The sequence below is a fragment of the Bipolaris maydis genome (assembly GCF_028858645.1).
Source record: "Bipolaris maydis strain C4 unplaced genomic scaffold PSV08scaffold_1, whole genome shotgun sequence".
NCBI classification, from domain to species: Eukaryota; Fungi; Ascomycota; class Dothideomycetes; order Pleosporales; family Pleosporaceae; genus Bipolaris; species Bipolaris maydis.
The window spans coordinates 739,823-803,977 of record NW_027093857.1 but is presented as its reverse complement, the minus strand read 5'-3'; the positions used below and the strand labels follow the sequence as shown (position 1 = coordinate 803,977).

The window sequence follows — 64,155 nt, the reverse complement described above, 5'->3', positions numbered from 1 at the left end:
CACTAGCTTTAAAACTATTATCTACTAGATTATTTAAGCGCTAAGACGATGTCTCTAATCCTTAATAATATTCTTTATAATATTAAAAACTCGCTCTATACTAACCTAAGTAATAGATATAGTAAGAAAATTATAAGTAACCTTAGTAAGGTTAGAATAGATTAATAAGTTTACCCTCTACTAGTCTAAAAGATTAAAACCTTTATCTTCTCTAATATATAGAGCACTAAGGTATAGTTTACTCTCTTAGTAGGTTAGACTTTTCTCTTTATTTATTTCTTAAGTAATAGAGTTTTAGCTAGAGCTAAATAAGCTACTAGATTATAGTTAAAGTATAAAGAGTTTATAAAACTACTTAGAGCCTTATAACCTCTAGATATAGAAGCTTATACTTAACTATTAGCACTCTTAGGTATTATAGTAGCTAATATAGTTAAGAAACTATTTCTAGTAAATATACTTATTATTTTAATCTTATATATTATTCTAGTTATATAGTTAGTATCTTACTATAATAAATAACTATAATAAAAGTACTTTATAGACTATAAGTTTTATATAGAATTAAGTATACTTATATAGTTAAAAATATACCCTCTTTTATAATTAGTCTTAGAGTAGTATTTACTTAACTTTACTTAATCTTTCTCTACTATATCTTTTATAATTACTAGCTAGTTAATATCTTCTTAATTCTCTATATTCTTACTAAGGTTATTAGTTATTTAATCTAGAAATTTAAAAAGTCTATTATATATTAACTAGATATATTAGATCTATAGCTTTTTTTTACTTAGATAGTTTATAGTAGTTTTAAAATAACGTAATATCTATATAAGTATCTTAAGATAATACTATTTAGCTAAACTAAGTTAGAGTTATTCAAAATTCTAAAATAATACGTCTATCTTATTTAAGATACTTTCTTAGTTAACTAGTACTTAAAGCGTAATCTCTTATTTTAGCTAATTATTAATATATAATTAAAGCTTAATTACACGCTTATATATATTAAAGATAAAGTTCTATTAAGTTTTAACGTCCTAGATTATAGATAGACGTTCCTTTAATAAAAGATATTATTAAGTAGTAAGAAATCGCTTAAAATACTATAGTAATATATTAATAGTAATATAAATAGCTTATAACTAGTATAAAGTAAGTATATAATAAATATCTATAATAATTAATAATAACTTTTATAGTAAATTTAGTATAAAGGTCTACTAAGTAATATCTTAAATATAGTTTTATTATAATACTTTCTTATTACTATTATTATCTAGACTTAATAGTTTAAGGTATTAGATAATATCCTAAATAATAAGGTTAATAATATAAGCTAAATAAAAGATTAAGTTCTTATTTTAGCTCTACTTAGTCTACCTCTAGCGTAGCTCTATTTTAATTAACTAAGTAAGAGTACTATTATTACTTATATTATTATAAGTAATATATAATAATCTTTATATAGTATAAGTTATAGAAAGAACTCTAAGTACTTCTTTTACTATAGATTTTCTAGTATAGCTACTATAAATAGAGATAAAATTTAGAAGTTTCTCTTAGAGCTTCTATTAAGTATTAATATAGTATCTCTTAATTACTAAAAAGAAAAAGTAGTTAGTTACTAACTATATATTAAGAGTAATAGATAGCTTAGTGTTCTTACCTAAATCTAATAATAAATTCTCTATAGCTTTAGAGTATTACTCTTAAAATAATTTCCTAAATTTATAATAGCTAGTTATTTTAGTATTAGGCTAAAGAAAGTAGATAAAATGCTAAAATAATAGCTACTTAATTACTTAAAATAACTAGTTATTATTAATTACTATATATATAAGTTCCTCTTTAAAGGCTTAGATAGAGTACTACTAAACTAAGCTATTTAAAGCTTAAAGTTAACACTAAAGTAGTATAATTATTATAGAAGAGTCTTATTTATATAATAGAGATATTATAGATTAATAAGTCTAGATTTAGAGATAGTTATAGAGATAGGTAGTACTAATATTACCTTACGTTAGATACTAGAGAACTAGACTATAGTTAAAGTAGAAAATAACTAGGTCTTTACTAAGTATAACTACCGCCTTACTAAAACTATTCTAAATTTAGCTAGTATAATAAGTAGACCTCTACTATAGCTATTTACTTAGTAAAGACTTAGCCTAGACTATTCCTCTCTACTAGTCTTTCTATACTAAGATAATCTCTTTCTCTTAGTTACTTAGTTTTTTAATAAAGACTAGATACTTTAGAAGCGTTATTATTATATAGCTACTACTTTTAACTATCTAAAGAGTAGTTATCTAAAATAGCTAAATAATCTCTAAAATACTAAGTTATTATTTAGCTATTATAATATATGTAAAATTTATAAAATATAATAAAGATTTATAATAAGTCTAAAATATAAAAAAAATATAGAATTTATTAAGAATAAAGTATTTTTCTTTTATTTATATTTAGTAACTTAAAATATTTATAATTAATAGAAAGAGTAGTAAAGAACAAGATACTTTAAAGAATAAAGTTAATATTATTAGATAGAGTAGTTTAAAGTTTTATTATAATAAGATTAAATTAGTATACTAAGTAGATTATAAAATAGACTAGATAGACCTTCTATATAATAATTAGTTATAATAAGAACTTAATAAACTACTAATCTCTTATTAGCTAGTTACGCTATAGCTTATACTTTATTATTATTAGTAAATCTCTTAAACTTAGACTTAAGGTCGTCCTAATCCTAAAACCTATTATTATTATCCTTACTACCCTCTCTATTAAGTTCTTAAGCTTTAGTAGCCTTCTACTACTTATTAGTAATATAATTACTAGTATTATTAATATTCTTATTAACTTTATTATCTACTTTCTTCTTATACTTATTACTATTATAACTCTTAATATAGAGCTTATTATTATTTAGTATTATATTTAGGTTAAACTAGTTATAGATTAGTATAGGCTTATATTTCTTAGCGCTATTAGTAATAAAGTATAATAATTATCTATTATAACTTACTCCTATTTAGTATTAGTAATAAAAGCTAGCTTATTTAGAGATAGACCTTTAATAAACTTATACTACTTATTTTTCTCTTATTTATTTTTAAATAAGTTATTTTTAAGCTTTTCTAACCTACTTTAGTATTTATTATAAAAAAGCTTCTTTTAAATACTATCTAATAAGAATAGATAAATAGAAGAATAAAACTAAGATAGTTTAGCTAAAGAGCTCTAACTAGCCTCTTAAGCGTAGCTAAGAATATCTTTATACTATCTTTTATTAATCTTATTTTTAATCTTAGACTACTTTTTATAAGCTACTTAAAGAGCTTACTTAAGCTACTTAGCTAAGTATTATTAGTATAAGCTTATAATAAATTCTTATAATAACTAACTACTACGCTTATTACTAAAGCGATATTAAAAAAGAAACTCTTTCTTATTAACTAGATACTAAGCTTTAGCTATCTCTAAGAGCTTATTATAGTCTTTAAATATCTTAACCTTCTTATATAAATAGTATTTTATACTATAATCTAAATTCTTAGCTTTTTTAAAAGCTACCTTCTCTAAAACTCTTATAGTAGTATAATCTCTTTATATAGTAGCGTGTAAACTACTACTTAGCTAGCTCTTATATAGAGCGCTAAAACTAGTAGAGCGTTCTTTTTATAAGCTACTAGAGCCGCGTTCTATAATAATATTATTAATCTTATCTTACTTATAGTTAAAACCTTATACTAGTTAGTAGCTACTATAATAATAAAATATAGTAAATACCTTAGTAAGGACCTCCTACTCTTCTTATATAAAGCTATTAAGTAGTTTAATAAAGTAGAGCGTAACTAACCCTTCTAGTATTTTATTATTATTAGGCTTTAGCTTAATCTACTCTATAGCTTACTATAATAATAGTCTATAAGAAGTATTTAAAACTAGTACTATAGTTAAGTAAAGTAGGTTATAGTTAGATACTTTATAATATTTTCTTATACTTAGTATATACTAGTATAGTAGCTAGCGTCTAGCTAGTGTATTAGCTTATACTTTTATTTTTAGTCTTAAAAAAAGTCTAAAATTTATAATTTTAGTATTAGCTAATAGCGCTTATTAAAGGCTATCTTAGAGTAGATTATTATAGCTTTTTGTTATAGCTTTATTATAGTAGACTAGAAGTATAATTATAAAAATCTCTATAGTGCGCTCTAAACTCTAGACTCTACTAAGCTACTAGCGCTAGGGCTAGCGTAGAAACTTAAAGTTAAGTTTAATTATTATTCTATTAAGAGAGTATAGAAGTAACTAGTACTATTTAAATTAGTAATTTAAGTAGTACCTAACTATAGAGTATTATAGTTTTTTATTATAGATTAGGCTAGCTATTAAGGTATTTATTAGTAGAGTTTTACTAGACCTTAATTTTTACTATACTATAGCCTAGAGCTTTAACCTTTTTAAAATATATAAAAAATCTAACTAACTATCTATTTATCTAACTAATAACTTAACTAACTACTACTACTCTACTTTATTATATTCTATTATAGCGCGTACTAAAAAATAAGCTAAATATTAACTTATAAAAGGTACTATAAGGAAGATAGTACTAAGTAATAAAAAAGCTAGTAAAGATTTAGTAGAACTTATACGTAAGAAGTAACGCTAGAAACTTAATAGTAAGTTATTATAATATCTTATTATAGTACTTAATTAATAAATAGTAGCTATTATACTACGTAAAATTAAAAGGTAGTAGATAGAGAGTAATCTATTACTACTAAAGCTACTATTTTTACGCCTTATATAAGAGATTACTAAAAACCTTAGACTAAGACTATATTTTTAATAGTAGGCTCTTAATACACTTTAAGAAATAGGTAAGAGATTTCTTATTAGATACTTTAAAGGTATTTATTATAAATATTTATTATATTATTATAGAATCTAACCTTAATAAACTATAACTTAAATACTATTTATACTAAAAAGGTTACTATTTAAGTAAAAAACTCTATTCTTACTAAGCACTATCTAAAGAAGTTTACTAGTAATAGAGTTTAATAGTAATATATTAGCTATAGAGTAGTTAGTAACTTAAATAGTAATATACTAGCTATAGAGTAGTTAGTAACTTAAATAGCTCTAATAATAATATACAGAGGGGTGACATAGAAAAAATATGTTACTAAAAGTTGCTATTTTTAAACTAGTATAACTTAGCGAATATAGGGACTATTCCTAATCGGGTTAGTGATTTGAAAAGCCAAGAAGCTCTACTTTTACCTAGACAGGACTAGTGCTTGCTTAGTCAGCATAAGGAAGGAGATAAACTGCCTTAAACTTAGGAGTTAAAAAAACACAAAGTTAAAGTTATTATAACTTTTAAGTAGACGTATTAAATTTCTTAAAAAAAATATATATTATAGTACTATATATAGAGATCACGTGACTAAAAATTTAGGTAATATTTCTTACTTAAGTATTTAAATAAAAAATAAAGAAAAAAGTAGCTATTGCTTATATAAGCTATATTACTAATCTAGCTTAGTAATCCTTTAGTATATATTCTTATCTTTTAGAAAAAAAATTTTGAATCTGTAATCTCTCAAAATGGACCTAAAATTATCAAATTTCGAAGCTGAAATCCAACGACTTTTAAACGCTAATATTTCAACTAAAGATATTATAAATATATTAAATAAGCCTTCTACTTCTATTTATTCAGCTATATCTCGAATTAGAAAGAAAAAAAAAGAAAAAAATCAAGCTATAACAACGAAAAAAAGCAAAGCTTTAAAGGTAACTTCTAGAGTTAAAAGAGCTATTAATAGAGACTTAACTAGAAGCCCTAAGAAGCAAAATAAAAGATTATTAGAAGAAAATAATCTAGATATATCAACTAGAAGCTTACAAAGGATTTTAAAAGAAGAAGGTTATCGTTGTAACGTTGTAACTAAAAAGCAAATTTTAAACGAATTTAAAGCTAAAAATCGACTTAAATTTACTAAAGAAAGAGTAAAAGAGCTAGGAAATATTAATTTTAGTAAAATTATATTTTCTAATAAGTTAGCAATACAAAGAGGGCACAGTTCTAGAAATAAATTTATAAGAACAAGGCAAAATTTTAATATTAGAAAGAAATTCGTTTCTAAAGGCAATAAAAGTACGTTTAAAAAAAATTCTAATAAGCTATTTTATTCTATTTGATATGTAGTTTTTTTCTATAATTTTAGCTTTTTAATAGCGCGCTTACTAATCAAGTAATAGGCCGCGATATTACTATTCAAGTTTGGGGAGCTATTTGGGTAGGCGGTAGATCTAATTTAATAGTTATTAAAACGCTAGAAATATCTATTAATTGGAATAATCGCCGTTATATTTGTAGAGCTCTAATACCTTAAGTAAAACTAAATATAAAACGCGGTTAGTTTATTTAATATATTTTTACTCTTTATTAATTTTTTATTAAATAACTTTTATATTTATTAAGATTCTAATTAATAGATATTAATAAATATACTAATAGCTATCTAGGTTAGCAGTTTTAGTAAGATAACTCGAAAATTTATAAAACTACGAACGTTTTAAGCTAGTTTTTAAGAAATAAAATTAAGCTTTATCTACACTCTTCTTACAGCCTAGATGTAAATCTAATTAAAAACGTTTAGAGTATACTTAAAGACTAGTTAAATAATAGAAAAATAAGTTCTTTAGGTATTAGAAATAATAGCGAAAGTATTAAAACGTCTAAAAGGGTAATTTTTGAAGAGTAGCAAGCTATTCCACGACAGGCAATAGATAACTGTATTTTATCTTTACCTAACCGTTATAGGAAGGTAGAAGAAGCTAGGGGCTGGTATACTAAGTATTAAATATAATAATAACTTAGTTATAAAAAAAAACTCTTTTTTTTAATTTTAGTTTTTAACTTTTGAAATTATGATTAAAAACTTTTAAAAATAAAATATATTACTCCTTATATATAGTAATATTAGATATAACTTTTTAAGAAAATTTTATACTCTTATTAAAAAGATATTTAATCTTTAAATACGTATATTTTAAACTCCTAAGTTAAAGGCAATTTATGTCCTTCCTTATGCTGACTAAGCAGGCGCTAGTCCTATCTAGGTAAAAGTAGAGCTTTTCGGCTTTTTAAATCACTAACCCGATTAGGAATAGTCCCTATATTCGCTAAGTTATACTAGTTTTAAAACAGCAACTTTTAGTAAAATATTTTTTCCATGTCACCTCTCTGTATCTAAAAGTACTATTCTAATATCTAGTTTATTCTTTTTATTTAGCTATTTATTTTTAGGTAAAAGCTTTTTAAAAGCTTCTTCTTAATACCTAACTTTACTAAGAATATCTTCTAGTATTTAGATGTAAATAGTTTATTATAATTAATAATAAACTCTTTAGGTATCCTATACTCTAATACTAATACTTTAGTAACTTTATACGCGTACTTCTCTACTATAATAGTCTCTTCTATAAGTATAAACTTTACTACTTTAGTTAATTAGTCTATAATTACTAATATTATATTATAAAATTAAGCTAATCTTAGTTTTAATAATCTTAGAAGCTTTACTATAAAGTCTATTATTATACTTATTTATAGTTTAGATAGTAGCTATAAGAGTTATAATAGACTATAGAGCTTATATCTCTTAGGCTTATTCTAGTAATATACTTAATAGTTACTTAGTATTTCTTATATCTTTATATATATATATAGTATTATAAATACCTTAGATAGTTATCTAACTATTTCTTTAATTTCTATATATATATCTATATTCTTTAGACTTATATAGTTCTTATATAAGATTTAATCTTATATATAGAGGTATATATATTTAATTCTTTAAAACTATATCTTAGTACATTTATTTATTATTTAATAGTTTACTAAAGCCTGCTTTATTAAGCTTAAACTACTAGCTAGCTACTTACTACTACTACTCTTACTATAATATTTCTACCTACTTAACTATCTTAGCTACCTTAGCTAGTTCTAGCTAGTTATACTTTAGACTACTATTAGGTATTATCTTAAGTAAGGCGTTATATAGTTTCTTATAACTCTTTTTACGTAAATTATATCTTTTACTTAAAGCGTCTACTACTCTATTAAGCGTTCCTATATAGTGCGTTATCTTAAAGTTAAACTAAGTAAGTATCTTAGCCTATTAAACTTATTATTAATTAAGTTTCTTTATTATTATAAAACTTTATTAGATTTTAATAATTAGTAAAAACTTTAATTGTATTAGAGAGTTCTAATAAATATATCTTCTACTATTTAAAGGTATTAACTACTCTAAGTAGTTTCTTATTATAAATATTATAGTTAAGTTCTACTCTTAAGAACTTCTATAAATAGTAGAATACTAGTCTCTATTTCTTATCTATATACTACTATAATAATATAGCTCTAAGTCTATAGTTAGATATATTAGTGTTAACTTTAATAGATTACTAAGGGCTATATATCTCTAGTACTAGCGCCTTTTAGAATATCTACTTAATTTATTTAAAAGTCTTCTAATATTTCTATTTTTATTTAAAACTTATTTTCTTCTTTATTATCTTTATAAGAGGTGCTATAATATTTAATTAATTTTTAATAAACTTTAAATAATAGTTTATAAATTCTAGAAAAGATTAAATATTCTTAACTATATTAGGTTTTAGCTATTCCTATATAGTCTATATCTTCTTAGAGTTTATTTTTACTTCTTTAGTTAAGATGATAAATCTAAGAAACTCTGTTTCTTATATATAAAACTTATACTTTTCTAGTTAAAAGTATAGCTTATATTCTTTAAGCTTCTATAAAACCTTCTTAATATACTTAATATATTTTTTACGTATACTATTAAAGTATACTAGTATATTATTTAGATATATATGTTACACGGGGTTGGGATCTATACTTCTCTTGCCGGGTCCCACACTAAGGCCGGTGAGCTTTACGCTAGTGTTCCGTGAAAGTTGTCTGGCGATGCAGTGGAGTGGAGTGCTTGATAAGAAGGTAACAATAGGTTTGACAACTATTAATCTATATCGCTATAGACCAACAGGTAACAATCTTGTTAAGTAAAGTAACTAGTAAGAAAGTACAATTTGAGTTGACCACAACGAGAGTAATAATGAAATCCATCCATCCTTATATCCTCATTGCTTCCAGTCCTGGCATCTGGCCAAGCCCTCGACATCTCTGATGTCGCTGGCATCTCCAGATGTCATGGCATCTCCTGAGGGTCTGGCATCTCCAGATGTCCTGTCTTGGCGAGATGCCAAGTCACGTGATCAGCGCCCCGCGTTGATCATTACCTTCTGACGTGGACGTCCATAGGCTCTCAGCCATCTCGTCATTTGTCAAGGAGAGAATCCTTCTTGTTACTTGTAACATTACCTCCCCTCTTAGGGCTATCGTCTCGATACCCTGGGATATTGTTTTCCCGTGCCGCGTGTTGAGACGCTGGCTGCATATAAGGTCGGTAGGCCCCGGGCCATTGTAACCGTCCCTTCCTGACTCTAGCCTTCCTAACCATGCCCAAGGTCCAAAAGCCCCGCGCCCCACGTCCTCAAACTTCGACTGAGCAGAAGCGTTCCCGGGCCACTCGCGTGGAGCAAGAAGGCCTTGAAATGGATTTTCGCTGTAAGCGTTGTGAAGAGAAGAAGTTGCGCTGCTTTGTTGAAACGACGTCCGGTCGTTGCGCTGGTTGCATTTCCGTCGGTGCTGAGTGCAGTCTTTTTGTTTCTGAGGAAGAGTGGGAGAAAGTTCGGGAGGAGCGTGAAGAGCGAGAGCTGGCTGTGGCTCGCCTTGAGGCACAGCTTTCTCAGCAAAAGCTCGAACTTCTGGAGGTAAAGAAGCGTGAACGGTCTTTCGCACGTCGCGATCTTGCGATAATCGCTGTTCAAGACCTGGCGAAAGAGCAGGCCGAGGGGAGCTCAGCCCCTGGGGGTACGGGCCTTCCTGTTGTCGAACCATCGCTATCCGGACCGTCGGCTGATCTGGGCGGGTTACAGGCTGATTACTACGATCCTTCTTTTGACTATTCCTTCCTCTTCGAGGGGCTTCCCCTTGCTTCTCCGGGTGCTTCCGATGGTATTTATATACCAGTGACTTGCAGTTCGTCAGGTTTCCTTCAGGTTCCCAAGTGTTATGGCTTTCGGGCCATCCTTGCCACTTAACCAAGTACTTCCACTGACTACCGATTTTCCGCAGGTCCTTAATTTCCTCGACCTCGTACTCGTCGTCTTCGAGCTCTATTTCCGTTGCTAGCTCGGCATCTGGAGGTGCTGGTTCCAGGAGTTTCTTGTGAAAGACAGGGTGGATTCGCATGCCTTGTGGGAGTTTCAACTTGTAGTTTACTTTTCCTATTTCCTCTAGGATTTCGAATGGTCCTATTCGGAGGTTGTCCAATTTTCTGCATGGTCGTTTAGTTTTCAGGTTTTGTCGTGACAAGAAAACTTTGTCCCCCTTCTTAAAGGTTGGTCCCTCAATCCTTAGTTTATTCGCTGCTTTGGATGTCGTGAGGTTTCGTTGAGCTATGTTTTTGCTCAATTCTTCGTGTAAATCTCGCATAAGCTTCGCTTTGTCGTCTGCTCCTACTGCGATACTTTCAATATCCTTTGGATCTCGGTGAGCTGTCGGCTCATATCCATAGTTCGCGTAGTGCGGCGAATGCTTCGTCGTTGCGGATTTCGTACTATTGTAGGCCAATTGTGCTGTTGGTAGCAACTCTACCCAGTTGTCTTGCAATTTGTTGGCGTACATTCGTAAGTACTGTTCTAATGTCTGGTTCGTGCGTTCCGTCTGGCCGTCTGTTTCCGGGTGAAAGCTTGTCGAAAGCTTCTTCTTAACACCTAACTTCGCCAGGAACGTGTTCCAGTATTTAGACGTAAACAGTTTATCACGATCGGTGATGAACTCTTCAGGTATCCCATGCTCTGACACTAGTGCTTTGGTGACTTCGTACGCGCATTCTTCTGCCGTAATGGTCTCTTCTGTAGGCACAAACTTTGCTGCCTTAGTTAATCGGTCCACGATTACTAGGATTGTGTCGCAAAATCGAGCTGATCCTGGTTCTAACGATCTCGGGAGCTTTACTATAAAGTCCATCGTTACGCTTGTCCATGGTCTAGATGGTGGCTGTAAGGGTTGTAACAGGCCGTAGGGCTTATGTCTCTTGGGCTTGTTCTGGTGACATGCCAAACAGTTGCCTAGTATTTCCTGCACCTTCGCTCGCAAGCGTGGTATCGCAAACACCTTAGCTAGTCGTCTAACCATTTCTTCGATTCCTGCATGTCCGTATTCTGGGGACTCGTGCAGTTCCTTTATGAGACTCGATCTCATGTGTGGAGGTACATATGTTCGATTCGTTGAAACCATATCTCGGTACTCTCGCTCGTTGTTCAACAGCTCGTCGGAGCCTGTTTCGTCGGGCTCGAACTGCCAGCTGGCTGCTCGTTGCTGCCATTCCTGCTGTAACGTTTCTACCTGCTCGGCCACCTTAGCTACCTTGGCTAGTTCCGGCTGGTTGTACTTCAGACTGCCGTCGGGCATCTGCCTCAGCATTGCTTCGTGGGGTTCCTTATGACCTTCTTCTCGTAAGTCGCTTCGTCGACTAAGGGCATCCGCTGCTCCGTTGAGCGTTCCGGCCCTGTGGGTGATTTTGAAGTCGAACTGGGCCAGCGTCTCTGCCCATCGTACTTGTCGTCGGTTGAGTTTCTTCGTTGTCATGAAACTTGTCAAGTTCTGGTGATCGGTAAAAACCTCGATCGTGTCGGGGAGTCCTAATAGGTACACCTCCCATTGTTCAAAGGCATCGACTACTCCAAGTAGTTCCTTATCGTGAACGTCGTAGTTGAGTTCTGCTCCTGAGAACTTCCGTGAATGGTAGAACACCGGTCTCCATTTCTTATCCGTGCACTGCTGTGACAATACAGCTCCGAGTGCGTAGTCAGACGCGTCGGTCTCGACTCTGGTGGGTCGTTGAGGGTTATACATCTCGAGTACTGGCGCCTCTAGGAATATCTGCTTGATTCGTTCAAAAGCCTCCTGATGTTCCTGTTCCCATTTGAAACCTATTTCCTTCTTCGTTATCTCCGTAAGGGGTGTCGTGATCTTCGAGTAATCTTTGATGAACTTTCGATAATAGTTCGCAAATCCTAAGAAGGATTGAACATCCTTGACTGTTTTGGGTTTTGGCCATTCCTGTACAGTCTGTATCTTCTTTGGGTTCATTTTCACTCCTTCGGTTGAGATGATAAATCCGAGGAACTCCGTTTCCTGCGTGTGAAACTCACACTTTCCTGGTTGAAGGTATAGCTTGTATTCCTTAAGCTTCCGTAAAACCTTCTTAACATGCTCGACATGTTCTTCGCGTGTGCCGCTGGAGTACACTAGTACATCGTCCAGATACGCGGTAACAAAGATTCCGAGGTATTCGTGGAGCGCGTTGTTGATGACTGATTGAAAGGTTGCCGGCGCATTCGTCAACCCGAATGGCATAACCGTATACTCGAACAGTCCATACTTCGTCTTAAACGCCGTCATCCACTCGTGACCTTCTTTGATCCTGATTCGGTAAAATCCTTCCCGAACGTCGAACTTCGTGAACCACTTAGCTCCTTGGAGTCGATCCATGAGCTCTGTAATCAGTGGTAAGGGATATCGATTCTTCCGAGTAACGCTGTTCAACCTTCTGAAGTCGACACACAGTCGCCACTTCCCGTTAGGCTTCTTTACGAACAATATAGGCGAGGCCATCGGGCCTGATCCTGGTCGGATAAATCCCTTCTTCAAGTTCTTCTGGAGGTAATCCCGCAGCTCAGCATCGTGCTCGGGCGCTATAGGGTACATTCCTCCTGGGCTCAACTTTGCTCCTTCCTCCAGGATGATCTCGTGATCCCAATCCTGGTGTTCTGCTAAGTCTGTTGCTTCGTTTTCCTCGAACAGTTCCTTGAACTCTGATGTTCGGTATTCTGCTGGAACCGCCAGCAGTGGTTCGTCATGAACGGACGCAACCTGTGGTACCGGTCCTTCCTTCGTGGTCGCGACCTGCCGTATCCAGATGACTCCTACTCTCTGAGGGTCCTTCGCATAGATTCTCGCGATCTTATGCGGCGAAATCACACCGAATCTCCCATCTGGGTTTGCGCGTTGATCCGTCGGGCGTGTTTCTCGTCGTACACCAGCAACCTTGTGCACAGGTTCTCGGCTGTGTATCGATTTCTTTTGCCAGTCGATGGCAGGGTTGTGTTCTAACAACCAGTCGTAGCCAATTATCATCTCGGTCTCACCAAGATCCATAATACTAATCTTCGTTCGGCTTTCTTGACCAGCCAGGCGTAACGATACGGCCTCGGTCTCAAGTCGAATCCAGCCGTTCCCGTATGTCGTGGGACTATCGTCGGCTAATACCACTCGCATCGGCACCTTCTTGGTCCGATAGGGTATGTTGTTCTTCTCCACCACTCGGGGTGAGATAACGGTTCGTGCGGCCCCACTGTCTATGAGCGCCGTCACCTCGTGTCCATCTATAAGTACCGTAGCCTGCAGCCGCAAATCCTGCGCTCCCAGTTCGCGTACCTCCTTGAGGGTCGTTTTAGGACTGCCTTCACCAGCGTGACCCTGTCCCTGGCGGCATCCTAGTTTTTTGTCTGCTTACCTTTCCTCTGTTTAGGAAAGTAGCCTTCGCCTTCCTTGGCGGCATAGTGTACTGTACACTGATCGTCGTAACAGAAGCTCCAATGGGTATTCTGGTGCGGTATATTATCCTTCGCAACCTTCCTCGTTGGTCCCGGCTTCTGCATTCTGTGAATCGGGCATCCGTCTGCCTCACAGATGTTTGCTGACAGGGTGCTATGGAGATAATCGTTTACTCCTCGAGCATCCTCAAACTGTTGTCGGTGGAAGGCGCATCCCTTCCTGCAATGCGTCCATAAGAGTCGTTCGTGGCTCTTTTCTTTGTTGGACCTTTCCTGACCCTGCCTAGGTACCCTAGTCGTCGTGACTCTTGGTCTTGCAGCTCTGTGCATCCTGCAGTTCTTCGCATTGCATTCCTCGGCGGATATCGTGCTATGGTAGTAGTCGTCTACCTTTCGAGCATTCCGTCGTTGTTCCCTGTGGAACTGGCAATTGGTCGTACAATTGGTCCAGCATAGCTCTTCGTGAGCTTCCTTTTCTCCTGGCTGGTGCATCTGACAATGTTGTACTCGACACTCGTTATGCCATAAGTTGATGTGGCAGCAATCGTCCTCGTTGTTCCTGGTTTCCTCTCGCTTCCTCAAGTGGTAATCGCACTGTCTTGGGCAGTCAACCCAACGTAGGCGCTCGTGTTGCTCCATTCGTTCCTTGAACGTCCGAGGCGTCTCCTCGTCATCAGATTCCTTGAATCTGGGTTGTTCCTGGGCAGCCCTGCAGGCGATCTCCTCTGCTCGGGGTCCCGTGATTGTGATTCGTCCTTCGATATCGCAATCGTTGGCTTGGTGCCTGGTATTTCCACAAATCCAGCACTGTTGGTCTCTTAGGCGGCGTAATACTTCTGCCCCTTCAACCTGCCAATCCGTTGGTAGTGGTTCGTCCCACTTGAAGTCTTTGAGTCCGAGTGCCTCTTTCACCATTTCGAATTCCTCCTCCATGACTTCTTCGTATGTCTTGCTGAGGAAGGCCTCATAATCGGCCTGTCTTGCCTCGTCGTATAAGTCTAAATCGCTGAGGGTTTCGTCTGGCTCCTCGGTCGGGTAGGGTGTTGCTATCCGTAGCATCCCGATCTTGACCGCTCCTTGCTTGACTTCGTTCTTCGGGCAGTCCCTGCGGAAGTGTCCTACTTCGCCGCAGCGGAGGCATGCCTTACTGTCGTAACGCTTCTGGCGTTCTTCCTTGGAAAGACCGTCGTTAAACTTTCCTCGGGTCTTGTTCTTATCCTTAGACTTGTCTTGTACTTTGCCGGTCATGTACGTGTCTCCGTCGTGATCCTTGTTGCTCCGATACCTTCGGGTGTTGGCAAAGGGTGGCCCTGGTCGATATCCTCTCTGGGCTTCCTTCCGTTCCCATAATCGCGTGTCGATTCTTGTTGCCAACTCGATCAACGAGTACAAATCCTTTGGCTTGTCGTAGTGTACAAGTTCGTCCTTGATGTTTTCCTTCAGACCTGCTTCGTATACCGTCCGGAGTGCCGAATCGTCCCAATTAATTCGCGCTTGTAGTTGCTTGAACTCCGCCGTATAGGCCGAAACTGCTTTGGTCTGCCTCAGGCGAGATATCGCTTTCTCCGCCTGGCTTTCCGCGTCTACCTCCCCAAAGATGCGTCCCATTTCCTCCTTGAAGTTGGCCCAACTGCTGAATAAGGTACGCGTCTCGTCCTTAGTTCCCTTGTTGTTGATGTCCAATAGAAAATCCTCCACGTAGGGTTGCATCCAACTGGCTGCTTTTCCTTTTAGGTGAGAGTTGGCCATGAGTATCTTTTCTGCATCGTTAGGTACCTCGTGGTATCCGCAGTATAACTCAATGTTGGTGAGGAACGTTCGTAACCCTTCGCGGTTACCATCGTATTTGTCTGGGGTTGCCATCTTGGGTTTCTGGATAGGCTTTTCGTTTGGTGTGGCCATCAGCTGGCTCGTGAGCTGATTGATCATCGCTTGCATCTCGGCCATCTGCCGTGCATGGATCTCGGCCTGTCGCCTAAGACTATGAACCATTTGCCTAGGGTTATCCATTGTCTCCTCCTCATCGTCGCTGGGAGTCAACATCTCGTCGTCGATTGCTGGGTTAGGCATCGGTCCGGGACCTTGAACTGGTCCACCGGCACTAGCCTGTGACTGAGAGTGGTTGTGAGACATCGTAAGTCTTAATCGGGCGTCCTAATGTTAATCTTCCTAAGTCCACTGAATCCGTGGGTGGTCAAAGTGTTACACGGGGTTGGGATCTATACTTCTCTTGCCGGGTCCCACACTAAGGCCGGTGAGCTTTACGCTAGTGTTCCGTGAAAGTTGTCTGGCGATGCAGTGGAGTGGAGTGCTTGATAAGAAGGTAACAATAGGTTTGACAACTATTAATCTATATCGCTATAGACCAACAGGTAACAATCTTGTTAAGTAAAGTAACTAGTAAGAAAGTACAATTTGAGTTGACCACAACGAGAGTAATAATGAAATCCATCCATCCTTATATCCTCATTGCTTCCAGTCCTGGCATCTGGCCAAGCCCTCGACATCTCTGATGTCGCTGGCATCTCCAGATGTCATGGCATCTCCTGAGGGTCTGGCATCTCCAGATGTCCTGTCTTGGCGAGATGCCAAGTCACGTGATCAGCGCCCCGCGTTGATCATTACCTTCTGACGTGGACGTCCATAGGCTCTCAGCCATCTCGTCATTTGTCAAGGAGAGAATCCTTCTTGTTACTTGTAACAATATAGTAATAAAGATTCTAAGATATTTATAAAGCGCGTTATTAATAACTAATTAAAAGGTTACTAGCGCATTTATTAACCTAAATAATATTACTATATATTTAAATAGTTTATACTTTATCTTAAATACTATTATTTACTTATAACCTTTCTTAATTCTAATTTAGTAAAATTCTTTCTAAATATTAAACTTTATAAACTACTTAGCTTTTTAAAGTTAATCTATAAGCTCCATAATTAGTAGTAAGAGATATTAATTCTTCTAAGTAATACTATTTAACCTCCTATAGTTAATATATAGTTACTACTTCTTATTAAGCTTCTTTATAAATAATATAAGTAAGACTATTAGACCTAATTCTAGTTTGATAAATCTCTTTTTTAAGTTCTTTTAGAGGTAATTCTATAGCTTAATATTATACTTAAGTACTATAAAGTATATTTCTCTTAAGCTTAACTTTACTTCTTTCTTTAAGATAATCTTATAATTCTAATCCTAGTATTTTACTAAATCTATTACTTTATTTTTCTTAAATAGTTCCTTAAACTTTAATATTTAGTATTCTACTAAAACTACTAGTAATAGTTTATTATAAATAAATATAACCTATAGTACTAATTCTTTTTTTATAGTTATAACTTACTATATTTAAATAACTCTTACTTTCTAAGAGTTCTTTATATAAATTCTTATAATCTTATGTAGTAAAATTATATTAAATCTTTTATCTAAGTTTATATATTAATTTATTAAGTATATTCCTTATTATATACTAGTAACCTTATATATAAGTTCTTAGCTATATATTAATTTCTTTTACTAATTAATAGTAGAGTTATAGTCTAATAACTAGTTATAGCTAATTATTATCTTAGTCTTACTAAGATTTATAATACTACTCTTTATTTAGCTTTCTTAACTAGCTAGGTATAATAGTACTATCTTAGTCTTAAGTTAAATCTGGCTATTCCTATATATTATAGAACTATTATTAGCTAATACTACTTATATTAGTACCTTCTTAGTCTAATAAAGTATATTATTCTTCTTTACTACTTAGAGTAAGATAATAGTTTATATAGCTCTACTATTTATAAGTACTATAGCCTATAGCTATAAATCCTACGTTTCTAGTTTATATACTTTCTTAAGAGTTATTTTAAGACTACCTTTACTAGTATAACTCTATCTCTAGTAGTATTCTAGTTTTTTATCTACTTACTTTTTCTCTTTTTAGAAAAGTAGCCTTTACTATTCTTAGTAGAATAGTATATTATATATTAATTATTATAGTAAAAGCTCTAATAAGTATTATTATATAGTATATCTTCCTTTATAAACCTTTTTATTAGTCTTAGCTTCTTTATCTTATAAATTAGATATCTATCTACTTTATAGATATTTACTAATAGAATACTATAAAAGTAATTATTTACTTCTTAAGTATTTTAAACTATTATTAGAAAAAAATATATCTCTTTCTATAATACGTCTATAAGAGTTATTTATAACTTTTTTCTTTATTAGATTTTTTCTAATCTTACTTAAGTACTCTAGCTATTATAACTCTTAGTCTTATATCTTTATATATCTTATAGTTCTTTATATTATATTTCTTAGTAGATATTATATTATAGTAGTAGTTATCTACCTTTTAAGTATTTTATTATTATTCTCTATAAAACTAGTAGTTAGTTATATAGTTAACCTAGTATAGCTTCTTGTAAGCTTTCTTTTCTTCTAGCTAGTATATTTAGTAATACTATACTTAATACTTATTATACTATAAGTTAATATAGTAGTAATTATTCTTATTATTTTTAGTTTCTTCTTACTTTCTTAAGTAATAATTATACTATCTTAAGTAGTTAACCTAATATAAGTACTTATATTACTTTATTTATTTTTTAAATATTTAAAGTGTCTTTTTATTATTAGATTTCTTAAATTTAAGTTATTCTTAAGTAGCTTTATAAGTAATTTTCTCTACGCGGGGTCTTATAATTATAATTTATCTTTTAATATTATAATTATTAGCTTAGTACCTAGTATTTTTATAAATTTAGTACTATTAGTTTCTTAGGCAGCGTAGTACCTTTATCTCTTTAACTTACTAATTTATTAGTAGTAGTTTATTCTACTTAAAGTCTTAGAGTTCTATTATTTTTTATACTAGCTTAAAGGCCTTATCTATAGCTTATCTTACTTTATTATATAAGTTTAGGTTACTAAGAGTCTTATCTAGCTTCTTAGTTAAGTATAGTATTACTATCTATAGTATCTTAATCTTAACTACTCTTTACTTAACTTTATTCTTTAAATAGTTTTTATAAAAGTATTCTACTTTACTATAGTAGAGATATACTTTACTATTATAATACTTCTAGTATTCTTTCTTAGAAAGACTATTATTAAATTTTTCTTAAATATTCTTTTTATTCTTAAACTTATCTTATACTTTACTAGTTATATATATATCTTTATTTTTAATTTTTATTACTCTAATACTTTTAAGTATTAATAAAGAGTAGCTCTAGTTTATATTCTTTCTAGACTTTCTTTTATTTCTATAATTATATATTAATTCTTATTACTAACTTAATTAATAAATATAAATTCTTTAGCTTATTATAGTATATAAGTTTATTTTTAATATTTTCTTTTAGACCTACTTTATATACTATTTAAAGTACTAAATTATTTTAATTAATTTATATCTATAGCTACTTAAACTCTACTATATAAGCTAATATAGCTTTAGTCTACTTTAAGTAAAATATTACTTTCTTTACCTAGCTTTCTACCTCTACCTTCTTAAAGATACGTTTTATTTCTTTCTTAAAGTTAGTCTAACTACTAAATAAAATATATATCTTATTCTTAGTTCTTTTTTTATTAATATCTAGTAAGAAATTCTCTATATAGAGTTATATCTAACTAGCTACTTTTCTCTTTATATAAGTATTAGCTATAAGTATCTTTTCTTTATTATTTAGTATATTATTATAGCTATAGTATAACTTAATATTAGTAAGGAACGTTTATAACTCTTCTTAGTTACTCTTATATTTATCTAGGGTCGCTATTTTAGGTTTCTTAATAAGCTTTTTATTTAATATAGCTATTAGCTAACTTATAAGCTAATTAATTATTACTTATATTTTAACTATCTACTATATATAGATTATAGCCTAGTACTTAAAATTCTATAACTCTTATAAGTTATATACGTTATTATCTAACTTATTATTACTTAGAGTTAGTATTTTATTATTAATTACTAAATTAGGCTCTTATCTAGAACTCTAAACTAGTTTACTAGCACTAGCCTATAACTAAAAGTAATTATAAAATATCTTTAAATCTTAATTAAGTATTCTAATATTAATCTTTTTAAGTCTACTAAATTTATAAGTAGTTGAAGTGTTATATAAGGTTTAAGTCTATAGTACTCTAGTTAGGTCTACTACTATAGCTAATAAGCTTTATATTAGTATTCTATAAAGTTTATTTAGTAAGATAGTAGAGTAGTATACTTAAATAGAAAGGTAATAAAAGGTTAAATAACTTAATCTATATTACTATAGACTAATAAGTAATAATCTTATTAAGTAAAGATACTAGTAAGAAAGTATAATTTAAGTTAACTATAATAAGAGTAAATAATAAAATCTATCTATCCTTATATTCTTATTACGTCTATCTTAGTGCTTCCTATTCTCTCTTTCTTATAGAAGTATTAGGAGTATAATTCTTCTAAGGCCCTCTATACTCTAAGAGTAGAGTTCTTAGTAGAAGTATATATATTACGTAACTATAGCTCTATAGTGTTTATTACCTTCTAATATAGATATAGTTAGCCTCTAACTCTTATCGTCCTACGTTAAGGAGAGAATCCTTCTTATTACTTATAATAGTATATAGTTATACTATTTAGGTTAATAAATACGCTAGTAACCTTTTAATTAGTTATTAATAACGCGCTTTATAAATACCTTAGAATCTTTATAGCTATATATCTAGATAATATACTAGTATACTCTAGTAGTATACGCGAAGAATATATTAAATATATTAAGAAGGTTTTATAAAAGTTTAAGGAATATAAGCTATACCTTTAACTAAGAAAGTATAAGTTTTATATATAAGAAACGGAGTTTCTTAAATTTATTATCTAAACTAAAGGAGTAAAAATAAACCTAAAGAAGATATAGATTATATAGGAATAGCTTGTAAAGAAAGTATCGTAGGGAGGATATAATACTTTCTTTATTAAAATAAAGAATAGCTTATATAAGAATTTTATAAGAATAAGGTTACGTAATATATTACTAATATAGTAATTACGTAATTGCTTACTAATGATTATAGAAAATCGATTAGTAATAGCTTAGTAATCAAGCTTAGTAAGTGCTTAGTAATCAGACTAATAATCGCTGATTAATAAAGATAATAATCGGTATAAGAAGATATAATTGTAGCTAGGTATCGATATAACTATAGAACTTAAGCTTCTTTTATAGAAAGCTTATAGACTAAAACTTTTAATTTCGTCCAATATAATAAAAACTTAATATAATCGGCAGTTATCTACTGTTAACTACTCCTACTAATAAAATAACCAGTAGTTAACTACCGTTAACAGCTGACTTACCGGCAGTTAACTACTACTAATCAACTATTAAGTAGTTAACTACTACTACTAGCTTATTTGTCGGTAGTTACCAACTACCAATCAACTATCTAGCAGTTAATCAGCTATTAACCCCTCTTAACAACTTAGTCTATTAGTAGTTAACTACTACTAATAAGATAACTATTAGCAATCTAGCGTTAATACTAAGAAATCAGTAGTTAACTTCTACTAATTAATTTCTTAGTAGTTAACTGCCGTTGAATAAGGTTAACGGCAGTTAAGGAGAGTTATTAAGTTGCTTATTAGTAATTAATAATAAGCTTAAAACAGCTAGTAAGAAATAGCTTAAAAATAATAAATAATAAATAAGTTATAGAAGTAATTGCTAAGTTATTTATATAATGCTATACCTATTATAGCTATTATAATAAATAAAATAATAGAAAAATTATTCTATAACTTACAAACTATATACTTATAATATTTATATTAAGTTCTAAATACTATTTTCTATTCTTTACCTTTCTTTATTCCAATAAGGTAGTATTTATCTTAGAGATCTAGCGCTATAAAGATCTTTATATGAGATAATTAATCTCTAAGCTTTATAATATTTAGTAGTAAGTATTAATTTTTTACTATAATATTATTAAGTTATTAATAATTAATATATAATTAATCTATACTATCTTTCTTTAGTATAAATATAATTAGATATCTTACTAGTAACTTTAATAGTTATATATATCCCTTAGCTAGACTTTTATTAATATACTCTTTTAGTATCTTAAGCTCTCTTTCTAATAGTTAATATATAGGCCTAAAAGTTAGTATCTTTTCTTTCTATAGAACTATCTTATAGTTCTAGAGTTTATACTCTAGTAATACTATTTTATCTACTACTTCCTAAAATAAATATTTATATTCTTTATACTATTTAAAGAACTCTAGAATTATACTATTTTCTTTTTTTCTTACTTTATAATTTATTAGCCTAATATTAGTATCTATAAAGTATAGCTTCTTATTTTAAGAATTACCTTTTAAGTATACTCTTCTCTTAGCGTTATTATACTATATAGTAATATTACTCTTATTTACTATTAAACTCTACTAATATATAAACTAGCTTATAGTTACGTTTATTCTATAGTATTTAAATTAAAATACCTTTAACTTCTAGTTAATTTATAAGTTATATTTTCTAAGCTATAAGAGTTTTAAAATAATATTATAAGTAGCTAGTCTAATAATATCTAGATTAATCTTCTCTATATACTCTTAGATACTAAGTATTACTTATCTAACTTTATATATAATCTTATTTTTATTTAGTATTAGCTTACTATTAGCTATATATAGTAAGTATAGCTATTATTTCTATTATACCTTAAGTCTAGCTTAGGCTACTACGTACACTAAAATATAGTTTACTTATAATTCTAAATCTACTAGTACCTATATTTATATTCTATTAAGCTTTATCTTAAGCTTTATTAATTTTAGAAGTTCTAGTATATTAATTTCCCTAGAGAGGCCTTATTACTCTATTATTAGCCTAAAAAAGACTCTTCTTATTAATATTTATAGTAGTCTTTTATTACTATATATTTTTTATACTTATTACTAAAGTATATATACTATTAGTCTTCTCTATATTTTATTAAGAGGCTATCTAAGTACTATATTTTATATACTATCTATATCTATATAATATTCTAAAAGTTTTCTTATTTTAGAAAATATATTCTTTCTTACTTATTTTATAAGTACTTTAAGTAGCTATTATTCTTATATTTATACTATAGCTAGTTATACTTAGGTATACCTTTTATATACTATAGGCTCTATCTAGCTTCTCTTTTATCTAAGTAGTAAGTTAAGTAGTAGTTATATATATATATAGTCTATAATATACTTATATAGTTTCTATTTCTTATATTATATTAGTACTATATAGGTTTATAGAAGTTATTTTATTCTTATATCTTTTATACTTATATTACCTCTTAGAGCGTAAGTCTTTATTTTAACTTTATAATATTAGCTATAATATATATATATATTAGTAATTATTAAGTAGTCTTAATTTTATAGTAGTTAATATCTAATTATAAGTACTATAATATTTAATATTTATTAAGTAGTATTTTATTATTATTATAGGCCTTATTAGGTTATTTAAGTAGTATAAATAGTATATTAATTTATTTATCTACTTCTACTAGGTTATCTCTTAAATAGATTTTAAGTAAGTTTAGTATTATACTATCTTACCTCTTTATATAGGGCGTTAATAGTCTATTCTTTTCTTAAAATTATACTATCTTCTTATATTTAGACATAAGAGGTTATTCTTCCTTATTTAGTATCTTATATTCTTTATTACTAACTAGTTTAGCTTTAGATATATTCTTAGATATAGTTAGAGTTAAGTTATCTAATTTATTAATAACTTCTATATTATCTAAGTAGTATTTAATCTCTAGTTAAGTAATAACGTTCTATAATTTATTATTATCTAGCTCTAACTTATAGTATAGAATATTAAGCTATTATTTAATCTTATTTTTACTTATATAGTTATATACTATATAGCCTTTCTTACTATATATATAGTAGTTAATTTTCTTTTTATTATCTTTATTCTTCTTATAGTAAGGCTTACTAAGTCTCTTTCTTTAATTAATATTATCTAAGTATATAAGTTTATATCTATTAGTTACGTATATACTAGGTATTCTAAGCTAATAGCTTCTCTATTATCTTTAGTTAAGTTATAAATATTAGTAGTATTATTATTAAAGCTAATTATTTTTATTATTATAGTTACGCGTTCCTTAATTAAATAGTTATTCTTCTACTATAAGTTTATATAGCTTATTATTAAGTTAAATAGCTTTTACTATAAGTTTATTAAGAGTAGTAACGTTAGCTTTACTTCTTATAAGTTCTCTATATACTATTAGCTTAAGGCCCTATTAATATATATATATAAGAGCGTTATTATTCTATTTAATATTTATTATATACTACTAAAACTAAGTTATATAATTAGTAGTAGACCTAGTCTAGTATAGAGTCTAAATCTTTTATTTTATAATTAGAGATTTCTTAAAGAGTAAAAAGTTTTATTATATCTTAGCTTTAAAAGCATTCTAGTCTTTAACTAAGTTAGCGTTATTATTATTATTAATAGAGTTGTCTATATATTATTTAATAATAGAGTTAAACTATTTCTCTATATTACCTCTATAGTAACTAGTAGCTAAGACGACTTTATCCTTTTTATTAATCTTATTACTAGCTAAGTAGAAGTAATAGTTAACTTAGAGGAGCTAGGCTTTAAGTTTATTATAATTACTATAGTAAAGGTTAGGCTTATAGGTATTAGCTATAGTTCCTCTAGTTTAAGAAGCAGTTAAGGTATCTATTATAATATTACTTATTATAAGGGTATTTAAAGTATTAAAAGTATAGCTTAAGTAAAAGTAATATAAAACTTCTAGTATTAAGCTTCTTATTAGTTAGTTTTTGTAGATAGAGTAGTAAGGTGTAATATAGTAGATAGTAACATATAAGTAGAATAACTCTCTATATTATACTTATACTTAAAACTTAAGTTAAACACATTAAGCTATAAGGGCTTAATACTTATACTATATACTAAGAGAATATCTTATATCCTATATTGTCTTATATATATTATATTGTCCTATACGTAGTACTTCGTAGGATATTGTAGGATCTATAGGATATACATAACTTATCTTATAGTAGCGTTCCGCTAAGACTATAGGACGCGGGGCGCTTATGCGTTATTAGTCTATATGTTCTTGTTACTTCGTGAGGCCTTGACATGGGCTTCTTCCTTCATTCTTCCTTTATCTTCTGGCTGTCCCTTCCTTAGGTTCGTAACAGTGGATGACTCTCGGCCAAGATTGTAAGTCAGTTAATATTCTATAATATTCCATCTGAAGTACTGATTCTTGTCCTCGCAGCGGGTCATTTCTTGATCCCAGTTTCCGAGGGTCACAAATATGATCTGGACATCAAACGCCATGTCACAGTTCCAAAGGGTGTAGCCGAAGAGGAGTCTTTTCTGGTCTCGCTCGATGTAATGCACCAGATCCACTGTCTTGTAGGTCACCCAGGCCAGCCTAGAGGAAGCGCCTCAGAAAGCTAATACGACATCTAGGACACACTACGCGAGAACCTTTGGTACAACCGCGACTGGTACGCCACCCATCAAGAGCAACATCCCAAGCTCTCGGTTCACAAGGCGCACACGAGTAAGTCTTCGCTGGTTGTCTCATCTTTACGCTCGGTCCAGACTACTGACGGGCATTCCAGACCACTGCCTCGACGCTCTCCGAGAGCGGCTGATGTGCCTCTCGGATGTAACCTTCCTACCGATGGTATATATCGACAGAGAAGGTTGGACACTGCCAGACTTTGAGAGGCGCCACAAGTGCCACAACTTTGACGCAACCCGCGAGTGGGCGTACAAGCACAGATTATCCAATGCTGCTGCCAACTACAAAAAAGTAGCTGGGCCGGAGAAGATCCTTACTACTTTCCCTGGATTCTATGACATTTATCCAGAGCTCAACAATGCAGATCATAAGGATCCGAACCATGAGCATTCAGACGATAAGGGGCATATCCATTGATATATATTGCTGAGATCCGATATTTCAAAGCTTCAGAGGCTCTTCCCAAGCTCCTTTGTCATGTTATGCTTGAAGTTTGACATAAATGAGTTGGAAGCAAATGAGAAGCTTTCAGCGTGGTCCAAGAGCTACAATTTGATTGGAAGATTGTAAGGCATATACGTTTGTCTGTCCTTTATGCAGATTGAGCTTTTTCCAGTACCATCACTCCCATGTCGTGCGTAGCAAATGAGTTGTGGACTCATAGCGGGTGCTCGTAGGAGGTACGATCAGAGCTGTAAGGTTTCATGGCCGTGTGGAGGAGCCCAGCGCATAGAAACCGTAAAGCTAGATAATGTATTAGCGGCACTAATGAATCGTTTCATGAACAGAACTAGGTGTTGTGAAGCTGAGTTAGTGTCTCGCAACTACATATGGAAAAAAGTTATTCATGCGGCATACCCTCAGTGAACGCCAGTAGGAGGCAGGGTCACTGTACTATTCATCACTGCCTTGAGCATGTCTCTTCAGAAACACTCTTCTGCAGATTGTGACAAAAGAAGCATAGAGTATTTTGTAATGTAGCCAGCGGCGAAACAATGGATGTCCTCCTCGCGAACGAGTCCTTCCACGTTTTCTCAACCACCAGCTTTGCTTACTTTTGGAGGATACTTTGAACTGCGATCAATACCCTCGAGGAGTTCTCGCAGTCCCTTTGAGTACTCCGTGTTCTGAGCATTGCTCTTGGAATCCGTAATTGTATTTTCTTCCAGCAGAATTGGATGGCATGCTGCTGCATCGCGCGTTGATCTGCTGCAGACCTAGTACTCTACAACACACACTGTATACCCAGCAAGTATTTCAAAATCATCCTACTAGATTGAGTAAGGCATGTATGTAGACTCGCGCGCAGGACGCGAGTCGACTGCCGAGGTTGGTGTTTGTATGGTGTTGTTGTGGCACGTCTGTCGAGAGGTTTTCACAAGCGAAAGGCGTCCCCCAAACTAGCTCGGCTAGTATCCACTGGAGCTCTGGCCTCATCCGAACGTCAACGCTTCCAAATGACGTCGCTAACTGGTGACACGGCCAACGCCATGCGGACTCGTTTCCGCAAGAGGGCTACTGATTTCCCCGCGTTTTATGGTGTTTAATTGCTGCTCTCGCATCGTTTTGTCAACTTCTGCCTCTCTATAGTCAACATGGCAGACAATACCCCAGACAAGATAAACTTCATCTACAACTCGCAGCTGGTAAGCGCGTCTAGCCTGCACAGTACAGTGTCGCGCATGAACTAATGCCGGGCCCTAGGATGCATTCACGCTCTACCACGTGTCGCAAGAAAACAACACCCACAACGCCATCGGCCCTGCACTGCCAGCTCTCGGTCATGCCACTTCTGGTGCTCTAGGATCCGCGATATCAAAACTCATAACATATCCTGTGGATTTGGTCGTAACACGTCTTCAAGTCCAACGGCAGCTGCAGCATGGCAAGAAGCATCCCCACTACGACGGTGTGGTCGATGCCTTTCTCAAGGTGTACGAAAGAGAGGGTGGCTTGAAGGCTTTCTACAGTGGTTGTGTCCATGAAACATTCAAGGGTGTCGTGGATAGCTTCCTGTTCTTTCTAGCGTACTCGTATGTGCGCGAAAAGAGACTCAGTGCGCGAGGCAGCAGTCACAACCTGCCAGCCTTGGAGGAGATTGGCGTTGGTGTAATTGCAGGCGCATTCTCCAAGCTGATCAGCACACCTCTTCAGCAAGTCGTGACACGCAAGCAAACGGCCGCCATGATGAACCAGGGCTCTACGATCGACCCGCCTCCTCCGCTGAGCACCAAAGATATTGCATCTGAAATCTGGCGTGAGAAGGGCATACAGGGCTTTTGGTCAGGATATTCAGCCAGCTTGATCCTAACGCTAAACCCTTCTATCACCATGCTGCTACACAAGGCTCTGCTGCGATTGGTAGTGCCGAGGGCGAAGCGCAGTGATCCGGGCGGACGTCTAACCTTCCTCCTTGCAGCGATTAGCAAGGCCTTGGCCTCGACCGTAACGTATCCATTCAGTCTTGCAAAGGCACGAGCACAAGTGTCTGCACAGAAGCCTCTATCAGGCAGGGGGGAAACTTCCGATAGAGAGAAGTCTGCGGAGCCTGTCAATTCAAAAGCCCTACAGGCCAGACAGCGGACTGTGTTCAGCACTATCCTCCGGATTGCACAGACTGAAGGCATAAGAGCCTTGTACGAAGGCTTGGGCGCTGAAGTGCTCAAAGGCTTCTTCTCGCACGGCATCACTATGTTGATGAAGGACCATATCCATTCAGTCATCATTAGTCTGTATTTCACACTGCAAAAGGCTTTGCGCAAGTACCCCGGTCCGGAAGAAATCGCAAAGTCTGCCTCGGAGGGTGTACAAGACATGTACGTCCATAGCAAGGATAAAGGCATGGAAGCTGCTGATAATGTGACCAAATCGGCCAAGGATATCGTAGAGAAGGGCAAGGAGCAAGTTGCAGGCGTCTATTCGAAAGGCGCAGAAGTAGCAGAGACAGCTTCACGAACAGCTAAGAATGCCCTCAAGAGCAGTTCGCAACACGTTGAAGATGTCGCAAAAACTGTAAGGGATGGGGTGGATGACGCGTCACAACAGGTGGCAGATGGCATTACGGATAGCAGGGTCAAGGACATTGACGGTACCGACAAAGACATGGCCAAGTGAGTCACAAAGCGAGTGGCGGTCACGAGCCCGTATACACACCCGGAGTGTTTTATTTTTATCTTAGCATCCACGGTCGGACTTTGGAGGAGGAGGAGTTCGTCCCTAGGGGTTGCGTCGAGTTTGAAGGCTTTGTACTTAGCAATCTTGTAATAGCAATGCGGGTGGAAGGATTGATTAAGTCATGCGCAACCTGAAACCGTGGGCATCTCGCCGCTATGCGGGATTTGAATTTTGACCAGAATATCTTGCTTTTTTGGTGAAGCAAGCCCCAGCCACCCCTTGATACAAGGAAGTCATGTCGAGCATCCCAACGGTTGTATTCCGTCTGGCTGTGATGACGGAGTCTGGCCACTGTGTTGTCGCTTGATGCGTTGTCGATGTGGGGATGTGTGGCCGCGGTAGGCTGCATGTGTCATACCCAGTGGGTGGCTGGTCGTTCCTGCCCGCGGTTGCCCTGGGAGGCCAGTGCGCTAACCATCGGGCTCCGCGCCCGCAGCGCATCCATCAACAACCCACCGCTGGAGACGCACAACACTGCACGCCGCCGTCCAGCGGCCTACTAACCACTAACCATACACAGGCACAGGTCGAAAATTACAACGCCCGCACAGCCAGCGTCAAGCGCCACGCAGCCCGCCTCAACAGACTGCGGCGCATGACCGGCGACATCACACCGTGCTCGACAAAAGCGGCATCCTCCATTTCCGGCAACAAAGACACAAACAACACTCGCGCGTGCCTCAAGCTGCAGGCCTCCTCTATGCCGTGAGCGTCCGTGGATGCATACACCAGCACTCACTCATCTATATCTCGCCGCATCGCCGTCGCCCCCCGCCTCACACATTCCCCTGAGCTTGGGTTGCGGTCCACCGCCACGTCCCAGCAGCAACCATGGGAGTCGTCGACAAGCCCTTCTCCTCTCCGGCCGCGCAGAGAAGAGCGTGGAAAAGTGCGGAAGAGGAATTAATCTACTACAAGACACAATACGAGACGCTGGAAAATGAGCTGCAGGAGTTCCAGACTTCCAGCAAGGAACTGGAGGCCGAACTAGAACGCGACATCGAAGAGAGCGAAAAGCGCGAGAGGAAACTTCAAGAAAAGGCAGAGAAACTGGTTTTTGAGGTCGAGGAGTGGAAGGTATGTGGCTCGGGGGGGTCATAGCAAGGCGCATTTCCGTCATTTAGGCCCAATTGCTAACACGACCATAGACAAAGTACAAGCAAAGCAAAGCCGAAGCCAACAATGCGCAAAACACGCTGCAAAAGGAAATTACTGCTTTGCGCGAGGGCCAACGCGCGCTGCAGATGCGACTCCGAGACATTGAGGTGCAAAGCGACGATTTCGAGCGCCAGGCACGCAACCAAACGTCATCGCTTGAAGATGTCGAATCCAAGTATAACGTGGCTATTGAACGCGGCGTCATGCTTGAAGAGGAGATTAAGATTGGAGAACAGGAGCGAGAGCAACTACGTATAGAAACACAGCGACTACGTGATGAACTGACCGACCTGCGCATCGAGACGGAAATCGTACAAGAAAAACTGCGCATAGCAGAAGAAACCATCGAACACCACCACCAGCGCAAGGTATCTAGCCACCTTGCTGGTGACGTTTTGCGACCACGCTCGCCGATTTCTGAGGCGTCAACGTCTGCGACTACCCTTTCCTCGCCCACAGCCGGCTCGACCCCGCCGCACTCGATAGCAGATGTCCTCCACCCGGACACAACCCCACCATCTCCGCCGCTCTCAGACGCACCCATTACCACCAAACTCGTTCCTTCGACGCCCATGTCCAGACGAAAGAATTCTGTTGTACCGCAGGATCCTGGAACTACACCTCGTGCCGGTATGTACTCACGGGCGCCGCGACATTCGCGAGGACCTAGCATGTCGGGATCGTCACGGCCACCCAGTTCAGCTGCCAGTGGGCGGGCCACGCCCTCCCTACGGCCGACTGTGACAGGGTCGCGAGAGACCAGACCAAGTCTTGGCGCGTCTACATCATCGGGGTTTCCCAGGTCAGGCTCGCTCTATCAGATTCGGGGGCTGATAGGTAAGATGCAGAAGCTCGAAGAACGAGTTCAAACAGCACGATCCAAGCTTCCTGCGCCAACGAGTACGCCACCCCGAGCGAGCCCACGAGGCAGCAGCGGCTCAGGACACGTACCCAGCTCAGTTACGTTGAGGAATGGTCGCAAGCGCAGCTCGCAAGCGTCAGTGGCGTCGTCAGTCCCCAACGCCTACGAGTCTGGTGTCAGCCGCCTCTCCTTCGGTGCCTCCAACTCTTCGAAGGATCCTCCGACCCCCCAACCCGACAGCCGAAACTCGTTCTCGCCACCGGCTGCGGCGATAGCACGGCCAGCAAGCAGGAGCAGCAACCGTACCGCACTCGGACACTACCAGTCGTCATCGATTAGCGGAATTGAATCACGAGTACCGAGACCACGAAGTTCGATGAGCGGCCATTCCAATGGGCACAGTTACTCGCAGTCGCTCTCGTCGTCTGTACGAGATGACGCCAGCACCAACAGCGATGGAAGTGGGGTGACGACACCAATCATGGGTCGACGGTCCACACTGGAAAAGTCTGGGATCCCGGCACCGACGGGGATTCCAAGGCGGGCGAGCGCAGGACGACGAGCGAGTGCAGGCCAGGATGGGGGAGAAACGGGATTCCCCTTACGACTGCGGAGGATGTCGACGCAGACTGAGGAAGAGTCTTATTAGGGCGGCACGGGTCGGGCGTTTGCAGCGAAAAAAAAACCAGGGGCTGCAGGGACTTTGTGCATGTGCGTTTGGGCTTTTTTGTCGGTATATGATTTTGCGGCACTATACCTCTAGCGTTTCTGGAGTTTGGCACACGGGAAAGGGGGATGCAGGTACCGTATTTAGCTTGCACCGATTCGGTTCAGACTGGAGCTTCCCCCCCTTGGTCAAAGGACGTGTGGTTCTTTGCATTTTGGGCAGCATGGGTCGAATTTAAGGGGAGCATTGCAAGACGGTGTCGATAGCCACAAGCCCTTTGGGGGATTTACATATTGCTTATACCAAATTTTTTCCTTTGTCGAAATTCAAATATACCCTTCGCCCCGGGATGTTTTCCCCTTGCCTCCTCTGTGTCTTGTTTTCCTTGGTTTACCTGGGTCACGTGGCAGAAAGCAAAGGATGGAAAAGAGCAGAGCAGAAAGAGAGAGACAGCGAAGAAGAAGGTGTACAGTCAAATTTGACTATTCCCTGTGCGCCCTCTCCCGCCGCTCCCCCACGTTTGCCCTGATCGCGGTAAAGCGGCTCAAGTGCTTGTTTGGGCCCAGGTTGCAGGCAGCGTTCGCAAATCTGGGGTAAAAAGGGCCCCAAAAAAAGAGTGCACTGGGCGTGTGTGGCCGTGGTGTTGGAGCGGGAAGCAAAAATCGTACGATTCTGATGTCAAACCGCGCGGGACTGGCCGCTTTCCAACTGCAAGCCAAAAGACGCACGCACACACGCACGCACGCAAGAGTGCACGCGAGGACCCTGGATCTTCGGAATGCACGTCGGAAATCTCGCCTTACTAGCTCGCATATCTTCTTTTTAGCCTGAGCAGTGGGGGTATATAGGGGAAAAGGAAGGCTCTTTCGTACTTGCAGCTCTTGTATAGTAGGCGTGTTTACTTGGGGAGTTTTTTTTTCGGTCACCGAAGAAATGCTCCCGGGCAGTATTTTTGTGCCGCTTCCCTCCCTCCCTCCTCCCCCCCCAATAAGCAAATAATGTTTTTTGTGCACACAATTTACCCACACGCATAATACACACGAGAGATGGTGCCTAGCGGCGATTGCAGGCACCCACGCCAAGATGCCGCATGTACGGCCGCATCACGGGAAGAAGCATTCGGGAGTCTGGGGGTACTTAGGGCCTTTTCTTTTCACCGTTTTCTGGTCTTGTGCACTAGGGTGTAATCTTGTTCATTCAGAAAGAGGCGTCATTCATCTGGTTGACTTCGAGCGTAGTGGATATACTCCGAGGAGGAGAGGGGGAGAGGGTGTCTCTCTTGATATGGACCGAGAGTTGGTGGGGGGGCTTCAGGGCGCGCTGATTGGGTGGCTTGCGACGGAGTCCGATGGAAGAGACATACCGGAGGAGACCCGAGACCCGAGCATCATGATTGAAGGACCAAAAGTAGTGACAGACAAAGCCGCGGTCATAAGACGGACGGGGCGGGTTTATTGATTGTCTTGTTTTAGTTTCTGTGTAGATTGTCTGACAGCAATTGGAGTGCTGGCACAAAAAGTTTGCGGCGCGGTGGGGAAAGCGTGTTGCCCTGGCGGTGAACAGAAAAGAGGGCGATCGGAGGAATCGGTGGGGAAGGGGGCAACATGGGCGACTTTGTTGAGCGGGAGGGGTAAGGGAGGACGGCAAAGGGGCATTGAGGCATCACGACAGCGATTTGGCCGCAACTCAGGGACAGAGGGCGGGTGGGGGCCAATGGAGCGGGACGGGCGGCATCGCGATGGGCCTAGAGAATAATGTTGTTTTTGCTGAGAGATAGTGAATGGGGTGGACGGGCAGTGTGAGTGGAGGTCGCGATCGGGTGGCCCTCTCGCTCGCAAGAACAAACTAATTCGGAACTGGCTCTCCCAACACGCCGATTGCTGGCACCGCCATGGCGGCCAATGCCCACCCTCTTGCACTACACGCTTGGTTCTGTCGGGCCAAGGACCACTCTGCGGACATGGAGTTGCACAATGGAATCTTCTAGTGAGCATTTTGCAGCGTCAAAAAGTTGTGGAGTTTTGTTTTTCCGAGCGGAGTCGGGAATGGTTTACACCAAGGAGTTCCGACCGAGTTCCGACGCCCGCCATGTACGGTGGCTTGGGAGCGATCGAGACATGGCTAGGGGCGGCATGGGGTACGTGGTCCAGGACCATCCCAGGTTTGGCATCGCTGGGTAATGTGCAGCTTCGGGTCACGCTCAACAGCTCTTCGGGATGTGCATTGGGGTGTTCCGCGACCCTCCTTGGGAAAAAAATTAACACTGACACAAGTCCTCGCCCGCCCACTTTGCGACTACTGTTGTTTCCCTCTTCCTCACTTTGCTTCCTCTCTCCTCCCTCTTTCCTTACCTCTCTCTCTCTCTCTCTCAAGTCTCACTCACCTCACTATACATACACACGCCCATATATATCTACATACTACAGTGCTGTATCTTGCCCTACAGCACTCTCTCCCTCACAGTCCAATCCTTGTTTGCAGGTGCTCTCCTCCCGGCACCCGTAACATATACCTTTGGACGCAATTAGTATCGGAAGATTGCTTTTGAGCGGCCTCCCCCCCTCCGATACTCCAGCTGTAATCTACTAATCCTTCTGCTCGGATCCTCCCACCAGCAGAGTCGTTAGAGCAGCAACTGCACCCTTCTCCAAACAAGAGGGTGTGTGCATCCGATTTTTCTGCAGACCAACCGACGTTGGGTCTCATTTGTAGATCTACGACACTAGAGGCCGAGCTCCAGCTTTGCCCATTACTCAGTGGAAAATTACCCGATCACTCGCCGGCCTGAGTTCCCGACCAAACTTTCCCCTCCCAACTCCCTCCACATTCAACTAATTCCCTGGTTGCATGGGATTACCAGCAAACAATATGGCCGGGGCTGCTCAGAACGGAGTCAATGGGGATGCCAATAGCACCCCGAGCTCCTACTCAGCCAAGTTCGATCTTGCTCCGCACTTTATCGGCGGCAACAACCTCAGCGTAGCCTCTCCCGGCAAGGTCAAGGACTTTGTGGCAGCTCACGATGGACACACAGTCATTACCAATGTAAGAGAAATCCCTCCCGCTAAACAATTGTTGCTTGGGGTTCGGGCGCGCTGACTCGGCCTTTCTCCGCAGGTTCTCATTGCGAACAACGGTATCGCCGCCGTCAAAGAGATCCGCTCGGTGCGGAAATGGGCATACGAGACATTTGGCGATGAGCGGGCGATTCAATTCACCGTCATGGCCACGCCTGAGGATCTCCAGGCCAACGCAGAGTACATCCGCATGGCGGATCAATATGTCGAGGTACGTTGCCACTTGCAAAACCTGGGATGGGAGCGGCAAAACAAAATGGAGGACCGACTAACAGGTACATGCAGGTACCCGGCGGTACCAACAACAACAACTACGCTAACGTCGAGCTCATTGTCGATGTGGCCGAGCGAATGAACGTCCACGCCGTGTGGGCAGGATGGTGCGTATTCTCTACATGAATTGGGAGGGGCAAATTGGGCTGACATTGTGTTTCTAGGGGACACGCCTCGGAGAACCCCAAACTCCCCGAATCGCTTGCCGCTTCACCCAAGAAGATCATCTTCATCGGTCCTCCTGGATCCGCCATGCGCTCGCTTGGTGACAAGATTTCCTCCACAATTGTCGCACAACACGCCGGTGTGCCATGCATTCCATGGTCAGGAACCGGTGTCGATGAGGTCAAGGTTGACAGCAACGGCATCGTCACAGTCGAGGACGACGTCTACCAAAAGGGTTGCACCAAGTCGTGGCAAGAGGGTCTTGAGAAGGCCAAGATGATTGGCTTCCCCGTCATGGTCAAGGCCTCAGAAGGTGGTGGTGGCAAGGGTATCCGAAAGGTCGAGCGCGAGGAAGACTTTGAGCAGCTTTACAAGGCGGCTGCCTCTGAGATTCCTGGATCGCCCATCTTCATTATGAAGTTGGCGGGCAGCGCACGTCACTTGGAAGTCCAGCTGTTGGCTGATCAGTACGGCAATAACATTTCGCTGTTCGGACGTGACTGTTCGGTACAGCGACGACACCAGAAGATCATTGAGGAGGCACCGGTAACAGTTGCTGGCTCAAAGACCTTCCAGGAGATGGAGAAGGCTGCCGTCTCGCTCGGACGGCTCGTCGGATACGTCTCTGCGGGTACCGTCGAGTACCTCTACTCTCACGCTGACGACAAGTTCTACTTCTTAGAGCTGAACCCTCGTCTTCAAGTCGAGCACCCTACCACGGAAATGGTAACGGGCGTGAACCTCCCAGCCGCCCAGCTCCAGATTGCCATGGGTCTCCCATTGCACCGTATCCGTGACATTCGTCTCCTGTACGGCGCTGATCCCCACACCAGCTCTGTCATCGACTTTGACTTCTCCACCGAAGGCAGCGCCAAGAGCCAGCGACGACCTACTCCTAAGGGTCACTGCACGGCCTGCCGTATCACTTCTGAAGATCCCGATGAGGGCTTCAAGCCATCTGGTGGTACCATTCACGACCTCAACTTCAGGAGTAGCTCCAACGTCTGGGGTTACTTCTCCGTCAGCTCTGCTGGTGGTATTCACAGCTTCTCTGACTCCCAGTTTGGCCACATTTTCGCTTATGGCGAGAACAGACAAGCATCGAGAAAGCACATGGTTGTTGCGCTCAAGGAGTTGAGCATTCGTGGTGATTTCCGAACAACCGTTGAGTATCTTATCAAGTTGCTCGAAACACCTGCTTTCGAGGAAAACACCATCACAACTGGCTGGCTCGACGAGCTCATTTCCAAGAAGCTGACTGCTGAGCGACCGGACACCATGATTGCTGTCATTTGCGGTGCTGTTACCAAGGCTCACGTTGCAAGCGAAGCATGCATCGGTGAATACACGGCCAGTCTGCAAAAGGGCCAGGTCCCGTCAAAGGATGTGCTCAAGACAGTCTTCCCTATCGACTTCATCTACGAGGGCAACCGATACAAGTTTACCGCTACCAAATCGACCATTGACAGCTTCACTCTATTCATCAACGGAACAAAGTGCTCGGTCGGTGTTAGGGCACTTGCCGATGGCGGTCTCTTGATCCTGCTCAGCGGAAAGTCGCACAACGTCTACTGGAAGGAGGAAGTCGGCGCCACCCGTCTCTCGGTTGACGGCAAGACTTGTCTGCTTGAGCAAGAGAATGACCCCACTCAACTGCGAACCCCATCGCCCGGTAAGCTCGTCAGGTTCCTTGTCGAGAACGGCGAGCACGTTGACAAGGGCCAACCTTTTGCTGAGGTTGAGGTCATGAAGATGTACATGCCTTTGATCGCACAGGAGGCCGGTATGGTCAACCTGATCAAGCAGCCAGGAGCCACTCTCGAGGCTGGTGACATTCTCGCTGTCCTGGCTCTCGATGACCCATCCAGGGTCAAGACTGCCCAGAACTTCACCGGCCAGCTTCCCGACCTTGGTGCACCTCAAGTGCCCGGAGCCAAGCCCCCGCAGCGATTCAACTACCTATACTACATCCTTGAGAACATCTTCCAGGGTTTCGACAACCAGGTCATCATGCAGAGCACCCTCAAGGAGCTTGTCGATGTCCTCAGGGATCCCGAGCTGCCGTATGGCGAGTGGAGCGCCCAGGCGTCTGCTCTTCATGCCCGTATGCCACAGAAGCTCGATGCTACCTTCTCCCAGATTGTCGACAAGGCGCACAGCCGTAACCTTGAGTTCCCTAGTAAGGCGCTCAACAAGGCGTTCCAGAAGTTCGTAGAGGAGAACGTAGCCAAGGGCGACGTTGCCTTGCTCAAGGCTTCTTTGGCGCCTCTGGCTGATGTCATTGACCGCTACTCTGAGGGTCTCAAGGCACACGAGTACAGTGTTATGATCAAGCTTTTGGAGATGTACTGGGCTACTGAGTCGCTCTTCTCGTCTCGCACATCGCGTGACGAGGAAGTTATCCTCAAGCTCCGTGACGAGAACCGTGACAACATCACCAGCGTTGTCCAGACTGTCCTGTCGCACACCAGGGTTGGCGCTAAGAACAACCTCGTCATTGCCATCCTTGACCTCTACCGACCTAACAAGCCCGGTGTCGGCAATGTGTCCAAGTACTTCAAGGACATCCTCAAGAAGCTTACTGAGCTCGAATCCAGGCAGACTGCCAAGGTCTCCCTCAAGGCTCGTGAGGTCCTCATTCAGTGCGCTATGCCCTCGCTTGAGGAGCGTACAGCACAGATGGAGCACATCCTGCGCTCTTCCGTCGTCGAGTCTCGCTACGGCGAGAGCGGATGGGACCACCGTGAGCCCAACTTTGAGGTCATCAAGGAGGTTGTCGATTCTAGGTACACTGTCTTTGACGTGTTGACCCAGTTCTTCGTCCACTCTGACCCCTGGGTTGCTCTTGCTGCCCTGGAGGTGTACACTCGCCGTGCTTACCGTGCGTACCAACTCCAGAACATCAACTATCACAATGAGGGCGAGCAGCAATGCTTCCTTTCTTGGGACTTCATCCTCCGCAAGGTCGGTGAGGCGGAGTACGGTCTCGCCGTAGAGCCTTCAGAGCCTGGCACACCAAGCACCCCAGGATTTGAGCGCCCGCCTCGCATCCAGTCCCTGAGCGACATGACCGCATGGCAAAACCGCTTCGAGGGTGAGCCCACCAGGAAGGGTGTTGTCGTCCCTGTCGACTTCCTTGATGATGCCGACGAGCTCATCAGCAAGGCTTTGGACATTTTCCCCAACCCTGGCAAGGAGAAGAAGGCTGGTACTGGCTTGAGGGAGGGCCTGACAATGAAGCGCACCCCTACCACTGGTGTCAACGAGCCCAAGCACAGTGATGAGCTCACTGGTGTTCTCAACGTTGCTGTCCGCGACATCGAGGGCAACGACGACAAGGAGATCCTCGACCGCATCCTGCCTATTGTCGAGGACTTTAAGACGGAGCTTTTGTCGCGCCGTATCCGCCGCATCTCTTTCATCTGCGGTCACAAGGACGGAACATACCCCGGCTACTACACTTTCCGTGGACCCAACTACGAGGAAGACGCCAGTATCCGTCACGTCGAGCCTGCTCTTGCCTTCCAGCTTGAGCTTGGCAGACTCTCCAAGTTCAACATCAAGCCAGTCTTCACGGAAAACCGCAATATCCACATTTATGAGGCTATTGGCAAGGGTGCCGAGAGTGACAAGCGCTACTTCTTGAGGGCGGTCGTCCGATCTGGCCGTCTTCGGGAGGAGATTCCTACCGCTGAGTACATGATCTCTGAGACGGATAGGTTGATGACTGACATTCTGGATGCATTGGAGATTGTTGGCACCTCGCAAGCTGACATGAACCACATCTTCATCAACTTCTCCCACGTCTTCCCTCTGAACCCCACCGAGGTTGAAGAGGCCATTGGCGGTTTCTTGGAGCGTTTCGGTCGACGACTCTGGCGCCTCCGTGTCACTGGTGCTGAGATCCGTATCATTGTGACTGACCCTCAGACGGGCATTCCTTACCCACTCCGTGTGATCATCACCAACACCTCTGGATACGTCATCGAGGTGGAGATGTACGCTGAGCGCAAGTCTGAGAAGGCTGGCAAGTGGCTCTTCCACAGCATTGGCGGAACCAACAAGATTGGTTCGCTTCACTTGCAGCCAGTCTCTACTCCTTACCCCACCAAGGGTGCCCTTCAGCCCAAGAGGTACAAGGCCCACCTTATGGGTACTCAGTACGTGTACGACTTCCCAGAGCTCTTCCGTCAAGCCACCGAGAACAGCTGGATCGAGGCTATCAAGAAGCAACCCTCGCTCCGCGAGACTCAGCCAGCCAAGGGAGAGTGCCTCGAGTACTATGAATTGGTGCTTGATGACACTGACAGCCTTGCTGAGGTCAACCGCGACCCTGGCCAGAACAACATTGGTATGGTCGGTTGGATTGTGACTGCCAAGACGCCCGAATACCCCCGTGGCCGCCGCTTCATCATCATCGCCAACGACATCACCTACAAGATTGGTTCCTTCGGACCTGCGGAAGACAACTTCTTCCACAAGTGCTCTGAGCTCGCACGTAAGCTTGGCATTCCCCGAATCTACCTGTCTGCCAACTCGGGTGCACGAATTGGTCTTGCCGAGGAGCTCATTCCTCACTTCTCCGTGGCGTGGAAGGTCCCTGAAAAGCCAGAGGCTGGTTTCGACTACCTCTACTTGACACCCGAGAAGTACGAGCACTTTGTTGACGGCAAGCGCAAGGATGTCATCTGCGAGAAGGTCGAGGATGGCGGTGAGACCCGCTACAAGATCACTACCATCATTGGTGCTGAGGATGGTCTCGGTGTTGAGTCCCTCCGTGGCTCTGGTCTCATTGCTGGTGAGACATCAAGGGCTTACGAGGACATCTTCACCATCACTTTGGTCACTTGCCGTTCAGTTGGTATGTATTTCCATCATGATTTGTGCAACAACTTACTAACATTTGATAGGTATTGGTGCTTACCTTGTCCGTCTCGGTCAGCGTGCTATCCAGATCGAGGGCCAGCCAATTATCCTCACTGGTGCTCAGGCTATCAACAAGCTACTCGGTCGTGAGGTCTACACCTCCAACCTCCAGCTTGGTGGCACGCAGATCATGTACCGAAATGGTGTTTCACACTCGACTGCCGGTGATGACTTTGAGGGCGTTTCCAAGATCGTCAAGTGGCTGTCTTACGTTCCCGACAAGAAGGGCAACCCTGTCCCGATTTCTCCTTCGGCTGACGCCTGGGACCGTGACATCACCTACTACCCCCCCGGCAAGTCTGCCTACGACGTCAGGCATCTCATTGCTGGAAAGGAGGACGAAGATGGCTTCCAATCTGGTCTCTTTGATCGCGGTTCGTTTGAAGAGACTCTTGGTGGTTGGGCTAAGACTGTTGTCGTCGGTCGTGCTCGCCTCGGTGGCATCCCTATTGGTGTTATTGCTGTCGAGACCCGCTCGGTTGAGAATGTCACGCCTGCCGATCCCGCCAACCCAGACTCGATTGAGCAAGTTGCATCTGAGGCTGGTGGTGTCTGGTACCCCAACTCTGCATTCAAGACTGCTCAAGCTATCAAGGACTTCAACAACGGTGAGCAACTGCCGCTGATGATCCTTGCCAACTGGCGTGGTTTCTCTGGTGGTCAGCGCGACATGTACAACGAAGTCCTCAAGTACGGCTCGTACATTGTCGATGGCCTCGTCAAGTACCAGCAGCCCGTCTTCGTATACATTCCTCCATTCGGCGAGCTCCGTGGTGGATCATGGGTCGTTGTCGATCCTACCATCAACCCTCAATTCATGGAAATGTACGCCGACGAGGACTCTCGTGGTGGTGTTCTCGAGCCCGAAGGTATCGTCGGCATCAAGTACCGCAAGGAGCGCCAGCTTGACACCATGGCCCGCAACGATCCCGTTTATGGTGAGCTTAAGCGCAAGCTGAACGACAAGGATACACCAGAGGCCGAACTCAAGGAAATCAAGGCTAAGATGAATGAGCGCGAGAAGTTGCTTCTGCCCATCTACGGCCAGATTGCCATTCAATTCGCTGATCTTCACGACCGTGCTGGTCGTATGCAAGCCAAGGGTGTCATCCGCAAAGGACTTCGCTGGCAAAACGCCCGCCGCTTCTTCTACTGGCGCCTTCGCCGCCGTCTCAATGAGGAGTACATCCTCAAGAAGTTCGCCGCTGCTGCCTCACCAACACACGAGAGCCCCTTGGCCGACCCAGCCACCCGTGCTCGTGGCTTCGAGATGTTGAAGCACCTGTCCAGCATCCCCAACTGGGAGCAAGACGACATGGCCGCGGCCACATGGTACGAAGAGAACAGGCCTTTGGTTAGCGAGAAGATCGAGCAGCTCAAGTCTGACGGTATTGCGGATGAGATTGCACAACTCATGCGCAAGGACCGCGAGGGTGGCTTGAAGGGTGTCATTAGCTTGCTCAGCACGCTACCAACAAGTGAGAAGGAAGAGGTGCTCAAGATGTTGAGCAAGGCGTAATTGTGCGTTTTCTACGTATTCTTTTTCGCTTTTGATGCGCTTACGGCATGGCATGGCATTTTTATGAGATGTTTATGCTTCTTTTTCTTTCGGGTGTGGGGGAAATGACTGGGACGGCGATAGTGTAACTTTAGCGTTGTTAGTGCGAGAACTTTTTTTGGGAAATTTTCTACTCTCACTGTCAGCAGTTTGAGAGAATGAGAGGGAAGCAAAGTAGTTTCATGAGGGGGATAGATGGGTCAGGAGGAGGCTGTGTTGGGAGGCACATGTTTTTCTCCTGGTCCTGTCTGTTTTAATACATGTAGCGAAATCAAACTTATTCAAATTAGTTGCTGTAACTAGTAGTGTATTTATACTGTAGGTTAGTGGTTGCACGATACAATAACGATAAGACACTTTCACTAGACGATCTACATTTATTGCTATACGTCTCTTTTACTCGTCATTCAACGACTAAAGGCAGCGGAAAGCTCTATGGGTGTATGAAGATAGCCATGCACCCACACTCAATTCAACACCATCACTATCCATGAAAATCCCCCCACCATTTCCTGTCTAGCCCTCCTTACTCTCCCCATAATCCCACTCTCCTTTCCCTCCCACTCCCATCCCGATCGGTCCGAGAAAAAAGCATCCTTCGAATCGCAAGGTGAGGTGGGCGCAGATCACCTACGTCTCTTTCTACAAGACTCCACTTTTTTCCCGTCTCGGGGCGGGGTTGTTGTTCCAACGAATGCCCTAAACCCATGCACAAGATACGTCACTCGGCTCCAAAAGCTGTTTGGAAGAGAAAAAAATCTCCGTGAGGGCATTGAACATAAGCTCTTTCCTTTCTCTCTCTCTTCCTCAACACAATTGAAGCTCAATTGACGTTACCCGCACTACTGTATACTGACGCATCCGCATCCGCATCCGCATCCCGTTCTCACGTGCTCTATTATATCCATCCCGAGCATCCATACATCCACACACCCAAGCCCATCCAGACGGGAAAAGCGTCAAGAAAGAGTGAGGGGAAACAAAATGGTCTACACAATTGTCGTCCACCTCGTCGCAAAAGACGATGCAGAATGCATCCGCAAGCTCAGCGCCAAGCTCGTCGAGGCGAGCCAGGTGTACAGCCAGGATAAGGAGACGCTGAGCTGGTTCGTCATGCAGGATACAAAGGAGCCGCGCAAGTTTTGTATCGTGGAGCGGTATGCGCAGGAGAGTGTAAGTTTTCCCTTTTTCTTCTTTTCCATATTTACCGCCCCCTCCCTCCCACATCTCTCTTGTCACAACGACGAAGGGGTGGGGGGGGAATGTTTTTTCCCTGCACGTGATAAACCCACCTTTCTTCACATTCCCCCCCCCCCCCCGCTTTCCTTTCTCCATTCCCATCATTATCAGTCAAGCGCGGGGGGTTTGGGTAGCAAGGGAACCAACCCAAAAAGAAAAAAGATTTGGAAATTAAGGAGAGAATGTTTATGCTGATGCGTGAGGGTGTTTTTTATGTGCAGTCCCAACAATACCATCTTAACAACCCGTATTGGAAGACGTTTGATCCGTACGTTATTCCGCTGCTGGCGGAACCCATGGATCTGCGCCGCTTTGAGGAGCTGGAGACGAGTGGCAGCAAGGCGAATGCGCATTATCATGAAGATGCGGTGAGGACGGAGACGAGTCTGGGCGATATGTACAAGGGTACTGATGCGTAGGGTGGTTTTTATTACATTCAAATTCATTTTTGCGCAGTTGTCAAAAACAAGGGGTTTTTTTTGGACATGTGGTTTTTGACTTGAATTGAAAAAGAGTGCGAGTGCATTGTTTTCTTTTGGTTAGATGATGGAAAGTGAGAAGGTGGGAATTACTTGTGTTAGAGGGGGGGGGGGTATTTGGAGTGGTTATCAAGTAAAAACAAGAGTATTTCTGGGGTTATATGGAAAGATGGGGTGGGCGCAACGATATGGAAACATGATATCAGATACGCAAGTGGTTAAAATAAGTCAATTCTGATTGTCCATATAGCTATACGGTGGTACGAGCCTCATCTCATAACCTTGGTAACGCGTACACACTTCCCATCACCCGTCTCAACTTCATCCAAGTCACCCATGGCCTTTCCCGTCGAACGATGAACAAATTCCGGATCACGGTCCAGAGCTTCAGCCTGCACCGCAAAAGAGCGTTTCAAATGGTTCAAAGACTCTGTAGCATCGCCTTTCCCAGCGCTCTCGGGCGTCATCGCCTGCCACTCACTGTGTCGTTCGCGCCAATCCGGACCCAGAATATCTACCAGATTGATAGAAGCCTTGCGATTGATGTTCCTGCGCATACGTGGATGCCACATGTGATGATGTATCATTCCCGAGGCGAAGAGCTGCGGTTCTCTAAAAAGTGGACTGCCCCAGATTTTGTTGACTTCGCGGATGTACTGGGCGTATGGACGGGTATTGACGCGCTCCATAATTCTATTCTCTTTGATACGTGAATGACCCCGACCAAACATGATAATAAATTGCTCCTGGAGAACTTTGAGAACGGTATGGTAGTGTACGTATACGCCGAGATCGCGCAGTTGGACTACGGTTTGAAGGCCGATACTCCACCCTAGGCGTCCTATGAGATGATTTTCGAGCAAGCGGTGGCGGTAGTGTTTCTTTGCGAATCTGGAGTTGAGTATGTTTTGTTCCAGGGTGGCGTTGGGAAGTAATCCGGCTCTGAATCCCCATCTAATAAGACCTTGGATGAGTGAGGGCTGGAAGATTTGTCTGACTGGATGAAATTTGTTCTGGCGTTGCGTGACCGTCACGGGAAAGTTGAAGTAGCGGTTAGTCTCTGGGTAAAAAGCACGCAGCTTTGTGGTCGCTGATTCTAGGAAAGGCGATTTTGGCAGCGTCGCAAATTGGAAATGACTCCTGGGCGCGTACCAGCAGAGGAGCCAGAGGAGGAGACGCCGTAGCTCCCTCAACCTACCTTCCATGCCGAATCGGCGAATAATCTCGCGCCAGTGGAGCGGAGAGATGGCTCCCATTCCCATCTCAAGGATCATCATGAAGGTACGTGTTACGAAGCGGAGATCATCATACGTCTTTTGTGGAGGAGCAACAGGCCTGTGCCCTCTGCTTCGTCGACGCAGTAAGCCTTTGATCGCCATGATTGACTCCGGTGTCAGTATGACATTCTTAGCCCGCATGTCTTGAAGTACTGCCATGACATGCTCTGGTCCAGTGCGTGTGATACAAGTCTGTAGAAGCAGATTCCAGGCCTCCTGGCTTGGATCGTTGTGAAAGAGAGTAAGGATAGCCAGGGTACGCTGAGCTTGCAATCGATCACCCTGTTCAAGGTAGAAGTCGAGCAGTGTCCGCTGCACCTCAGCATCGCCAAATACATCTGGATGCTGGTCACTTTCAACTATGCTGCGCACCAGCTCCCACCTCTGCTCCGAAACAAACTTCTCCAAAGCCAATGAAAAGACGCAGCCTTGCAAAACGATACCAGCCACCCTAAGTTCTTCAAATCTGCTTTGGAGCTCTTCTATAGGCTGTGTCTGCCGGGCCATGGTAAGCACAGCCAGTGGTCCAATTTCGTTCACTCCCACCATGGAGAGCCCATGTATGACGGAAGCTGGCGGGAAGGTCCGCGTTGCGAACATACGGGCAACGAATGAATCTTCGAATCGAACGGGTGCAGTATCAGGACCTGACAAGCGGCGCATGAGCTTCTCATTGTACTTGGTTTTCTCACTGTGCAGAACCTTCCTCGTCCCTGTCACATCGACCTGTACTTTGCGGGCTATTGCCTCGACAGTAAAGAGGCGAACGACAGGGTGTGCTGCGACACTCTCTGACGGCATGTCACCGCGCTCAGTGCAAGTCATATGCCAATGGCGTGCTATTGCGATGGCACGTTTGTCTATCAAGGCTGTTACCACTTCGTCATAAAGGTCCCGTTCGTAGCTATGTTCATATATCTCCCTCAAGACTTCGTATGCGTCATTCTTGAAAGTAAGCCGACCTGACCGGGCCAATTCGCGCAAGGGGAGTTTCTTAAGGTGCAGGTTCTTTACCAGCGCATGGTGATATTTCAACGCTGCCCTGGGGTCCCTAGGGAGCCAATGGCTAATGACTAGGCTGTATAAACGAGGGAACGTCTTGCCCGTCTCGCAAAGTAATTCTCCTGCATGCTCCACAGCCTTCGTTACGACCCGGTGATGCTTTATGAAAGTTCCCCATAGAAATTCGGCGTCAGGCGTGTCCTCAGTGGGTAGCGAATAGCCGTGGTAACGAATGCTTCGCCAGACATTCCGGACGCCCTCTGCCCCATTGATCCTCTCTTCATATGCAAGAACGGTGGCAAGCTGTTTAGGGTCGTCCTCCCGCCCGGTCAAAGGTATGGCTTTATTCTTGAATATGTCGATTGTCGGTTTGACTGCGTCATTGGCATCGTCATTTTGAAGGGCTTCGCGGATAGACTCTCGTAGCGCTGCTTCCAGGGCTGCCTCTTTCATGCGTTTCCATTTTGGGTGTGTGAGACGACCTGTCCGATATGTGATACTGTTGGAATAGTTGCGGTGGTGAGGGACAGAGCAGCATTTGGTGGCTGTTGAGCAAGCGGCAGGGAATTCCGAGGCATTGACAATGGATCGCAGGAGTCGCAAGGCCGACGGGCTTGCGAGGAGCCTGTCGAGGGCCGGTGGCATCAACAAGACAAGATGCGAGGGTGATACTTGTCCATTGGCGGCCGCAATCGTCTTGCGGTCCCACGCTCAAGTCTGAAGATGCGGAAAGTTGCTGTGCCCAAACGGGTCAAGGGCCTTGGCATTCGACTCTCTTCCGCCGATGGATCATTCGACCTCGCGACGTAGAGAAACCGCCCATACCACGAAACCACCAATTGCCCCCGCAAACCACGCAAACATACATCTACAGACTTCAAAATGGCAGGGTACGTCTTGGATAGAGCTATGGACGGCATATTGGGCTGTGGGGAGCGCAGCGCCTGCCGCTTCGAGGCCCCCGATATGACACACAGAGCTCGACACTGACAGCCGGCAGCTGGGTTATGCGCGAGAACCGCGTGCCTCACTGGCAGCGCGAACACCAAAAGCACGACGGACTGAGGACCTGGGAGAAGGTGCGTTGTTGGATACAAGAGAGGGCATGACATGGCTATGATGCGACTACGAAGAGCATATAACGGAGCCATTGGGATGCATCGACCTGCAGCATCGACATAGTGGCAGGATATTTGCTGACATAGCTTGGTACAGGGTCGTGGCAAGTGGATGGTCCCCGGTTACAAGGTCCTCCTGTACACCAGCTTCGGTGCTAGCATGTACATGATGGGCCGTCTTGTTCTCGTACGTGTGGACACTACCTATGGCAGAAATACCGCTAATAGTTTCTCTAGGGACACAAGACCTGGGTTGGCAAGAACTAGAGTGTACAATTCGAGCATGATATCTACACATGGCTGGACTGGGAGAGACACATCCATGTCCATGTACAAGCATCCAACGAGTGTTTGACTTGCAAAGAGCAGCAACATCTCTCTTATTTCAATCAATAGAGCATTCTGCCTTTCGGCTCATACTAGTCTTGATGCTCTCAAACATCGTCTCCCACTCTCGAAGCTTACAGGTCCAGGCAAATGCAACAAAGCAGATCGGTGACATTACATTGAGCTAGGCCCGAACATGATAGTGACTTGAGTTGAAAATTTCCGCCTTCTTCGGCTTGGCTAGGTAAGTTGGCTCCAGGCAATGCGATGATGACTTTCGAATGCGACCTGTATCGGAAGAGGGCTTGTCTCGTCAATGGCTATCATTTCAACAATTATCGTTTTGCAATCCAAGGAAAAAGCATGCATATTCTCACGTTTTCTACTCCACTTCGGATGAAAAGTACGCGCATACGGCGCTGACGACACTGCGCTACCTTGAGGCTCTTGAATGACATCGCAATTGTGCCCCTCCATATACGGGCTAGTTCCTGTAAAATGAGGTCAGTGCCAACAGTGGACTAAAGCCGAGCCGAGATCCTTCCCCAGACCTCCTGCGCCCGCCAAAACTCCACGTACACCTGTTCATTGGGAGCTGTCAACGCAATGGCGGACTTCGTCAAGGGTCTCTTCGGGGGGCAGAAGCCTATGCCTGCCCCAGCTGCTGGTGATGATGGTACGTAGCCCTCAGGTTGCCCGCACAATGGCACGCCCAGCCATTGCGGCAACACAACAACGTATGCGCACGCTGCTAACAACACCAGACTTTGCCGACTATGCTGGTGCTCCTGATCCCAAGCCCGCAGCCATCTCGCCTGTTACAACTCTCACCGGCGCAGCGCAGGCGGTTCCCACGTCCCTCGGCGCGAACCGACCGTATACGGCATGGTACCGCGTGTGGGAGCGCACGAGCATAGATGATTTCCAGTTGGAGATTTACGTCTTGCCCTTCCTCTTCCTCCTTGTTGCTTTCCACCTTTGGGGCACCAGTCGCAACCGAAGCAAAGCGAAGACATGGATCAAGGCACATGCCCCTGTTCTGACCCAGGAATTCGCCCAGGTCGGCTATACGCGCCCGCAATCCGAGCAGTCTGTTACCGATGTCGACAGCCTGCTCAAGGAGAAGGCGGCCGATGAGTTCCAGACCTACGCGACCGGACGTCAGAACGTAGCTTTCGTCGATTTCAGGCTTTCGTTCTCCAAGGGCTACAACCCCTTTATGTGGCTGGGAGACCACATGCTCCCTCTGTTCTTTGAGAGTTTTCCTCCTCCCGTCGAGCGTGTTGGGGCCACGGCATACGTGTTCGATGGCCGTGAGACCAAGATTGCTCCATCATACGGCCAGGGCGATGCCAAGAAGGTTTCCAACAGCACTTTTGATGGCTTTGTCTTTGCCGTCGTGCACAAGGATATGATGAAGCGCATGCGTGAGGACCGGTACGACTTGTCTCTAACTACCACCCGCGACCACGCCAAGTTGCCAGTATGGACCACTGTCATGAGCGAAAGCGCCGAGGTTACGGATATGCTGCTCACTCCCGAGCTCATCAAGGCTATTGAGCAGGCTGGAGACAACTTTGAGGCTATCATCGTTACTGACCAGCCGATTGATGCGCCCAAGACGTGAGTTTAGAGTCTCCCAGACATTGAATAGAACTAACACGACGCAGCCTCGACGAAACCAAGCCTCGCAAGCGTATTCACCTCTCGCTTAAATACACATCCGACTACACCAACACTATGCCTCTGTTCCAGTACTTCCTCCGCCTCCCCGATTTCCTGGCCACGTCTGCGCACTTCCGTCCTGAAGCGCTCCGCCGCATCAAGCAGACGCGCGATGAGCAAATTGCCAAGATCCGCAAGGCTGAGGACGAGGAGAAGGCTGAGGAACGCAAGCTCGCTCTGGACAAGCTGAAAAAGGAACAGCGTGACGCTAAGCTGGGTCGCTTGAGCGCCGAGGAGCAGCGCAAGTTTTTGGAGAAGGAGCGCGAGAAGAATGCTAGGAAGGGAATGAAGAGGAGTACGGTCAAGGCTTAGAAGGGCTTGCCTGGGAGATAGTGGGGAGGAGAAGGAGAGGGGGGTTGGGAAAAAGATAATGTAGATGGGCATGGATGGCTTTTATGATTTAGTGTCATGTTGGAATGGATGGGAAATGCATACTGTGGTTCAGGATGTATAGTTTATTAGCCCTCCACCTCCTTTGCCGTTTTCAAGGGGGAGGTTCTGTATGAAAAAAAAAATTGAGTGGCGAGGGTTTGATACCGAAGTCATTGTATTGAAACAACCTTTTTTCTTTTGCGAGCTGCGTTTGATTCGTCATGGTGATGGTAAGTGATGTTTTGCAAAGCCTTTTTCCAATGTAAACCTGAGAGTTTTTTTTTTCTTCTATATAGCAAGTGCTTATCACGTCCCATGTTTTGGTTGTAGAGAGTCTTAAGAATAGTGTCAAAGCACTGTTTAGGGATTCGTATCTATGATATCTAAGTTGTTGAAGTATTGTCTATGCCCCCCCCTTGTTTCACTGAGTTGCTGGAAACTTGCTAGGTAAACGTTACCTTTAATGGTTAGGGGGAGGAGAAAGAATAGGTTGTAGTATTTCAGTGAAGTTTGGGGGGTGGGAGGGATGGTTGGTTTATGAGACTCGTGAATTCATGTAGATGGGGTGGGACAAGGTTGTTTGATTATGTTATTTCTTTTCTTACATTTCTCTCTCTTCTTGTGTTAAAGATTTGTGAAAGTTAGAGAGGTAGATAGATTTTTTTGCTTGGATCTTGGATTTTTAGTTTGGGTTTTTTTTATTTTATTTTTTTTCATTGCGAGTGTGCGGCTTTAGTATGGGTTTTTTTGGAGGGAAAGAAGGGAGAGGAGTGTCCAAGTGTGTATGATCTGATGTGTTATTATGTCCACTATATTTGCTCTCTCTCTTTTTCTTTTCTACTTTCTACTTTTTTTTTGTTCATTCTTGCTTGTAAGAAGAATGGGGTGATTCATGAGGAGTTTGGTGGGTACAGTATGATAGATTTGATACTGAGCTCTTTGAATAGTTTTTGTGGTGTAGGGTGGGTAGGAAGTATAATTTTATCTCATTAAGGAAGAGAATAGAGTTATGCTTTTGATAAGGATTGAATGTATAGGTATGTCTTGAAGCTGGGGGCTTGAGATTTTAACCAGTAACGGGAAGTTATATGGATTACGAACATAAGGAACAAGGGCGTACGAGATGGCTGGTTAGCTTTTGGATGTATGAACGAAGGTTTTTGGTTTTACAACTGTTTCTTTGAGGACGATGTGGTTATTATGTTTGGGAACTTATTATGTCATTTTTTTTAGTCCTTCATGTTGGACTGCATATAAGAGTAGAGCAAATAAACAAAGTTGTTTTTGAAGGCGTAGATGTGTTTCCTCAGTATCCAATATGTATATTCTTGTTAAATCAAGTGTTATCAAATTGTATGAAGCCTTTCCAGATGTAGACCATTTCTACTATTTTTGAGAGACTGAATAATATCCATATTGAGGCTCTAGTTCCTTCCGCTCAGTTGTATGACAGTTACATTGTGGCAATGCATATTGCGGACAAACACATTGAATACATGTTCTTTTTGTTAAGATTCCTTCTGTTACATGTCAATTGTAAGATAGTTTGGATTACATTTCTTTGCACCAATGATTCTATTTGCTAGTATTTCTTTGGTCACTCCGCCTGTTGGTCAAGAGCACGATTGAAGGAGTTCCATGGATGGCTTACGAGATAGTACTCAACAAACGGTCAACTCGTTGTTCGACGTTTCTGTGGTTTGGTTAGTCAACAAATGTTGATTGTGTGTGCAGCTAAGTGCATAAACAACTTTCTACGGAGTCGAATGAGAAACTCTTCCATCTGCACTAATGCAACCAAATGCGCCCGGGTGTTACAACATGAGGCGAGGCATTGCAGCTCATGTAAACTAGTGCAAGATGATAAGCGTGCTTAGACGGGCATTGATTAGTTGGTAAGCAACTCACACATGGCACTATTGCTTTGTTGTTCCGGGGAAGTTGGAGGCTGTGGTGCGGCGGGGCTAGAGAGCAGGTGCAGGGTAGCTTCCAGGTCTAGCAGTCTGCTCTTGCCTCCCACAGGATAGCCGAGATAGACAACAACATACTGCGGGCAAGGCAACTCACAACCCACCACCTGCAAACACATCAACAAACACACGGCTAAACAAACAAACAAACAAACAAACAAACACAGCACGACTTAGAAGCGCCGATTCATCTATACGAAATCGATGTCAAGAGCTGATACACGGGCCCTCGGCAAACCGAGCAGCCCAGCCAGGGGGCGCTGGTCTCTGGACATCGTTGGGGCACACGGCGGCTCCTCAAGATTACCGTCCCAGGATGGCCTGTCGCCTCACTAAAAAGAAAGGTGCCAACACAGCCAGATAAACCGGTTTTTCCGCGACGAGCAGTCGGAGAAATGGAGATTTCTGGAGCAAAAGAGACGGACTTTTAACATGTCGTCGCAGTAGGGCCATGGGGAACCCTGCTTGGTGGGCTGTCGCCATGTCAGTTCACGAGAGGATGCTGGGATGCGGGCAATAACGCGAAGAGCATGGCAGGCATGAGCGACATTGACAGAGCGGACAGTTGGGTGGCGATGGGCAGAACGGTCCACTGTGATGAAACTGGAGGTGCCGCGCGTGCTGCATGTCAGGGCTGGGCGCGCACACCATGGGGGAACGATGGGATGATGCGGCCATGGCATGGAGAACCACGGTTCGCCTGGGCGGGTGGTGCTGTTTGTTGACATGGACAGACACGGCCACGGGGCAGGCGAGCGAGCTGAGCAGCGCAGAGCAGCGCACAACCGCGCTTTTCACGTGATAGTCCGGAGGATCCGTGATCAACAGCAAGCCACGGAGCTTGGGCGCTGCAGCTTGGGCGCGCCGGCAGCCAATGGCGACGCGCCAAAAAGTGGGAGGCTGGGGAGAGGCTGGAGCTATGCAGAGCTGGCTGCGGTGCAACATGGACAGGCTCAGCTGAAAATGGCGCGTATGTGCGCATTATCGACGGCATGACGCATGGCAGAGACTGGGCGGGCTCCAATTGCAAATGCACACGCAATACAAGACCGCCCGGCCCTCGTGCGGTCGACGGTGGGCGGCAATGGTCAATGGCGCTCCAGCCAGGTCGGGGAAGCTCCCGGCAGCCCTGTGGAGCAGCGCAGCGACGAGAGCAGCGATTGCGACACCTTGGGACACCTTGGGCCATGCATCGCCGGGCCAACAGCCGTAGATGGGATGATGGCGCGTCAGCAATTACCTCGGTGCCAAAAGGGCCGTGAATTGATGGATGCCAGGCGTCTGTCCGCCCACGGCACAGGCAGGAAAGGGGATGTTGCTACGCGCTAGTGCCCGGCGTAAACAAGACCATTCCGCTCTGGGACAGCTCTGCAAGAGCTTCCCAGCCTCCACAACCCTGCGGAGACGAGACGGCACACCCAGCAGAGGCCTAACTGACCGCCAATCTACTTGATCCCCTCGTCGGTTTTCCTGACTCCATTTCTCCTCCACCACTACGACACCCCGCTTACTGCATCCAATTGCGCATCTTCAAGCTGCTGCACGTCAACACCACAAAGCTGGCGCCCCCCGAGTAAAATCGCCCATCACCAATTCCTCTCCACGTGAGACCTTAAAAAGGAGCCAAGAAGTTCTTTCTTGATTCCTTTCGAATTGTTTTCGAACGGTTCGAAGGGTTTTCAAGCAAGAACGACCAGACTCCGTCAAACTGGATTTTGAAGCAAGAGTACGCCGTTTTCCCCGCGTCCTAGACTTGAATAAATAAGGAATTGTGCTAATTCGAGCAGGTTCCGATCCCCTTCAGTGTCTTCCCGTCTGCGTATCGGAACGCGGAAGTTAAGGACTCTACCAGTGTTCAGGTAGAACAAGAAGCACATCTTGAATACCAGGCTTCACACGGACGGGAAGGTCACGAAGAAATCCACGAATCCTTCTCCGCTACCGTCCATCGGCCACATCCTCCTCCTCCCAAATCGACCACCTCGTCTTCGTCTTCATCTTCTTTGTCATCCTCATCATCGTCTTCTTCCTCTCGCTCTAAGCGTCGCCACGACACTCAGGTCAAGGAAGAGGTTCGCATCTACGAACAAGAGCGAATCCGCCGTTCCCAGCCTGCTCAATCTCAGCACGCTCAGTCCCAGCACACTCAGTCCCACCACTTTCACGAGTCGTCTCACCAGCACGTTCACGCTCAGCAGCAGCCTGCTCAGCACCGTGAAGAGGTTCATATTCACGAGCACACCCGCTACGCTCAGCCCCAAGCCCCTGCCCCTGCACCAGCTCAAGCCCAGCCCCAGCAGCAACGCGCTCAGTCGTACGCTCAGTCGCACGCTCCGTCGCACGCTCAATCCCACGCTCAGTCGCACGTTCAATCGCACGTTCACTCGCACGCTCAGTCCCACGCCGCTCAGTCTCACGCCCAGCCTCACCCTGAGCAAGCTCAGCACGCCCAGCGAACGGACCGTGTAGAGTTTGAACGATCCCACGACCGGTAAGTAAGCTCCATTGTTTTGCCAGCGCATCTTCGCACGGATCATCACAACAGACCAGCCCCCTGACGCTAGCGGCACCCAGCCCCCTCGCCACGCTAGCCTCATTAGTTTGTTGTTGTCCTAGCGACATGCAGTCCCCACTTTTCCCTCACCTCCTCTAAGCTCTTCCTTGCCCAACCCCAAGCTGACCTTCCTTTCTTCCTTCAGCTACCAATCCCAACCTCCTCCTTCCTCTTCACACTCAAAAGTCGAGGTCCAGGACACAACCTACGACAGACACTTCAACACTGTTCACGGCCCTGCCACCACCGTCACTCAATCTCAACTCGACCTCACTGAGCGTCAGTTCCGTGAACGTACCCGCCCCATCGTCGCCGGTGCTAGCTACTCCAAGGAGACCTACACCACCCAACGCGGTGCCTATCCCAACAACAGGAAGGTAGACAGTGTTGACTCCCATCAAACCGAGGTCCGAGTAGAAGAATCTGCTCGTTCCGCTGCTGCACCCCCCAAGAAGTTCAAGCGTGATATGGGATATTACGACAACGAGGGCAAGTACCATTCGTTTCGTCAAGGAATCTCCAACGCCGCACACAAGGTAGCCGAACGCGTTCAGCACCCCATCCACCCTCACCGCCACCACCACTCTCACGAGCACTCTTTCGCCGGAGCCAAGTACGACGACCAACGCGAGGAGGTTATCGTTAAGGAGAAGTTCACCACAACTGCTCCTACTGTTGCCCCTGCCCACCCCATTCACTCCGGAACCCCTGTAGAGCGTGTCGTTCGCGTCCACTCTTCAGTCCCACCCCCAGCCCCCAGGTCCGTCTCTATCGCACCTGCTCCCGCCCCCAAGTCTATCGCAACTGCGCCAGTCCCTGCTCGCTCAGTCCGCAAGATGTCTACCGCAAGCACCATCACCATCCCCTGCCACCACATCCGCATTGGCGATCTCCTGATCCTTCAGGGCCGCCCTTGCCAGGTCATCCGCATCACCACCTCCTCCCAGACTGGCCAGCACCGCTACCTCGGTGTTGACCTCTTCACCAAGCAGCTCCATGAGGAGTCCAGCTTCATCTCCAACCCTGCCCCCTCTGTCGTTGTCCAGAACATGCTTGGTCCTGTCTTCAAGCAGTACCGTGTTCTCGACATCCGCGAGGACGGTCGCGTCGTCGCCATGACCGAGGGTGGTGATGTCAAGCAGGGTCTTCCCGTCCTTGACCAGTCTGGTCTCCTTTCCCGTTTGACAGAGGCCTTTGACAACGGCCGTGGTAGCGTCCGCATCCTCGTCATCAACGACGATGGTATGGAGATGGCTGTTGACTACAAGGTTGTCCACGGCTCCAGGCTGTAGATGGTTTCACTCAACGGTATGTCTTCCATCAATACTTCCCTGCCACCTTGATGTCGTCTAACACTCATCAGGTCTTATCCAAACGTTCTCTAATCAATCCTTCTTGGGCGTTTGTATCCTCATGACCACTATGTCTTATAAATGTGTTCATAACTTTTGCATGCTTGCTTAGCTGGGTAGCATTGGGCTTGCTCTTTGATCATCTGTCGCTGCCTCGGCGCTTCGGTTGGTTGGGGTGCAAGTGCATACCTTCCTTGGTTAGGTGATGAATTTATCGGTGCTACGTATGTGGATAGTTAATGAATTGCGTCTCCTTTACAACTTTTGCCGCTCCTTTGCTCTAGTGACTTGTCTGTATCCCTTTGGTGATGTTCTCTTCCCCACGTTCTCGTGTTTGTTGTTGTTGATGTTCCCTTCCCCCCCCCCTGGTTGTTATGGCCATAGCTTCCTGCAAGTGCCCGTGTCGCTTAATACCCCACGTTTTTTGGTCTCCACCAGTTTTGTACAGCGTGGACACCAAACGGTACCCGCTGTCGTGCATAGGGCCAACTCCCTCGCCTATGTACAAAAAAACCCCCTTGTTTATGAACATGGGGAGGTGGGAGTGGGGGGGGGGGAGAGTATCATGTACTTCCATGTAACGTGGGAAGGTATGCCTTGTTTTGGTCTTCTTGGCTGCAAAATACACACCTCTCTCTCTCTCTCTCTCTCTCTCTCTCTCTCTGTCTGACTCATGAGTCGAACTTTATGAATCTGAAGAAACAGGGACATTTGTAGAGCCATTATGCAAACAAAAAAGAGACAGTGAGTGTGTGTGTGTGTGTGTGTGTGGAGTTTGTCACTTTTTATGGACCTCTTCTCTCACGACTTTGTGATTTTTCCTTGTGTGATGTAGTGTTTACTAACCGACTACTACCACCACTAACATCAACAATAACATCATTGTGGTGGTGGGACATTTTTTTCATTGCGTCTTACTTCCTGCTTTTTATTATCAACTACAGACCTTTACCTTGTCTCTGTTCTTCTTTCTGCGTTAAGATCAGGGGGGGGGGGGGGGGGGTGGGTGGGTTGGTTGGTTGGAAGTGAACTGATGAGTGAGAATATCATGGGTTTGTATTGGTATGGCTACGTACGTACGTGGCTTTGTTGAACGAAGAGGGATGGGCTGGGAAGTAGAGGAGAGTGGTGGATGTTGTAATGGTGGGATTGAGAAGAGGAGAAGGTGTTTTCTGCTGGTTGTGCTAGGTAGGATGTGGTTTGGGAGAGACAATGTGTAGTAGAGGTGACTTTGTGGTTTCAAAGGAAGAATAGGTGGGTTGGAGAATATGTATCCAGGTGACATTTTTGGTTAGGAGAGATGTTGGTGTAACAAGCATAGTAGTTGTAAGCTAAATATACTTTATGTGTGCGTTTTTGTTGCGAGTCAAGATATTGTGTTCGGTTTCCCACTTGATGCTCACTTCGTTATCTGCTTCACCTAGTCTCAACTCGCCTCGTTTCTTACAGAATACCATACATGTCCATATTTTTTCCAACCTGTCTGGTAAAATCGAGTAAATGATGCAAGGAAATTAGCATCAAGTCGCACTCCAATACATCACATTCTTCAACTTCACAAACTCAAACCACACTTCACACATGGCATATCCATCAGTGTACCAAAAATAAACAGTTTGCTAATTATTTTCCTCCATTGAAAAACAGCCAAAAATAGCCCCTCAAGGAATGGACGCTTGTTTTTTTCGTTAACGCTTTCACGTTCTTCCCCCATAAAATAGGCATAACATCGTCTACGCATTCCGTAGGGGTACAAAAGAAAAAAAAATATACGACATGATTGGAAAAACACAACCCGCTTACTGTCCGCCCTTTTCAGCCGTGGCCATCAAACTACCAATGAAACTGGTGATAAGCCTGCTCTGTACAGCGACAATGTCGTCTGGTACAAGCCAAATGGTAGCGCCCATCTTTCGTGCAATACTAATAGCCAGCTTAGCGTTCTGGTAGCATTCGTCATCGTTGCGACCGGGGGCAACGAGGTCATAGTCGACGTATGCAGGCTTCATGCCGGCCAGAACATCGAGAAGGAAGATAGCGTTGCTGAGAGAAGAGTCCTTGAAAGAGCGGATCTGGCTATTCTTGCCGCCCTTCCTTGCCATGTCGTTGGCCCACTTGATCATGTCTGCATCAGCAATTTCACGCTTGCCGAGCTGCTGGGCAAGACCGTTGAGGGTGGAAACAATGTCCTTGCGCATCAGCTGCCATACGAGACCGAGGGTAAGTGTGCGCTGGCCATCGGTGATATCGGCACCTTGGATACCAGGCAGCGAGAACTGATTTTGCTTGCCAAGCTCGACAGCGTAGTTTGTGTTCTCGAGAGCCTTGAAGCGCATCAATTCTTGACCTTCGCGCGGCTTGTTGACGTGTCGCCAGTTGACGCTGTTTGGAATGACCTTGTCGTATGCTTGAAGAATGACGGTACCATCTTTGAGGTCCTCGTAGAAAGACTGCACAACCGGCTTTACGTCGAGGGAGTTGAGCCAGAGAGTGAAGACACGAGCTTCACGCTCTCCTGTTGCATCGAAATCGTCAATCTCGGCCTTTTCCTCCTCTGTGATGGGGTCAAGGCAAGGGTGTGTGTTGAACAAATTGGCAACAAAGGCCAAGTTGAGCTTGGGATTTCCGGCTACAAGCGATTTGGGGGTAAGGAACTTGCGGCATTCAAGGGCATCGGCATTCTGCAGGACCATCTCAGCACGTTGGAGAAGGTCAGTCTGCTGAAGTGGAGAACGAGAGCAAATCTCGGGCGCTAGCTGGTTGAGGAGGACTGTGTAGTTCTCGCCATCCTTGACGTCAGTTGAGAAGTTGGTAACACTACAAACGTCAGCCATTACTGTCATTCAAACAAAAGTCTAGTCCGGCTTACGTCCTATGCCACTTGGCGTTCTTCAGGTGGTAGTTGAACCACCTCAGCAGGATTTGCTCCGGAGGCAGGCGCAGGAACTGCTCTAGGGTCTCATCATCCTCCAACAGCCTGTACAGCTCTGGATGTAGCTTGATATCAATCTTTCCCAACAGACCTCTCCTGATGATCTGCCAGATGAGACCCAAAATCAAGTGCTCTCGCACTTCGATGATGTCTCCACTACCAATGTTGACAACCGAGCAGCCAATACCCTTGGCTGACTCAATGACAATGTTGTTGTTCTCACTGAAGTGGAAGTTGTTCAGCGCCTTGATCTTCTTGCCCGGCTTGTTCAACACACGCTCATCAATGGTGTCTGGTACGCTGTCGTTGATGAGTTTGGACAGGACTAGACCGTCTTTACAAGCGTCGAACATCTCAAAAGTGTCGGTTGGGAAGGGCAAGCGGTCGCCAATATCTGGGTCGCCAGCAAGGACGGCATTGATATGGCGCGTAAACTCGGTTCGCTCATCCTCGTTGATGGTGTGGGTGACATTGGCAGAGGAGCCCTGGACCTGGATCCTGCCACCGCCTAAACTACCTTTGGAGGCGTGCCCTGGGTTGGAGGGCGAGTTGACACTTGTGGCAGTGCCGGCGCGTGGGCGGGTTGGGCCGGTAGACATGCGCTGTTGGGCTGGAGACGAGACTCGCAGTTTGGAGATGAGCTGGGAGGGTTAGGACCAACATGGCTTTGCAGTGTGGTGCAGTGGCATACATCTACGTAGTCGTCGAGCTCTACTCTCCTCGAGGAGTCGAGCTCGACCTCTTTCAGGGCTTGTCGTACGACATCGTAAGGCTGGTGCTCCGACTGCTGGGCGGCCTTGATGACTGTGGACTCGTCGAGGTAGCCATTGTCGTCGACGTCGAGCTTGCGGAAAGCGTCCTGCAGGCCGAAGATCTCGCCCTGGTCGAACTGGGGATACTTCCTGGTTGCAATGGCATGTTAGCACGGGTGGAAGGCGGCGGACAGGCGTGGAAACGAGGGGATGTGCGACGTACTTTTGCAGCTTGATGATGTTCATGATTGCAAAGTGCAGAGGAAGAGGTCGGCGGGAGAGTCGGGTGCGGAGCAAAGGGATATACTAGGCGGCAAATTGAGTGCCTGGCTCCGCCTCGTTGCGCGTTGGACCAGTTCGTACCTCTCTTGTTTTGCTTACCCGATGACGACGTGGGGCGGCTTGCCAAGGCCCGTCGTTCGAGGGGCAATGCCTCGCAGCCTGATATTGCTGTTGCGCTGCCGGCTTACGTATGCACGTCACATGTGCAGCCCTGCATTAGGCTGCCGTCGCTGGTACTGTGACTTGGGATGGCTTACTGGTGCTGGCCGTGTCCATGCTGAGATTGCTGCTTGGTCGTGTCTGCTACGTATGTCTACGCCTCCGCCTCACATCCAGAGCGATAGGATGCGAGCCGGCTGCTCTGCCGTCGCCTCACCGGCCAGCCTTTGGGCTTCCACGCTGGGCCGCTTCATGGGCCGCCAGTCCCACGCCCATGAGGCGGTGTCCATTGCCACCTCACCATCACCACCCGCTAGAGCAATGCTTCGCCTCGCACCGTGGGCCGTCTCGACACTGCAGCCCGCGAGGCTGCACGCCCTCACCCTGCTCCAGGCCAGACCAGACCAGACAAGCCAGTGTTACACACAGGCAAAGAAAGCCCAAATCCATGTACCTCGTTGCCCATCGCCCAGTGCAGCCCAAGGGCGCACAGACGGCACAGCACATACACACACGCATACACACTGCCATCAACACAACACATTAATGTAGAACGAGCTTTTAATTCCCTCATTAACGTCATAAAAGTCCCGGTCGCCGGCTCATTGAACAAAATAAACACCAAAGCCGTGCATCCCATCCTCCACCAGAAAAAATAAATAAAACAATCAACATGGTCCACGGCTACCCCCATATGCTCATGGCAGCTCCACCAGACCACCTAGCCACAAATAAACAAGGCTTGGAAATTTCCCTTCAGAACGTGATGCCCGCCAAAGCAAATATCATCATTGCGTAAACATCCATCAAATTCGTCTGCGCCCGCATTTTCGTCCAGCACGGCGTGCCGTTGGTCTTTGAAGCTGAAGGAAAGCCATGAGGGTGCTTTGCCCGCGTCGTCCGTCCATTCCCATCACCACGTATGTCTTTTCCATATTAACCCTCGCGGAAATGGGCCCAGGTCCAAGTGGGGACTCGACTGACGTGGCAATGCCGTGGTCCTCCTCAACATCCCCATGAACTCCCAGCTTGCAAAAGAAACAAAATCCAGGCGACTGTAGAATGTACAAGACTTGCACGTGCTCACGCCCCATGCAAAAGTCGTATATCAAGAGGTTCGCTCGAGCCCCAAGACATAGTGTGTGTGTTTTGGAACTTTGGGTTCCACGAAGCAAATGGTCGTTAAAGTCGTGAATGCCGAGAGGTGCAGAAAATGTCGAAAACAAAGAAAGAAACAGATATAAAAGAGATCTCCAAGGAAACGTAGACACAAGGAAATTCAAGAGAGCGAGGCTGGAGTTTTTTGTATGCAATCTCAACCCGTTCCGTGCTGGTTGAAGAGACGCCCGGCGAGATTGTCGTGGTGGGATCTTGTGATGCTGCTGAAAGAGACCGCTCGCTTGATGCCAGAAAAACGCTGTATATCGAGGCCAATCCGCCTTCTAAGCCATTAAACGGCGACTGGCCACCCGTACAATGCGCAAAGTCTTTCATTACCGCCTGCCGCGCTGGGCTGTCATCGTATGCGCGCGCTGTAGCCCAGGAGTAGGGTCGGCATAAGGTCCGCCAACGGCCCCACCTTCCAGAGTCTTACGACGCTTGAGACCACTCATGTCGTCTCCCTGGACGCTGTCGGGGCGGTAGGGATCTTCTTCTTCATCATCGCGACCACGTTTGCCCGAGTTTACACCGTTAGTAGGAGGATAACCTTGAGTGGCGTACTGAGGTACGGCACCAGGGCCTTGATAGGCATCATGGGTGGCATTGCCATTCGAGGCACCACGTGGATCACTCATTACGTTGTAAAGGTTGCTGGAAGGTGGTGCTTGACGTTGTGGAGTGGGGTAACCCGAGCTCCACTGCGGCTGGCCAGCGGCAGCTGAACGAGGTGTGGCACGTCCAGAGCCGTTTTGGTGAGGAGAGCCAGTCATCTCGGGAGAGAGGTGGGGGTGATCGGGATGCATGGCTCCAGGTGGACCGTTGGGCTGGTATCCATACGGACCCCGGTTGCCATTGTAGGAAGCGTTCGAGTGTGTGTACTCGTTGCCCTGATCATGCTCACCTTCGGCACCTTGCGGCGGCTGAGCAACCTGCTCGTGGCCCTGGGGCATCATGCCATCGGGTTGCTTGACCTCACCCTCGTCAGGTACGTCATTGATACGAGATGGGGGTGCCATCTCTGTCTTTGGGTAGGAAGCGTCCTGGCGGTAACCCATCATTGGCTGTCCCTGTGTGTACTGGCCGGGCTGGGAAGGAGGACCAGAGTACATGGGCCGGGAACCATCAAAGCTTTGACCAGATGCATAGGGCATGCCTTGTTGGACAGCCCCTGGAGGCGTGCTGGCAGGTGTTGTAGGTACAGAGCGAGCATTGCTGAGTCCAGTATCGATAGATAGTGGCTGTCCGCCCTGGGGGTTTTGAACGTTGTTACCGTTCCACTCATAAGAGCTTCCCTGGTTGCCCATGCCCATGATGCTCGAAGCGCTGGTGGGAGGCGTAGGGAAAGTGTGGGCCCGGTCAATTCCAGGGCGACCAGATGATGGGTGGGGCTGAATGGCGTGCGGGGGCTGAGAAATGGCAGCACCAATCGGGTTGCTCATCGAATGATGGTGGTGAAGCGACGGAGGCTGCGATGCAGCTGGTCCGGAGAGGTATCGCTGATGAGTCTGCATAGGGTCAGGTCTTCGGTTGCGGTCTACAGCAGCCATGGCAGCGCTCCCTACACTTGACCTCGTCTGATTAGACGGATGATAGAGCAGTGCACCGATGTCATGAACGAACAGAGGGTACAGCTGCTCAGTAATCTTCTCCTTGTTGGCAAACTCGAGGGCTCGCTCAAAGGGAATCCTAAGACATTATAAGCTCATGTAAGATCAACAAACAAGGTGAAGACTAACCAGACACCCTTGAGGTGCATGGGGCCAATCTTGACAACGTGTCGTGTCTTTTCGCTCTTAAGGATGCCGTCTCGTCGACCTCGCGTCATGCCGGCAACGTTGAGAAGCTTAGTTCCATTGATCATGTGATTGTCTACAACGTGTCAGTTGGGACCACTTTCCTACAAGAGAAATTTCCACTCACCCTCGCGGCGCGCAACGCAAACGCCCTTGGCCTCTACTTGGAAGCAAAGACTGCCTTCGTCTTCCCAGAGAGTGGCGGTCACACGAGGCTTCATTCCTGGAGGAGCAACCTGACCAGTGTGGTCAAAGGTCTGTGTCTGGTAGCTCTGAGAGCCTGGTAGAGATGAAGCGGGTGCACCAGACGACATGGCTGAACACGTTAACTTCATATCTATGCCATGAAGAGAGGAAGGGAAACTAACCTGGCAGTTGGAGTGTTGAGGGTACCATAGCTTGGTTCATAGATGAAGAAGCTGGAATCTGCGAAGGGACACCACCAGGATAGCCGTATGGCGGGTATCCAGGCGGGCCTTGACTGTATTGATGTTGAGATTGCATCATTGATGGCTGTGGGGGGTATGAGTAGTGCGACAGCCCCGATGGAGGGGCCGAAGCTGGAGCGTGAGCAGCAGTGGCCATGTGGGATTGATGCACGTCAGCATACGATTGCATCTGGTTCATGCTGTTGTAGCCGCTGGGAGCAAAGCTGTATCCCTCCTGGGTGGTGCCAAACGGAGAGTTCTGGATGGACTGCGCGTTCAAAGATTGAGAATCTCGTCTCAGAGACTGGGGTGTGTGTTTGGGGGAGGGGGTCTTGAAGCCGGTAGTCTGGCCGTTGACTGACGCAGCGTACGACGTGTTGGAACTAGCACTTCCACCACTCACCGAACCAGAGCTAATGGAATCACCACGAGGCGATGAGTAGTTTGACGACGAGCTTGGATGTGACTGAATTTGAGGCAGAGCTGGAAGACGTTCGCCCGAGACGGCAGGTTTAGTTGCGTAATGGGATGGGTACCAAGTGTCAGCAGGGCCGCGAGCGTGGACCGACGAGATCGATGGGAGCTCCAGCTTTACGGTATTGACGTGTTCTCGAGTGAGGCTTTGTTGGTATCCAGGGTTGAGAGTTTTGGCGCAAAGATTCTCGAGTCAGTTGTCCAGAGAGCCGAGCGTATTGCTGAAAGGGTAAGCACGTGTTCAATATGATGATTGCCCGCGAGGTGTTGTGGGATGCGGCGAGAGGCTTGACACGGCGAGAGGTTTGACGAAGCGAATAATCTACACCGCAAGTTAGTTGTTTGCTTTGAATGGCGAGGTTGATCGGTTGACTGCAGCGGGGGACCAACGAGACACAGATAGACGAGGCTACAAACAAGCCAAAGCCTCTGCTGGACGCGGAGAAATTTGACGGCTGCAGTGTGGAGAAGCATGGTAGCGGGGAGGTCGGTGGGAGGAGGTTTGCGGTCATGACGGTCGAGGCGGAGGGTGAGGGAGAGGGTGAGTGGAGATACTGACCAGGATGAGTCGGCTGCGAACAGGCGTGACGGGAAAAGGCTATGCGCGCGAGAAGCTGCTGGATCAAGTGAACGCTGCAAACAATGCTGGGGTCTCGAAAAGCTAGTCGTTACGTCGTTGCAGTCGTAAAGCAGGGAAGTGCTGGGTAGTCGACAATGCTTTTGGCGCTCGGTTCAAAACACGCAAAGGGACGAATTGACAAATGCCGGCCTGGAAGAATAGCTGAAGATGTCTGCAAAAGCCACGAACATGTGTTGCGGGGTGGAGCAGAGTGCAGTGTTGTCGTAAACAGTCGTAACGTCGTCGCGCTTCGTTAATGCGGGTCGAGCTGTATCGATAGCGATAGCGGCTGCAAGCGTAGGGAAAAGACTACTGCGCGCACACACACGCGTCAGCACTGGTGGACTGGCCGACACTGGATAGCAGGAGAGCAAGAGGGCTCTGTGCAGGCGGCAAAACGACAGTCTATTGGGGAGGGGGGGGGGGGAGGTAGAACAGCCAGAGCGAGCGAAGGGCTTCTTCGCAGACTGCGGTGGGGAGGCGGAGGTATTGAGGCGGAGGTGGTTGGGATGTGCCCTTTGATGCTAGCTAGTGCTGGCCCAACCAGACAAGGCGACCGATAGGCGAGTGCACGGGAAACGCAGGTGGCGAGTCCGGCTAGCAAGAGAGGGAGGGGGGCAGAGCAGAGCAGCGAGGCGGGCGGGGAGACAGAGTGCAAAGGGCGTGTACTCACCACTTCTTCAACGAGCAAACGCGAAGACTGCGAGACAATGGCGAGGGCAGGAGGACGCTGGTGGGTGTGGAGAAGGAAGTCGTTCTCGTCGGTAATGCTGCAGGATTCTCTGCAGCGCTCGACAGCAGGCAGGCCGCAGCTAAGAGGCAGAGGTGGACAGGCGAGCAGCGCACGCCCCGCAGAGCAGTCTGATGCAAAGTGGCCGCTTTCTCTGGAGACGGCGCGCCCAATGCTTTGGACGGGATCAGTGCACGACGGGCGT

At 44.2% G+C, this 64,155-nt stretch overlaps 12 protein-coding genes across 12 annotated transcripts; 9 read left to right on the top strand and 3 right to left on the bottom strand.

Moving 5' to 3' along the window:
* Positions 1–9,415: 9,415 nt before the first annotated feature.
* On the top strand, positions 9,416–10,442 carry PSV08DRAFT_254549 (uncharacterized protein; the record flags this gene model as incomplete). The annotated part of the gene is made up of 5 exons (XM_066092470.1): positions 9,416–9,526; positions 9,688–9,817; positions 9,961–9,997; positions 10,063–10,165; positions 10,262–10,442. Coding segments are annotated over 3 exons (172 nt in total), but the record flags the coding sequence as incomplete, so codon positions are not given.
* Positions 10,443–25,013: 14,571 nt separating this feature from the next.
* PSV08DRAFT_367164 (uncharacterized protein) lies at positions 25,014–25,762 on the top strand (the record flags this gene model as incomplete). The annotated part of the gene is made up of 4 exons (XM_014218964.1): positions 25,014–25,032; positions 25,091–25,230; positions 25,288–25,381; positions 25,443–25,762. 4 exons carry the CDS (start codon positions 25,014–25,016, stop codon positions 25,760–25,762), a joined length of 573 nt encoding a protein of 190 aa, XP_014074439.1.
* A 1,061-nt stretch (positions 25,763–26,823) lies between these two features.
* PSV08DRAFT_406408 (nuclear distribution protein nude) lies at positions 26,824–31,528 on the top strand. The gene is made up of 4 exons (XM_014218962.2): positions 26,824–26,991; positions 27,050–28,417; positions 29,369–29,596; positions 29,668–31,528. Exons 1-4 carry the CDS (start codon positions 26,941–26,943, stop codon positions 31,186–31,188), a joined length of 3,168 nt encoding a protein of 1,055 aa, XP_014074437.2. The 5' UTR covers positions 26,824–26,940; the 3' UTR covers positions 31,189–31,528.
* A 676-nt stretch (positions 31,529–32,204) lies between these two features.
* Positions 32,205–32,898, top strand: PSV08DRAFT_985 (uncharacterized protein). Its single transcript, XM_066093994.1, has one exon. The coding sequence runs from the start codon at positions 32,290–32,292 to the stop codon at positions 32,662–32,664; it is 375 nt and encodes a 124-aa protein (XP_065949928.1). The 5' UTR covers positions 32,205–32,289; the 3' UTR covers positions 32,665–32,898.
* A 1,155-nt stretch (positions 32,899–34,053) lies between these two features.
* PSV08DRAFT_192566 (acetyl-CoA carboxylase) lies at positions 34,054–41,583 on the top strand (the record flags this gene model as incomplete). The annotated part of the gene is made up of 5 exons (XM_014218960.1): positions 34,054–34,251; positions 34,324–34,494; positions 34,569–34,663; positions 34,721–39,582; positions 39,632–41,583. The coding sequence occupies 5 exons, from the start codon at positions 34,054–34,056 to the stop codon at positions 41,164–41,166; spliced, it is 6,861 nt and encodes a 2,286-aa protein (XP_014074435.1). The 3' UTR covers positions 41,167–41,583.
* A 404-nt stretch (positions 41,584–41,987) lies between these two features.
* Positions 41,988–42,904, top strand: PSV08DRAFT_192563 (uncharacterized protein). The gene is made up of 2 exons (XM_014218959.2): positions 41,988–42,378; positions 42,666–42,904. The coding sequence occupies exons 1-2, from the start codon at positions 42,190–42,192 to the stop codon at positions 42,861–42,863; spliced, it is 387 nt and encodes a 128-aa protein (XP_014074434.1). The 5' UTR covers positions 41,988–42,189; the 3' UTR covers positions 42,864–42,904.
* Positions 42,905–43,125: 221 nt separating this feature from the next.
* PSV08DRAFT_397819 (uncharacterized protein) lies at positions 43,126–45,883 on the bottom strand. The gene has a single exon (XM_014218958.2). The coding sequence runs from the start codon at positions 45,845–45,847 to the stop codon at positions 43,193–43,195; it is 2,655 nt and encodes an 884-aa protein (XP_014074433.1). The 5' UTR covers positions 45,848–45,883; the 3' UTR covers positions 43,126–43,192.
* Positions 45,884–46,010: 127 nt separating this feature from the next.
* On the top strand, positions 46,011–46,603 carry PSV08DRAFT_254449 (uncharacterized protein). The gene is made up of 4 exons (XM_014218957.2): positions 46,011–46,092; positions 46,203–46,281; positions 46,418–46,507; positions 46,558–46,603. Exons 1-4 carry the CDS (start codon positions 46,085–46,087, stop codon positions 46,585–46,587), a joined length of 207 nt encoding a protein of 68 aa, XP_014074432.1. The 5' UTR covers positions 46,011–46,084; the 3' UTR covers positions 46,588–46,603.
* A 585-nt stretch (positions 46,604–47,188) lies between these two features.
* PSV08DRAFT_254429 (uncharacterized protein) lies at positions 47,189–48,947 on the top strand. The gene is made up of 3 exons (XM_014218956.2): positions 47,189–47,323; positions 47,412–48,270; positions 48,318–48,947. The coding sequence occupies exons 1-3, from the start codon at positions 47,254–47,256 to the stop codon at positions 48,682–48,684; spliced, it is 1,296 nt and encodes a 431-aa protein (XP_014074431.1). The 5' UTR covers positions 47,189–47,253; the 3' UTR covers positions 48,685–48,947.
* A 2,416-nt stretch (positions 48,948–51,363) lies between these two features.
* On the top strand, positions 51,364–54,560 carry PSV08DRAFT_367159 (uncharacterized protein; the record flags this gene model as incomplete). Its single annotated transcript, XM_014218955.1, has 3 exons — positions 51,364–51,408; positions 52,502–53,205; positions 53,414–54,560. 3 exons carry the CDS (start codon positions 51,364–51,366, stop codon positions 54,558–54,560), a joined length of 1,896 nt encoding a protein of 631 aa, XP_014074430.1.
* A 1,655-nt stretch (positions 54,561–56,215) lies between these two features.
* On the bottom strand, positions 56,216–58,612 carry PSV08DRAFT_192552 (calponin homology domain-containing protein). Its single transcript, XM_014218954.1, has 4 exons — positions 58,528–58,612; positions 58,244–58,454; positions 57,490–58,193; positions 56,216–57,437 (listed from the first exon to the last, which is right to left on the bottom strand). The coding sequence occupies exons 1-4, from the start codon at positions 58,548–58,550 to the stop codon at positions 56,420–56,422; spliced, it is 1,956 nt and encodes a 651-aa protein (XP_014074429.1). The 5' UTR covers positions 58,551–58,612; the 3' UTR covers positions 56,216–56,419.
* A 1,426-nt stretch (positions 58,613–60,038) lies between these two features.
* On the bottom strand, positions 60,039–63,075 carry PSV08DRAFT_375856 (uncharacterized protein; the record flags this gene model as incomplete). Its single annotated transcript, XM_066093313.1, has 5 exons — positions 60,039–61,592; positions 61,643–61,775; positions 61,827–62,015; positions 62,068–62,788; positions 63,019–63,075. The coding sequence occupies 5 exons, from the start codon at positions 63,073–63,075 to the stop codon at positions 60,239–60,241; spliced, it is 2,454 nt and encodes an 817-aa protein (XP_065949927.1). The 3' UTR covers positions 60,039–60,238.
* Between the last annotated feature and the right edge of the window lie 1,080 nt (positions 63,076–64,155).

Coding starts and splice junctions, on each gene's coding strand:
- PSV08DRAFT_192563 (XM_014218959.2), top strand. CDS start 42,190: ATGGTCTACACAATTGTCGTCCACCTCGTCGCAAAAGACGATGCAGAA. Junction 42,379..42,665: donor AGCGGTATGCGCAGGAGAGT/GTAAGTTTTCCC, acceptor TTTTATGTGCAG/TCCCAACAATACCATCTTAA.
- PSV08DRAFT_192552 (XM_014218954.1), bottom strand. CDS start 58,550: ATGAACATCATCAAGCTGCAAAA. Junction 58,455..58,527: donor AACATCATCAAGCTGCAAAA/GTACGTCGCACA, acceptor CATTGCAACCAG/GAAGTATCCCCAGTTCGACC. Junction 58,194..58,243: donor AGCTCGACGACTACGTAGAT/GTATGCCACTGC, acceptor TAACCCTCCCAG/CTCATCTCCAAACTGCGAGT.
- PSV08DRAFT_406408 (XM_014218962.2), top strand. CDS start 26,941: ATGGCAGACAATACCCCAGACAAGATAAACTTCATCTACAACTCGCAG. Junction 26,992..27,049: donor TCATCTACAACTCGCAGCTG/GTAAGCGCGTCT, acceptor GCCGGGCCCTAG/GATGCATTCACGCTCTACCA. Junction 28,418..29,368: donor ATGGCATTACGGATAGCAGG/GTCAAGGACATT, acceptor GTCGTCGACAAG/CCCTTCTCCTCTCCGGCCGC.
- PSV08DRAFT_985 (XM_066093994.1), top strand. CDS start 32,290: ATGCCGCATGTACGGCCGCATCACGGGAAGAAGCATTCGGGAGTCTGG.
- PSV08DRAFT_397819 (XM_014218958.2), bottom strand. CDS start 45,847: ATGCCACCGGCCCTCGACAGGCTCCTCGCAAGCCCGTCGGCCTTGCGA.
- PSV08DRAFT_254429 (XM_014218956.2), top strand. CDS start 47,254: ATGGCGGACTTCGTCAAGGGTCTCTTCGGGGGGCAGAAGCCTATGCCT. Junction 47,324..47,411: donor CCCAGCTGCTGGTGATGATG/GTACGTAGCCCT, acceptor TAACAACACCAG/ACTTTGCCGACTATGCTGGT. Junction 48,271..48,317: donor CCGATTGATGCGCCCAAGAC/GTGAGTTTAGAG, acceptor AACACGACGCAG/CCTCGACGAAACCAAGCCTC.
- PSV08DRAFT_254449 (XM_014218957.2), top strand. Junction 46,282..46,417: donor GACTGAGGACCTGGGAGAAG/GTGCGTTGTTGG, acceptor AGCTTGGTACAG/GGTCGTGGCAAGTGGATGGT. Junction 46,508..46,557: donor TGATGGGCCGTCTTGTTCTC/GTACGTGTGGAC, acceptor TAGTTTCTCTAG/GGACACAAGACCTGGGTTGG.